The sequence below is a fragment of the Sturnira hondurensis genome, unplaced genomic scaffold (assembly GCF_014824575.4).
Source record: "Sturnira hondurensis isolate 20B ecotype Veracruz unplaced genomic scaffold, ASM1482457v3 Scaffold0001872, whole genome shotgun sequence".
Classification (NCBI taxonomy): Eukaryota; Metazoa; Chordata; class Mammalia; order Chiroptera; family Phyllostomidae; genus Sturnira; species Sturnira hondurensis.
In genome coordinates this window covers 10,089,943-10,162,031 of record NW_028074503.1, presented here as the reverse complement: position 1 = coordinate 10,162,031, position 72,089 = coordinate 10,089,943, and the positions used below count along the sequence as shown (strand labels likewise).

The 72,089-nt window shown below is 42.7% G+C and overlaps 1 protein-coding gene across 1 annotated transcript; it reads right to left on the bottom strand.

The window, feature by feature from the left end:
* Positions 1 to 19,077: 19,077 nt before the first annotated feature.
* Positions 19,078 to 56,984, bottom strand: DSG2 (desmoglein 2). The gene is made up of 15 exons (XM_037032462.1): positions 56,596 to 56,984; positions 44,921 to 44,956; positions 43,593 to 43,727; positions 40,556 to 40,717; positions 40,272 to 40,416; positions 39,162 to 39,328; positions 36,875 to 37,012; positions 36,572 to 36,757; positions 32,351 to 32,616; positions 29,689 to 29,831; positions 29,165 to 29,392; positions 26,309 to 26,536; positions 24,272 to 24,393; positions 22,732 to 23,079; positions 19,078 to 21,659 (listed from the first exon to the last, which is right to left on the bottom strand). The coding sequence occupies exons 1-15, from the start codon at positions 56,632 to 56,634 to the stop codon at positions 20,649 to 20,651; spliced, it is 3,354 nt and encodes a 1,117-aa protein (XP_036888357.1). The 5' UTR covers positions 56,635 to 56,984; the 3' UTR covers positions 19,078 to 20,648.
* Between the last annotated feature and the right edge of the window lie 15,105 nt (positions 56,985 to 72,089).

The window sequence follows — 72,089 nt, the reverse complement described above, 5'->3', positions numbered from 1 at the left end:
TTATATAATTGGTGGGCTGGGGGTAAAGAAGTTACATATTGATTGACAGGTGAGGTGGTGCCAGCTTTCCTGGGGAGACATGACTACATAAACGTAGGTATGGGGTCTGTTAGGCTGAGTCCTTATCTTGCTCCAAACTCTATTGTTCATTTCCCGTATGTGACAGGGAGCAGGCAGTTAAATGGGATAATTGGGCACTATAGACCGCCTCCCCTTCTCCCTTCCAGGCCTTGGGATGAATACACAGTCTCACAGTCCTTTTCCCAGCTAGTGGAGGTGATGTACATAGACGTTCAAGGGCTCCTTCCTGCACTACTGTAGTTTCCACTTGTTTGGAATGCCTGGCAGCCTTGTCGTAGGAGGCTCAGGATTACTAGGTCAATGTGTGAGCTTTTGGTTTTAGCCTCCTGTATTAAGTTCTTTCTTAGATTGCAATGGTGCAGGCCCTGCATTTATTTCCTCTCTGGCTGCTCATTCCACCGTAACAATAGCAGTTGGAAATGGTAGCCAGGGAGAAGGAGCTTGGGAGAAATCAGGCTGAAGACGAGGATTCCTGGTCCCGAGCACACAGATTGGGTGGATTCGAGCATTTGGAGGTCATCAACAGACATTGACAACAAGTCTGAGGATAGAACTCTGCGGGAAACTAACATTTACTCAGTGATGAAAGCAAGAGACAACTTCCCAGGCAAAGTGACCCTCTCCTTTTTGAAGTGCTCTGTGCCTCTCTGAAACATCTATGCTGTTCATCAGAGTTGCTTATAATCCCAATGTGTATTTCCTGGGGCATAGTGCCTGAGAGCAGAGGCAATGCAATCTTATTTTTGTGTCCCCAGTCCCTAGGACAGGGCCTGATACAGAGGAATCCCCTAAGAAATATTTACTGAACGATTCAATAAGTGAGTGAAGAGTCACCTCCAGTTGCAGCTAAGGCTTGCTTTTTCTCAAGGGAACAACTCTTCCCTTTTCCTCTACGCACGACTTGGTGTTTCCGAATGCAGCTCAGCAGTCTAACTGCCGTTTTCCTGTGCTCTTGTTTGCGTGGGTCAGACTAAGCCAGACTGTCTGCGCGTCAATGCTCCTGGTCCATCCCCTGCCCAGGACCTTTGTTTTTCTGCCCACAGGCTGGGGCTTACCTTCCACGTTTATTCTGGCTACTTTCCAGAGGCCTCTGTCTGGCTTCTGTAGTTGCCTGAGGATTTATTTCTTCATCTTTGATTGGAGACTGAAACCTAAACTCCTTAACTGTGACTCACAGGATGCGCAGAGAAACCTTCTCTGACCTTTAATTGTCTCCAGAATGCATCCCAGAAGACAATGTCACCTAACTTACCTGGCCCAGGACAGATTTGGAAATTGAACTGAACTGTTTTATATGGAATTTTTAGATGAATCTTTTGTGCCTTTGGAGTAAGAGGAACCGTTTCTTCTTCCTTCCCACATGTCCTGATCAGTGAAGGGCCCAGACTCAGAGAACCGCATTCCCTAGGAACGCGTTCGGAGTATAGATCTGGGGCTCCACCTCAGACATACTATATGGTAATTCTTAGGGTGGGCCCAGGAATCTGTGATTTGACAAGGCCTCTGAGGGATTCTGATGAGCTTTAAAGTCTGAAAACTATCGTCTTAGATGCAGTTTGTGCATCTAAGCTTGTGCCATGGAGTCCGGAGCCTAGTTTCCCTAACAGCCCTGCCACTTCCTAGCTGAATGACTTTGGACAAGTGACTTAATGTCCGTGGACCCTACCATTTCTGTCTGTAAGATAAACTTTTTGAGTCAGTTGATCACAGACTGGAGTCACAGTGTTCTTTGGCTTTGTGAACACCGGTGAAGACAAAAATATGAATCTCCCTGGTTTCAGGGCAGGGCTTCAGGGCTGATGAGGTTGGGGGGTGGTGACTTTCCTTGAAAGTCCCCCCGTGTGCCATGGATGAGAGTAAACATGACTGAGACACAATGTGATCTGCTTAGGGAGGAGAAGTGGCCATTTTCCCAGAGGGAAAAGGCCGTGACCAGTGGCCAGTTTCTCAGGGGAAAAAGGCCAGCAGTGGCCAGTTTCTCCGAGGAGAAAAAGGCCAGCAGTGGCCAGTTTCTCCGAGGAGAAAAAGGCCTCGAGCCCCAGCCTCCAGGGCCTTTTATTGGGCTGTAATACACAGGAATATGGGGCGGCAAGGATGAAACAGTAGATAACATTTCAAAGAAATCTGAGGGCTTAGCATGAGTCTGAGTCTGTCAAGAACAGAGTTTTAGGGTTTCCTGCTCGAACATTAACATATGAATGAAAAGCACTCTTAGCAGAGCAGATTTCACAGCTTTATCAGGAAGTCTTTGTGATGTCGTATTTTCCCCCAGGACATGCTCTAGCAAGGCAAGGAGCTGCACCTCTCCGCATCAGGTATTCAGACTTCAGGCCATTAGAGCCAGGAAGCGCTTTCCCCAGAGAACGTGGGGACTTTGGTTATATCAGAGCCATTGCTCCCTTTGTTGCAGCCCCCTGAGTCCTTCCATGAAGGCCTCCCAAGTGATTGAGTCTGTCTTAGGTTGCCCTTCCTCTGAGGGGCCGTACCTATTATTGACTTCCCACCAAGCTTTGGGGGCAGGGAGAGGAAACTGAGGCAGCATTTGCTACCAGAGACAAGCTTTGTCTCCTGCAGCTCGCATTCCAAAGGTCATCCCTCACCCTTAGCCACCAGGGGTCGAGATATAATTCCTAGAACCAGGCAGAGCTGTCTACAACAATGAGGTTGGCTGGCGACCAGGTGATGGCTACCTTTAGGTCCCTCTAACCTTGCTGGGAAGCAATCCATTTGGCTAGGTGTCTTCAAAGCATGTAAAAACTGCCTAGCTTCTTTGCCAAAGTTCTGTGTTGAGAGATGCTAAGCAAATGATCTGTGACCTCTGGGTTTTATTGAATCAGGGTCTCTTGAACCTGTAGAGAAAGAACTATTTGCAGGCATTAGGAAGACTGATACCCAAACAATGATCAACTCAGAGTTCAGCCCAAATAGTGGCTCAGTGCTGGTGTGTTTTAGTTACTTATGAATTCAGCAGAGGAGCTTGTTCATTGTGTTCTCAATTTAAAGAGTTTAAACTACAAGGTCACTCTGAAAATGAGTGCTGATTCTTCCAGAGAAGTAAACCATGTCATTAGCTGCCTGTACAGACAATACAGTGCCCTCGAAACACAATTCAGCTTCTATTCTTTTAATGTGCGTTCATACCAACACTATCATTTCTCCGGTTGGGACAAATGTTTGCAACAAAACCAAAATCAATTTATCCATAGCTTGATTTAAGTCACGCATAACCCTGCTTGGCTTTCTTCCCACTGCTTAGGTCTGAAGCTGCTCCGAAGTCACCATGAAGATAGCTGGTGTTGCTTGGCGGGTTTTCCTCACAGCACAGCTGCGGTCAGCCCACAGCCTTTGCCATTGCTAATGCCCATCCTGGTGGTTGCTGTGGGGCTGAAGCCAGCTTCCGAGACTGGAGCATGGCTTCACCTTGCAGCATGCCCCTCCCCCTGAGCTCTTCACTGATTTACCCTCCATCCAGGGACCTCAAGGCCTATTGAAATGGCATCTGAACTCAGAGCTCCATAGCAGGGACTCACTGCTAATTTTCTAGAGAACGTTACAAATAGAAGTCAGTGTGCGCGTCTGTTCGTATTGGGTTTTTGAAATCTCTTCTTTAGCAGGGACAGATGAGGGAATATTGATTTAAAAACTTAGGCTGGGGTTCTTGTCTGAAGGATAGGATTAGAATCTTTGGTGCCACACATTTTTAAGTCTTCCAAGCATCCCTTACTCTCTTATATGAGGGGCATAGCCAAATCTGTCTATGGCCATCCCAGCCATGAGGGCTCCTACACAGGGAAATAATGCTTACCTTGAGAGACAAGGTGGCAGAGTGGACAATGCATGGACTTGGAGTCAGAAAATCTCAGTCTTGAGTCCAATTTTGCTCAATAGTACTAGCTGTTTTACCTGAGTTTTCTTATACAACCTTGGGAGGCTTAATGTCTTCATCTGCTAAACAGCAATAAGACTAGAATCTACCTGTTAGGGAGTATTTAATGCAATAGTGAATAAGAAGCTCTTACGGGCACATGGTAACTCATAAATGTTGGTCTCATTAGTAGTGGTGGATGGGAAAATTGGCAGGCCTGCCTTAAGTTTTTGTGTAAGCAATTTCCTCTTTGGCTCTGCGTGTTGTGGACACTCTGCAAATAAAGTCGCCAACCCATGGTTGTCTCCTTTCATGTCCCAGCTTTTTGGGAAGGAATCCCAGGTTTTTGGGAAGGGATCGCTACATCACACCTCAGTTGAAGATCCATTTCACCTTTTCCCTGAATACAAACATTGTCATCATAAAATATGAAAGTCCTGCCAGAAATTGGATAGTTATTAGTTGACCCGGTAGCTGCCGCTTGGATTATGAAGCATGCAGAAGTGTCAGTAATTATCAGGGCATTCCTGCGATGTCCATTTATTTAAGTGGGACCCACTGTACCAAATGACTATCACATGCCAGGCAGTTCATGGAAATACAGGTAGTTAGTGAATTAGGTCAAGGAGGGAGAGGAGCCCCATTGTGTCTGTTAATGCCAGGAAATATGATGAAGCTTGGCAGTCTCCTCCTCCTGGCCCTGCAGCTATGGGACTCTGGAAAAATCTGCCTTGGAATGGGGAGGACTGGAACTGGGCCTTGTTTATTACAAGCTAAAATAGAGCTGTTTACATCACGTTTCTAAGTTGCATCTGGTTGCAGCCCCCAGTAAGTAGGTCAAGGTGATAGTTGCATCAGTAGTATGTCAACTTTGCCCTAGGCTTTGAGCTCCCGTGAATTCATACACTCATTTTTAGCAGGCTCAAAACGTACCCGTTCAAAGGAGCTCACTCTACAGTGGGTTGAGTTCATAAATGGAGACTCTGGTAGCAGTGCTCCAGGTAGCAGTGTGTTGCCTGACTAAACGGGGAAGGCTTCAGCATTTGGCGTGTAGCTCAGTGGTTCCAACCATTCCTCATATGATGCAGAAGTTCTTTTTTTAATGTAAAAACATCCTTGGACTTTTTAAATGTAAAAACATTCTCAAACTGCCCTGGCTGGTGTAGCTCAGTGGATTGAGCTCAGGCTGTGAACCAAAGTGTCACTGGTTCAATTCCCAGTCAAGGCACATGCCTGGGTTGCAGGCCAGGTCCCCAGTGAGGGCCATGTGAGAGGCAACCACACATTGATGTTTCCCTCCCCTCTCTAAATAAATAAATAAAATCTTTAAAAAAGCTTTCTTGGACTTTTTTTACCTTAAAAAGGAACTTTCAATATTTGCCTATTTAGAAAAAAAATCTATGGTAAAAAGTTCATAAAAATCAGCAATGCCTTGAAATGACTTTGTATTTTATAAATCTAAATGTGTGTGTGCATGTTTGAAAAATAGTAATTGGATGAGTAACTGGATGAGTCCATGGTAATTGATTCCTGGATAAAATATCCATTTCAATCATTTTCAGCAGCTGGGCCAGGGATTGGCAGGCCCCTCGCCGTATCTAGCGCAGATGGAGGCCCTGAAGCAGGAGCTCTTGAGGGTTCTTCCACCCCTGCCTGCATCTGCGACTGCGTGCTGGCAGGAGGCAGCTTGATCAGTGAGTCAACATGTGCCCCGAGGAGAAGTGCAGTACTAGGTCTTAGCTGCAAGGGAAGTTTTGAGCACAAACTTGTCCTCAAACAACTAAAACCTCTTGCTGGGAGAGTGTGTTAGGGTCACACATTGGAAACCAGAGGTAATAGAGAGATTAGCAGAAAATGAAGAGAAGCATAGAGCAGGTTGCTCTACCACAATGGTACAACGGGGGTCGGCCGCTGTGTGCTCTGGCTGGCATTCTCTGGGCGACCAGATGAAGGTGAGATCCTGGGAAGAGGGGTCTTGTGGACCATCCAGGAACTGAAGTTGCCAGCCACGCTGCTCAGTGTTTAGGACCCCAAGGCACATTTGCTCTGGAAACCAACTCTAGCTTGTTCTTGTAGCGACTTCCTGGGTGTACCTTGCATGCAGTGAGTGTGCTGGATGCTTTTTTCCCCTGAGCAGCTTTTAGAGCCACATCAAAGGTTAAATCCAAACCTCTGGGGCAGGCAGCCTGGACTCTGACCTAGGTTCCTGGGAGGGGGCTACACGGTGCCTGCTGCCCTTGTCCAGACTTCCTCTACCTAGGAGTGGCTCCTTGCTTCTTCAGGGGGCATGTGCACACAGGCCACGACTGTCTGGAGAGAAACAGTGCTGGGAGTCAGGAGCTAGTGGGGAATGAAGAAGGAAGAAACAGGGCATCCTGGGGGCCCAGGCACCATGTTTGGTTGGATTCTTGGCTGATATTTGACATTTAAACCCTCAACTTGCCAGTTTTTTTTTTTTTTTTTTTCAATTTAGAGCTTGGTCTTTCTGAGAAAGCAGTATTTTTTTTAAGTGGTGCAAATGAGGTTGGGGGATTATCTGGGGATTCCAACAGTGGACAATTCCCTTTAAGAAGGATAATCTGCCACTTGAATGCATGAGGGTTGCAGTTTTAAGTCTTACCCAGGTTGCAGGGGACCACCCTGGATGAGTGAAAGCCAGTGAACACAAGGGAAGTGAGGTCTACCCAAAAAGAGACGTGTCTTACCACCAGAGCTCAGGAAAATGGGCTTCCTTTTAGCCGTTGGGCTGGAACTGCTGGTTCAGGGGGGAATTGGAGGTGAGAGGCATTTAGGAAACACTGTTGTCAAAAAAATCAAAGAAGACGCGCAGACTTGTTCAGTGCTTGCTGTCTTGCTGGTGCCTCGTTGTGGCTGTGAACCTTTTTTGGATGTTTGTATCTCTATATACCTCTGCGACACCTCTCATTTGTTAGTAGGATTTATTATGCTCTGTTCTGGCAGAGAAAATCCCCTTTGGCAGCCCACCATATTGTTAGGTTGTTCCCACTATTTCCATGCCTTCCCTGCCCCAAGTGGAAGACAAGCGGGGCCCTCAGAGGTGGATGAGGGCAGCATGACGTAGAGGAAAGAATGTGGGCTGCAGGTCAGACAGACCTGTGTTCAAGCCCTTCCCTCACCATCCTCGGGATGAGTGGAGGAGTTTACACCTCTCTAGTACGAGAGAGATGACAGCAACTGTATCCTGGAGATTGGAGGAAACAAGGTGTGGGAAATATTGTCTTCACCAAGAAGCACCTCTCAGTAAATGTCTATTCCTTCTTTTTTCCCCCTCGAATGGTGTTTCATAGTACTTTCAATGTGTTGACTGACTTCTTTCAGCCAGGCCTTGTTCTCCAGCTGTAGAATTCTAGAAACCTACGATGCCTGGCCTGGAAGGCACCTTAGCCATCCCCAAGCACTAGCTTCCCATTCTACAGATGAAAACACTGAGGTTCAGAGTGGCCCAGCAGCTTGCTTGCATGGAGTAATATCCAGCAGGCAGCTACTGAGGGCTTGCTATACTCTAAGTGTTGCATATTTAATGCTTACAATAGCTTGTGAGGGTTACTCTTTTTAAAAATTATTTTTAATTTTTTTAATTACAGTTTTTTTCAACTACCAACATTTTTTTATTTTATGAAGTGAAAACATTGTTTGTCAAAAACATCATAAAAGGTGAAAAGACAAGAGCTATAAACAGGTTGTCCCAGGGTTCAACAGCCAGGGTAGCAAATCATTTCTGTTGATTACCACAGTAATATCTTTCATGAGATCGAGTAAGATTAAGCTGCCAAAATGATAACACGAGGATTTTGGATGACTCTCATTCACTTCGGACATACGACGTTCTCAGCCTCTAGGTTTCCTCGGTCTACTGCTGATCACCTAGTCTAAAGGAGCTGCAGAGGAAGAGATGGTGTGTGGGCATTATGAGGAATTTACTGCTCTTGACTCTCTGCCACCAACACGTCATCCAGACTGAGGAAGCCTGGAAACATCGGGGCCACATGGGCAACAACCAGAGCCGCACTGGCAAGCACAGAAAGCGTCCGGGAGGTCAAGGTGGCACTGGCGGCTCATTTCATCTCAGAGTCAACTTTGACAGTATCATCCGGGTTGCTTCGGGGAAGTTGGCGTGAAGCATTACCACTTAAAGAGGAACCAGATCTTCGGCCTTTCTGTCGGTCTTGATAAACCGTGGACCTCGGTCAGTGAGCAGACACACGGGTAAATGCTGCCAAAAACAGGACTGGAGCTGCTCCCGTCCTTGATGTGGTACGATCGAGTACTACCAAGTTCTGGGGAAGGGAAAGTTCCCAAAGCAGCCTGTTATCGTGAAGGCCAAGTTCTTCAGAGAAGAGCTGAGAAGAGGAGGGGTGTCCATAGGCCCTGTGTCTTGGTAGCTTGAAAAGCCACGTGGAGGAAAGTTCATTAAATGACCACAGGTGCTTTTGTAAAACAAAGTAATTTTCACATGCACTGTTGAATAAAGAAATATGTAAGTACCTCTTCTCAGTCCATTATTCTAAATGTTCATTGTTAAATTACCGCACCTCACATGGGCCCAGGAACTTCATAATATACGGTGGTGCCTCAGTTCTCCTTGTTAATTCGTTCTGGAACTCGAGAGGAGTGCCCAAACCTGTGAGTACCAGAGGACGAAGCATTTTCTCTCCTAGGGCAGAGTGGTGACTCGACCATGTTTTATCAAGTGTGACCCAAGCAAAGCGTCCGTGCTGAAACATTTTTTTCTCATCAAAAATATGTGACGAGTACAGAATTTGATGAGTTCTGAAACCGACGAGTATCAAGGCATGATTGTATTTTAATCAGGTGACTTACACAGAAAGGGACTCCCCCAAAAACATTTCCTTAGGATTCTGTGTCATATCTCAGAACAGCCCTGCTCTCTCCTGCCAGTTATTGCCTTCAGGCTTTACTTAACCAAAATGTGTGGCATACAGCAGGGATTATGTGGGGGGGAAATCAAGGCCTCTTTTGAAAAGATTCCAGTTATTTTACCTCCAGTTTGTCACTTTGTTAACCTCTGCTTCCTTTCTGCTGGTCGCCAGAATCCTCAACATCGCCAGTGCAGCCCCGATCCCAGTGGGTTCCCGCTGCGCGCTGAAGGCCAACCAGACTGCGGGCGGCACCGACAAGGCGACAAGGCGAGGTGCTGCGCCGCCTGTCCTGTCCGAGCGCAGCGTGGCCATGTCGCGGTGTGCGGGTGGTCCTCCCTGTTGCAGGAACGGCACGTCAACCTGCAGCTCTAGGGCATGAACCATGAACAGCTGCTGCTCGCGCCTCAAGGAGCCGGTGCCCATCCTGCGCACAAACCACAGTATGAAAAGAGTGGAGTTCCTCCAGCGCGTCCTCCGATTACCTCTGGCACCTGGAGTTAGAGCTGAATTCAGAATCTCAAGTCGGGACCCCCCAGGGGCCAGGGGTTCCCTGCAAGGACTCTGCTCACATTCTCAGAGATGAGATCAGGGCCCTGGCAGCCGAGGCAGCTTGTGTTTCAGCGAAAGATCACATCTTCTATCGCTGAAGCTCCACTTTCCAACCAAGATCTTCCAGGACCGGCAGACCCCTGCCCTCCTGGGGGTGAGAGGGAGTGAGTGCTCTCTGGTCCTCCCAAGCCCCTGGACACAGTTGAGGAGGAACAAAATTGAGATCCGCAGCTTAAGGGGTTCAGGCTGGATCCGGCCCTGGGGAACTGACGACAGGCGGACCTTCGCCTACCTCAGTTACAGTTGACATGCAACATTGTACCAGTTTCAGGTGTGTCTACAGCCCAGCGCTTAGACATTATGTAACTTACTACGAGGTCAACCTCTCCTTTTACAGCTGAGACATGAAGGAAGATTTGGACAGTTAACCTACGCTGTGCCACCTCAGGCAGTGAGGAAAGTAGAGCTGGAACTAAAACGGACTCTCCATGTTTGACCTTTTTTCTGCCTTTCCAACACCCTCCATGGAACAGTTTATCTCAAACTTGTTATACATCCTCTGAGACCCAGAAAGTTCCTTAATTAAATTCATGAGAACATCATCTACAGAGAAACACCCAGAACTTTTAAAAATGTTTTTAAAGAAAACGAAGCACTTATTTTTTAGAGTACTTTGCTTATTTATTTACTTGTTGAAGGACATCTTGGTTGCTTCCAAGCAATTGTGAACAAAAGCTGTTTTGATCATTTGTGTGCAGGCTTTGTGTGGTAGAAAAAAAATTTTGATTGGCAGCTAGAATGACTTACCCAGCTTTAGGAATACTCTCAACTTTTCCAATTATGCTCACTTGCTATGATGTGTTTTGCGCCACCTGCCGGACACAGGGATCCCTCACTTCCCCAAGCACACACTCCCCTGTTTGAGGAGGAACAAGCCACATCGCCCTCCTGGCAGAACTCTGGAGCCTGGGAACCTCTCGGGGCCTCAGTTTACACAATGTCCCCTTGGACGCCCAGACTTGATTAGACTTGGGGGAACTCATCTCTCCCAGAAACAATCAGCAACCATGGACACTTGACCCAAAGAGGACCTCACACAAAGGGTTCTGGAACAAGGCAGGCTGTTCGTGGCATTTTGGGCACAGGCGAGATTCTGAGTGACTTTCAGTCCCACTGTTCCTTCTTCCAAAGTTGGCCCGGGAAAGGACAATTTCTGAACAGCTACACACACACACACACACACACACACAAACAGACCCACGACACTATTGCTGTCCACCGCAGTAACCGAACCACACTTGACCCTCCTGTTCCCCAGCTCAGGCAGGCCCACCCAGCCAGGGTTCAGGAGGGCTGAGCAGTGGGTTTCTCTGACATGCTCACTCCCCACTTTGTTTTCCACGCTCCTCCAGTAACTGTGGCAGGTCTCTTACTTGTACTTAATCTGACCCCATAACCCTCACGGCGGTTCTACTTTTCTGAACACAATCACCCTGAGACATATTGTCACTCAAATACACACGAAGTTGGTCTTCATTTATTTTCTATGACCCATGCGCAGCCCCCATTTCCGCCGATGACGGGAGTGGGATGGGGTACTACTTAAACCTGCCAAAGAAAGACAGTTCTGTGTCATAGTTTGAAACAGGAATTTCTGGGTTAGCTGAAACTGTTCTGCATTCTCTCTGTCTTTACTTTTTCTGGGTGCAATGCCCCTGGGCTCTGGGGGAAAGGTGCCCGTCGTTCCGGCGGGACAGCCCCTCCCACGTGCTGACTCTGCTGTGGCTCATCCAGACTGTCCCTGGATGCCCTGCACTGCTCTCCCTTGAGATGTGGCCAAGTCCACACTGTCCTTTGGATCAATGTGTAGCAATGTGCTGCTGAACGCCAATGCCGCTGACATTTGCCTCTGCTAATGAGGTGGCCACCGTGCCTGGCCTCATTTCCTGTCAGCCCACCTCTCTTCTCAGTATCCCCCCACCACCCTCCCACCCCACCAAAGCACTCTTGGTTTCCTGAGTTCCATGCCAAGGCTGTGGGACAATCAGGGTGCTATTTCAGGATCATTTAGGGGGCTCCCACAAGGTTCCGGGGAATCCACATGCAGGGAGGGAAAGGCTTCTAGAAGCCTCCAGAGGGTTGGTGGGTATGTCGTGGGAATGCAGACATGCCCTGGGAAAGCTGGGACCTGAGATGAGGTTTCTGAGGTGGACCACTTCCAGGAGTTGACAGGCGCAGGGACATTCCCTGGGAGCGCGGAGTGTAAACGGAGTGCAGGGAGAGGCCCCTAATTAGAGAAACCATGCCTGTCAGGGGCGCCTGGGGGAGGGTTCAAGGGGAACAGGTGGGCAACTTTGGGGTTTAGGGGAAATGCAGAAGGAAGCTTAGGAGAGTGGAACAACCGTGGACTTTGTAAGTCAGCCTCCTGGGTTTAAATCCTGGGTCTAAGGGCGAAGTGAGGTCTTTCCTCTGAGCCTCACTTCCCCCAGGTGTTAAATGGGGACAATGCCGCCCCTTCTGCAGGACAATCTGAGGTATTCGGCACACGGCAGGTACTTGCTACGGTGAAGTCCATCAATAGCTGCGCTCCTCTCTCATCATTAGCTGTCAACTGTTAGAAAGGAAAATCATTAAAAACACTGTACTGTATTTCCTTAGGAAGCCCCCGCACTGTGCCTCGGATCCAGAGGATGTATATACTTACTGTAGTCATTCCTACTTCTGGCCTTTTTGTTCTCTTATTAAAGCAATAATACGCTTTACAACTTATGGTACCTTGAATCCAGGAAATGCATTATTTAATTCCAGTTCATGTAATCGCAAGGCTACAAGATGTAGTCTGGCATTCCTTTTTATCTCAGTTTTCTGCTAGAAGGCAGAGAACGACTGAACTTCCTACAACACTCTGAAGTATTTCTTTAAATACTTCACACAATAAAACCATAGGCTTCTTGTAGGCAAGGACCATGTAGTAATAATGTTCTCTGTACAGGAGATCCAGGCCCAATATACGTATTTTAAGATTTTATTTATTTTTAGCAAGAGGGGGAGGGAGGTAGAAAAAGAGGGAGAAAAATATCGATGTGAGAGAGAAACATGTATTGGTTGCCTCTCTTACGTGCCCCAACTGGGGACCGAACCTACAACACAGGCATGTGCCTTCACCGGGTACTGAATCAACAAAATTTTTGCTTTGTGCGATGCCACCCAAAAACTGATCCACACTGGTTGGGGCTCCACTAGATATCTTTCTAATAAGGGATTTAAAGATTGAACTTGAAGAAGAGAAAGATGCACTGAATTTATGATGCGTGTCAAGTAAATAAAAGGCTAAGAAATATCTGAAGAAACAGAGATGCCTCTGTTATGGAGAGAGTACGAGGATGGATTAGCATGAAACAGTAGCACAAAGGATTCCAGTGAGACTTAAGGAAGAACTTCCTGATATAGAAGCCATGAACATGAATGCATAAAAAGAATGATAGTGGTCCCTTTCCGGACTAACATGGGTGGGGGAAGTACCTCTGACTGCGAGGTTAGGGTAGCTGAACTTCCAAGTTTGTTTTCATTCTCTTCGAGAGTGAATGCGTTTTCCTCAGTGCGAGTCCTTGTTCTTTTCCCCATGGGTGAAAGTTCGCCTTGACAGGTTGAACTTCAAAGCATGTCCCGACTGATCTTGAGCATCGCGGGCTGGGGTGAACTTTCATGTACCCAGAAAGCAGAGAAGCTGCAGAGGCTGCGGTCTTGCCAGGGTTCAGAGACTGAGCGAGCTGGGGACTCTCCCCACCGTCCACTATCTGGTCTGTTTCAAAGATCATCTGAGTTTTATAAATCCCCAAAACAAAGAAAACTTGTTTTGCACTAAAGGCAAAAGAAATCAAACCAAACCAACAACAGCTTTACTTGACCTTTGAACCCCTGCAAGCCTCAGGGCTGTTGGCTGTACCAGGTGGTAACTGCGGTCTGTTGACTGAAACTTGGCCAGGCTTCACCAGCCTTGTTTGTTGCTCGTTGCTAAGGGACTGCTAAGAAGATTAGCCTATCATAGATCACAGGTGAACGGAAATTTCTGCACTGTGCTTTTGTTTGTGGTGATGAAAAATAATTTAGGGTGTTTGAGGTGGGGGGAAAATAATCTCTTTCTGTGCCTTCGGCTCATGAATTGTTTTTAAAGAGCCCCGTCCCAACAAACCCAAAGATGAGAGGAGGCAACGAATGGTTTTCTGCCATCCCGAAGCCCCCCTCACTCTCGGCTTCTTGCTTCTTCCTGTCGTCCTTTCTTTGGTCAGGGCTGCATGTCTGACGGTAGAGCAGGCACGAGACAGGTCACCCAGCTGGACGTATTGCATACCTGCTATAACCCACAGCTCACTCCCCCATAAAAATGGGAGAAAACAATAAGATGTGTTTCTAGGATTGTGGTGAGGATAAAGACAGACAGTAGGATGAGACATGTTTAGTTAACACAGTGCTGGACCCCAGACAGTGGGCAGGAAACATCACGTGCTATTTTTATCACCACCACTATCCCATCTCTGTTGTCTTTTCCTAAAGGGAAATACACGTTTATTTTCCTCTCTTCCAGACTGACTGCAGTCACAACCGTTTTTGACCAGGGCGGGGACCACTGAGTAAGAAAAGCTGCTGCATCTAAAGCTGCAGCTAGCAGGGTCTGCACTGGAACCACGCACCTGTGAGCCCTGCCTTTGCTTGTTGGAAGAGTGGGCCATGGAGCCAGTGTGGCTGATCCAGTCAGGAAGCTCGGATGCACGAGTCCACATTCCCACATATCCACGCAGTTACTACAATGATTCAGGAGTCTTGCCGTCTGATAACTTGAAAGTGCCTCTTTAACCCACCTGTAGCATCGCACAGAGCTGATTTTACTGAGCTCTACCAGTAACCCACTGCTTACAATTTTTACCTGATACACAGTTCTGTGATGAACAGCTATCTTGTCATAATTGTAATATTATCTCTTGAGGTGAAATCTTAGGAGCCGAGCTTCGGAATCTGGTGATCCTTTGATGAACCACTCGAATTATCTGCTGTATGGGCTAGCAGGCAGTCTTCATGCCCCATTACCAGGGCCACGTTAGGGTTGGGGAGGTAAGAACTGGAGAATTGGTTTCTTGTTATGTTCCTTCTACTTCTGAGTGTGGTTTTTTCTCAGTTCACCCTGCTTCTCTTTCCTAGCCCCTTGATTTTTATTTAAGGCCAAATATTACTGGCATATGGGAAAGGGAGAAACCTGGTAATTCCATAAGGGACACCAAACTGAAATTAAGCTTTCATGGGGGCAAACATATGTCAACAGTTTGCCGAAATAGTCTAATTTCAAGTACTTTTATTATTTTTGAATGTAAGGGATTCATTGAGTAAGTGACTCGATGTTATTTTGATTGCTTAACTTAGTTACACTTTTTATATAAATAAATTCACAGGTCAGGAAAAAAGAATCTTTTGCCAAATGCTGTATTCCAATATTGTTTAGGGAAACATTTTTGCCATAACTGTATCTACTTTTCTGTTCGTTTGGTGTCTTTATTGACATAACATTTAAAATTTACCTGACAGCAAGGAAAAAGGCACTGGTACATAGAGAAATCAATTAAAAGCCAGAGAATAAAATAAGAGGTTAATATTTAACATTCACAGGGTTGGAGTTATCTTCCACTTTCTCCCGCTTTCTTCCTTCTGAATTTCCTGCCTGCAGCGCCCCCTCCAGTACAGCCTGAGGATTCTTTCTGAAACCTGATGGTCAGATGGTCCTGCGTGGGAATTTCAGTGGCTTCCTATTGACTAGACCCTGCTCCCCCAGCGCTGGCCTGTGGTCTGCACCCACCTCTTCATCCATTCCCCACACTGCATCCAGGGCTCCTCACTTTTCAAACACTGGTGCTCTCACCTGTGCGACATCTCTATCAAGCTGATCCACGTTCACTTCGTCTCCACTCTTCACGGAGAGCCCATCTCTCCAACACGTCTTAGACATCCTGGACCTCGTACAGAAATTAATCTTCCAATCAGCCTTGGCATTTTCTCTCTTTGATGTTGTTTATTCAAGGCTGCATTGGTTTTCAGGGTACAGTGTTTGGAGCTACCACCTACGCCACTGTGCAGGCCCCTGGAGGGCAAGTTCATTCATCTTGGAAGAAATTTGCAGGCACTGAACCGCTCTGCACAAACATTTGCTTAACTGAATTCAGTTCGGCAGGAAAAGTCGACATCTATTCTTAAGCCCAGCCCACACCAGGGTGAGTGTGTTATTTGTGAATCCACAGGCCAGGATTATTTCCTCCAAAGTGCAGCATTTCTGCCCTTCAGAAAGATGAATTTTACTAGGAGAGGAGCAGGTTTTACTGAACTTTCATAATTTGGACGTCATTTTCCAGGCAGTCCCAAAGCATATCACACTTTATCTGGGAGAAACTCAGTTAGCAAAGGCAGTTGGCAAAGGCCAGTATCGGCTTTGTGAGTTTCCCTTGCTTATGAACTTATTTAAATTGCTTAGTTTTTTTCTTTCCTAGCTTTGATACAGGTGGACCTTGCATATTTTGCTGGGTACACAGTGTCATCTTGTGGCCAGAGAGCATATAACACCCACTCCAATGCTCCGAAGTCCACGGTTTGGGGAAGTGCAGAGGTTTAGGTACCTGTGCTTCTGCTGTTCCATTTATTTCTGTCATTTAGAGGATCTGCATGTGGAGGAACATGAACTATAACAGGTCAATGTTCACATAGTTTATGGCTAAACCAACGCAACTTGGGCTTCAGCTAGCAGGGGTATATTTAGAAGATTTTATGAATGTATTTTGTGCATGTCCTCATTTTTCCATAGCACTACCCCCAAGGGCTACCCGTAATTCACTTTCCCCTATGATGTGGTATTGAACATGGTATGAATTTGCATTTTGCATAGGCTACGGTGTTTTCCCTGAAAACAAAATTCAGGTAAAACTGGGGTGACTGACATGCCTCGAGGTTACTCCAGCAGGGTCCAACTCAAGAGGATTGTGACACCAAACTTTCCCAGACGCTGAAAGCAGCAGATGAGGGGAAGCTGGGCGCCCAGCTTCCATCCTAAGGTCAGCCTTGGGTGAAAGGCCGGGATAATAAAACAAAGTGAGCTAGGAACCTTCGCTGCTGCCAGCAGTCCCCAGGCCCACGATTTAGGGGCCGCACTGACCACACAGAGCGTAGCCCAGAGCTGCGGTTTTCAACCGGGTGCTGCAGGACCTTCTAAAGCATGGGACACCTCACTGCTTAGTCAGGGACACTGACCTCTTTTCCCTCAGACTGTCAAGTACAGAAGTGACAACAGCCAGCACAATTGCTGTCAGAGAGAACGAATACAAGTTATACCTATTTTTTGTCAGATTGGCAAAAATATATTTTTTGGTGTGCTACAGAATTTTAATAATGTTTGTATGTGCTGTGGGATGAAAAAAGTTGAAAATCACTGCTGCATAGTGTAAGAATAAATCTAAAAGAGAAAAAAATTTTCCTGGTAAAAAATAAGAGAATTTCCTTCCCCTCTCCCCTCTTGTTTTCTAAAAAAACAAACAAACCAGGAAACTTGTCATTGTTTTCTTTCTTTGCCTCTTTCACATGGCACACACATCTTTTTAAAACTGCCAGCATTGTAAGATGGAATGTCTTTCTCAAGAACCTGAGGCTCATCTCTTTGAACATTGAGAGATCGCACCCCTCTCTCCTCTCCATGGCTGCCTGGACCCAAGCTGTGGCCAGCCTCCTATCCTGGAGATACCAGAAGTTTCACGGTCTCTTCAGATAAAGGCAGTCAGCACACACAATGACCTCCGCAATTACCCGGTGAACTTAAGACGAGCTATGGTACTAGCAAGTCTCGTCTGAGGACAGGTTCTTACGTATCTTGTGGTAAACAGGTATGTAATGGCTGTATCTACGAGGTCATACAAAAATGTGGGATTTTTATCTTTGACATTTCTGTATGAGGTGTCTGTGATGCACATGCCATTCCGGTTTAATGTTTATTCAATAATAAAATTGTTTGTTTCCTCTTCTACCTTTGGGTAGTCTTTCTACAGTAGGCAGGAAATCTTGTTCTTGATTACATTTCCATAACAAGAACCAGTTAAAACATAAACACAAGCAGGTAAAGTTAAAAGGTCAGGAGAGGAGCTCCAGTGGAATCCTGGAAGACACCACACAGAGGAGGGCAGGAAAGGAGCAGAGAAGTGCAGGGACAGATGGGACTAAGAGAAAACAAAGACGAAGATGGCAGGCTCGAACTCGCCCATGGGAATAGCTGCTGGTAAATTAAAACCTTCCACGAAATATCAGAGACTGTTACAGTGGATGAGAAAGCAAGACCTATCTAGATATTTACAAGGAACACATTCCAAAGGCACAGACAGGTGGAGTAAGAAGATCAAAGAAACACCAGGCATAAGAAAGCTGCTGTGGTGATACTGATTTCAACACCAAGAATAGAACCAGAGAGAGACAGACATTACACAATGAAATAAAGGTCAATTCTGGGGGGAAGGCACAATAATCCTACATGCATTTGTGCCTAATAACACAGGTATAACACGTTTCAAAACATTCAATGGAGCAATGGGCAAAGACATAGTCAGTTGGAGATTTTAACATCCCTCTTTAATGAAAACAACAGTAGAGAAAACAATTAGTAATGATAGACGAGGATTTGAACTACACTTAATGAAACCAAGAAAGTTTGATATGTTGAAGAGTTAATAATCTGAAAGTTATCTGAAATACATGATTTCCAGGTGATCTTCGATAAGCAGTATTTTCTTGTATAAAGTTTGATGTAGCGATGATTGAGACTGTAGTTGGCAGATTCACAAAATCAACCAAAAGTTGCCTCCGTGTGCCACCTGGGGAAGGAGCCCCAGGGTCATAGGAGTGTGTAACACCATCTTCATGCCGTAGGGTGTCTCGGTGTGCCAGTGTCGACAATATTTATTAATATGACATCATAGTACAGGCAGGAACTTTGATCTTTCCCCCTGTAAACTACGACAAGCAGCTAAAACAGCCCTTCAATGTTGGTTGAGTTTCATGATTTCATCTCTTTGGATCAGACGTGCAAGATTTCTGCAGCCGGTGGGACAGGTACCTCCTGTGTTACGTTCTGGACAGGAAGCCAACTTTGGTCCCTTAAGAACAAAGTTGCCAGACTTGGCAAACAGAAATAGAGCGCCCAGTTAAGTCTGAATTTCAGGTAACAGAAAATTTTTTACTAAAGGACATACTTACACTATAAAAACCTACGCCATATTGATCTGAAACGCAGATTTAACTGGGCCTTCTCAGGTTCTATCCTACTCAGGAAGGGGAATGTGCTCTTCCCAGGGGCTGGCTGGGCTGGATGTCAGCAGTTCTAATTAAAATACCAAAGTCCACCAGCCGCCTGCCCGCAGGGCGCTCCTCCGACTCTCAACCACCAGCCACATTCCTTGTAAAAGACAACAGAGCCATAAAAAGATCCGGGGGCAAAGCGCTGCTCAAAAGGTCATTTTCTTTAATTTAAATATTTTGATGATACACATACAAATATAGTTTTTCTAGGAATAAATGTAAAAGCTAATACAAATCACCTTTTGGGAACAAAGAAACCATCTAGAAAATGCGATTTCACTAGACACATCTGACGGGCTGGCGTTTGCAGGACTGCTCCAGCAAGTTTAAGACCACGTTCCGTTCGGAGTACTCAGGCCATTTTCACGTTTCACACGGCAGGGACGCTCCTGTTGCACACTCGGCGAAGTGCAACTACTAAGTCTGTATTGAAAAAAAAACTAACACCACTTACTAAGTAGAGAGCACAAAATTCAGAGGGAAGAAGGCCCTTCGCTTTGGCCACTGACTTAGGGTATCTAAAGATATTTGTTTTTTACTCCGTCTGTGGGAGCAAAAAGTCTCAATATTTTATATCACACAATTCGAGTCAACAATATTTCTATAAATGTGCTATAAAAATAAATTTTTAAAGATTCCATTTCCTAAGCAAAATATTTTGAAAACCTACAAAATTACACAGTATTTAAAATGTATGAAAATTATTTTGTTGTGAAGAGCTTTATATAAATTGTTACTCAAAGGCACATATACTTTGCAACTTGAAATAAATTATTTTTTCAAGGAGCAACAGAAATACAATCTATTTATTTGGTCAAAACGCCCAAATCACTTTTCAAAAAGGGGCAAGGACATACAAATTCACGTCAATTACATATTTGATGTGTTAAGTTTGAGACAGAGTTAAATCTTAATTTCAAACTCATCACTACAGAAGTGATAAGGTCTTTCCACGTTTTGAAATTGTAGATTAAAGAGAGTGGCTTCTATCATCCAGTTTAATTCTACAACTATTGCTTTGGCAACCATGTTAGACACTGAGGACAAACAAGAGCGTTGAAATAAGCATGGTTCTTATCACAGTGTAAATGGTCTAGTGGTTAGTTTAGCTGTACAAAATTAGAATATAATATATCCTGAGGTTTTATAAATAGTATATTACTACTGTAAAAAGTAAAGTGATTTTGTATTTATGAATTTTCCCCTGGATTACTCAACTGGATTGGGAGTATTCAATATTTTCATTATTGAGGGACAGTGGGAAGATACAATGTTATTTTTAAGGTCACACAACACACACACAGTTACATGCACAGAAACATGTTTTTACCATGTCAATGTTCCAAAATTTGATCACCCTAACACAGACTGAAAAGCCCTGTTCTTAAGGAAAACAAGCATAATAGTCACCCAAACTGTGCATGTGTCTTTGTGTAAATGAGTGTTGATAAGCTTCTGGGGTGAGAAGAATGGGCTATAGAGAAGCAACGTGAAACGTTGGCACGGTGTGCAGAGGCCCTGTTGGCTTCATGACTGCTCTTCGGCATGGCTGGTGAACTGGATGCTCTGTGTTATTCTGGGAAATTCTTAGATGCCAGGCTTACTCTCTGTTGAACTTGCTTTGTGAATATTGTTTGGCCACAACTCAGTGAAAGGCACTTGGGACAGTGTCATGGTTATGTCCTCGAGACGTCCAAAGCATTTCTGAAGTACTCTCCTGGATGCTGAGAGAGCAAGGTCCATGGTCTGTCAGTGACTGAGGAGTTTTACTTTGGTGTATGTACCTCTTATGTCTGTGAGCTGCAAGGAAAGGCAGGTCCATTGAAAACAGGAACTCACTTACTGCTTGTTCAGCTCTGGGTCCGACTGCGGCTGACCGTTTAGGAGAAAGAATGCTGCACTGTGCTGTGCTTGGAGACTCTGGTGGACGACGTGGTTACAGTAGAGCTAGAATGCCCAGACTCCTGGAAACCGAGATTTGGGAGAGGGCCAGGGACTCCAGCTCCAGAAACCACGGTCTTTCTGGCCCCCACGGAGGTTTCAGCAGCAGCCGGGTAACTGGACTGCAGGGTGGAAGTGGGTGTTAGCACTCTTTCCATCACCGTCACGGTCTGCCCTGCTGCTGCACTGGGCGTGGCCAGAGTGGGCTGCACACCTGAGCTGGCAGTAAGGAAGCTCTCTCTCTCCCTGACCATAACATAAGGCCCATCTGGCCAGTGTGGAGTGCCTTCCAGAGGGCCAGGCAGGCCCCCGTTAGGCTGCACCACCCTCTCAGTAACCATGACATTACCCTCATTAGCATAATGCTGGTCTACCGTGGTAGCAGCTGGGGCATACACTCGCTCCGTCACAATAAGGCCCTGGGGCTGTCTGGGGCCCAGGATCACAGTGCTTGGTGGTGGCACAGTGGAGCCCGTGGCAAAAGTTTCTGTCACTATGACACTACCAGAAGCCAATGAATTAGGGAGCGGTGTAGCTACCTTTTGATCCTGCTTAGAGGACACAGACCTTTTAGTGACTGTTTCCTGAGTTATTTGCTCCGCATTCGCTTCATGCAAATGTTTTGAAACTTGGAAGCTACTACCAGAGGAGTTGATATTCTCTGAATTAACCCTTGTTTGCTCGGAGAGTGAATGGGAAGCTGTTTCTCTCTCAGGGATTGGCCTCTGTTCAACTTCCATATCTATATCTATTGTTTGACCTAAGCAAACTTCAGCTAGTGTCTTGAACTTAAATCCTAAATCATTCAAGAAGTGGTCATCTAGCTCTCCTTCGATGAAACTGCAGCAACCAATGGAACCATGTGGAGACTCAGTTTCTTCCTGAGAATAGACCAGAAGGCAATCTTTGGCCGTGTGATTGTCATCTTCCTCAGTACAACAGGCAGCTTTCTAAAACGGCAATGAAAACAGAGGCATAGGATTAGTGACATAACTTCACCGAAGAACAAGACTATATCCCTTCCCGAAATGCACGGCCTGAGTCTACATGCAGGGAGACAACACAGAAACCCACATTGAAGGATGTTCTACAACACAGCTGGCCAGCAGCCTGAAAAATATTAATATTGTGGAAGATAAGAAAGGCAGAGAGGGGGCAGATCCAGATTAAAGGAGATTAAAGGAAGAGAGGGACACAGAAGGAGAGAAAGTGGAAAAGCACTCCAGTAAGGTGTAACCATTTATGGGAGAGAGGACAGAAATACTTTGGCCTCCGGGGAAGCCCATTGCCTTACTTCTCTCAAGTGTCCTCCAGATGCATGTCTCTCGGACTCTACCCATGGGACACACGGGCTTTGTTCTCAAGAAAGGCACCCAGTTCTGCTTCTAATTCCTAATTCTGGAAGTGAGTTTCTGGGCTGTAATCAATCATTTTTCCTGCAACTGTCCTCCTAATTTTTTGTGAACCACTTCCATAGTGAAGCCAAGGGCTCTCATTTAGAAGACAACACTTAAATGGACACCACAGACTGTGTTTTTTAGGTCTCATATTTAAAGTCTGGGGAGAGATGACACTTTCTGCCCCACTGCCATCTGGCGTGGTCATGTGGTTCGCTCTGGCCAATGAAATCTGAGTGCAAAAAGGCAGTAGCGTTAGGAGCCACTGCAAGATTCTGCGTGGCTATGCTCCCTGCGCCCCGAGGATGGCAGCTTCCCCGGTACAATCTGCTCTCTATGCATCTTGGAATGAAGAGCAGAAATGCATTTGGTGGCAAAAAGATGAATATGAAAAAAGCCATTATGAGAAGTCAGACTGTGGGGTCATTTGTCATCATCACGTAATTTAGCTGACTGGTTCAGTGGGTCATATCTCTCTTCCCTCATTACCTGTAAGAATTCATACACATAAACAAACAAAATAAAAACCCAAAGTCCCACCCAGATCTGAGGCAATGATCACCCTAACAGTACCACATTCACATATAAATGTTTTTTCCCCTTGTACCTAAAAACCAGCACTTACCTCAGTGAAATAACTTCTTAAGAATTCCTCGCTCACTGCAGTAGCAGCTGCTCGAACTCCGGCCATGTCTCTGAAAGCCCCCGTGGCTCTTGTGGTCCTTATGGTTTCACCACCTATGACGGCTCCTGCTGTCCCTGTCACCTGGGTGGCACCCCCGGAAAGGTGGCCTCGGTGTTCCTCCCACCTCCCGTCCACCTCGGCCATGTCATGCTGCACTCTGGTAAAGGAGGCCGAGCTACTCCCTTTCACGGTGGACTCCTTGAGTGCTACAGCCCCCGCTCCAACTCCTGCGCCGCTGCCCACTGCCACGTTCTCTCTGTGATCCGCCGTCAGAAGCGAGGGCACCACCTGTGAGGGCAAATGCAATTGAGAACCGAGCCGGAAGGATGAAGGGTCGGTACGGTTGGCAGGATCTGAGCTACATGCACATACAATGGGAATAAGCTATTTCCACAGAAGCAAATTGGGAAAACTACTTTGGGGGGACTGCCTTCTGTTTGAGTCTTCTGAGGAGCCATTCTACCTTCCTGTTTTGTTAGATGATTATCATCCAAAGGGAAAACAAGTTATTTAAATATAGACTTGGCCCATTTATTCTATTGGCACCAACTTTCCTCTGAAGTTTAAGGCCTTCTTTATGGTTATACCATATTGTCAAAATATACCATGGACAAAGGTATTTTTTTTTGTCTAACTGGACAAATGGTCATCCTAAATGTAAACTACACTGTTAAGCCTCTATTGCTTCTAGAAATTATCAGCCAAGCTCTGGTTAGTGTGGGTCAAGCAGAGCGGAATGGAGAATGCATGTGTCGGGAAGTGTTTTTCAAGAGCGTTTCTTCGCTTTTCTGTTATCGGCTTTTTGGAATGTGGGCACAGCAGCCAGTGTCTGTCTGGAGCATGAAGACAGCAGAGAATGGAGCCCATCCATGGAGGGACAGCCAGGAAAAGCAGCCTGCGGCCATATGAAATCGTCATGATGGTCTTGGACCACCCATTTATAGATTTAAGCCACTGGTATCCTGAGTTCTCTGACGCGATACTGATCACATCGTGTTAGATATGATGCTCACTACACATGGTGACGAGACATCCGGGGTGAGGAAGCACCAGAGAGACAGTGGGAGGTGATGGTTACGCAGGCAGAACAGGGGGGGGGGTTGCGATCTTTTACGACTGTTACGGGGTGGTGCGCTTACGTCTGCCAACCCTATGTACTAAGGGAAGTGAAAATGCAGAAATGCCTGGTTTTGAAATACTCTTAATAACAAATATTTCCATCCTAAATCTCTCTACACTCTCGCTCTCTCTGACCTTTGCTCTGTGTTCTCTGCAACACCAGACCTGCCACGGAACAACAATACCACCTCAACTCTGCTCTGGCAACAAGCACAAAACTGGTTTGAGTCAAAGGCACGTGAATGAAATCTGTAAGGCCCACTTCACTCTCTCATCACCTAAAATCTTAGAAACAATTCCCAAGGCCCCTCCTTTAAAAGAAGACAAGGAGGCAACTTCCACTGATATCGGATTATCTGACCTTGTCTTCAGGTGGTGCCCCTTCATTATTCCACGGATGCAGCATCTCTATGGTGCCAGGGATGGGGGCAAAGCCTTTGGCGCTCTCTCCACAATGGCACATCAGCAAAAGAAGGGGTACAACTGGAAGAAAACAAAATTAAACACAAATAAAAGGTGAGTCCTGCACTTTAAAAAATTTATGTTATATAATTTGGGAAGTGGCCGATCACTTCCTAAAGTTCAGTCTTCACTTATTACAGCACTACGTCTATTTTTCCTATCTTCACCCCGACCCAACCTCACCTTCTTGTCTGGGGAGAGCCACACCAAAGTGGACAGGCAGGTTGAGGGGGTCGTGCAGGTTCAGAGGCCTCGTCCCTCATTAAGAGGCTGAGTGTGGAAACCAGGTGGGACACCAAGACTGAATTTGATGGTATCTAAATCATCAAAACCAACTTGAGGACTAATTTTTTTGGCTTTTTAAACCACCTGAATTTTTAATATGAGAATATTCACTATCCAAAAAATATATATCAATGTGTTAAAAAAATCAAAAGCTCCTCAGGGTAGAAACATTTTCATACATTCAAGTGCATTGGAACTTCTAGAACTTCTATTCTTCACCAGTTCATCCTAGAGTAGATTTTGGCAAAAGGCAGACCCACTGAGGTTTAAGTTGACTATTTGCTAAAACAATTGCACACTAAAACCCTGAGAATAGATCTACAGTTCAATCCAATCTCAGAGATCCCTCCTTAAATTTGATTCTACCTCCAGGAGGAAGTGAAGGCCAGTGTTGGCCTCTTGATCCGGGTAGTAAAGAATAAACCACACCCTGCAGGCAGTGCACCCCAAATCACACCAGGTTTTATTGCCACTCCCATTTGTCATCTTGCAATGACAAAGTGACTACCCCCTAGACTCTTTTTATGCACAACAGTGCATAAAAACACAGTCACAGCTCCTGTGAGTAATAAAAGACTGAAATCAGCCCTTGGCAATCCAATATTTATACAAATTCAACAAATTTTTATCAAGTGTGCACCACGTGACAAATACCCAAAAGGCCCTGGGGAACGTGTGATGAGAAGGTGGTGCAAGGAATCCCCATAGAGAAGATGCAGCCCCAGCTCCTGGACCTCCCTACACACTTGGGAAGCTGAGACAAGTCGTTTCCTGTGCCTGTACCATAAAGTAGAAGGAGGGTATAAAAGGACACTGCAAACTGGTGAGTGCTATGCATTCAACTACACATCTACCGATGGCTTTAAGCAGCTCTTCCTCTGTCACAGAGAGCTGGGGCTGCCTTGAAGATGGCCGTCTGTCTGCCCATGCTCGGTGGTCAAGTGGAGTGTTGGCCACATGACCCCAAGCTGCAGTCCCATGTTCTTTCATGAAAGGAAACCCGAGGTCTTTGGAGGGCATGCAGGGCAGGCAGGACTGGCTGTCACTGTCAGGGGGCACGGACATCACTTTGTAATGGATATGATTGTCTAACCACTGTGCTGTCCACCTTAAACCCAAAATATTATTGAATGTAGGCTGTAACTTAAAAAGTTTTTTAAATTAAAAAAAAATTAAGCCCTGGCCAGGTAGCTAGCTCAGTTGGTTAGAGCATTATTCTGATATGCCAACGTTACAGGTTCAATCTCTGGTCAAGGCACATACAAGAAGAAATCAAGGAATCCATAAGCAAATAAGTAGAACAGCAAACTGATGTTTCTCTTTCCTTCTCGCTCTCTAAAACCAATCAATAAAAAGAAAAAAATGGGGACACCAACGAGGTCTGTTAAAAGGTGGCTGAACATCATGCACGCTAAGCTTGGTTATTTAAATCAGGACATAACACATTTGTATAACAAAGTTCTGAGGAGTGCTGTCTATAACCACCTTTGGTGAACTTATCCATGATCAATTCTCGTTTCCCTCCTCACCCTCAAGTGTTCCAGTGGGGTGAGCAGTAACTGTGAAGAAATCCGTGATTGCTATGGTAACTAAACATTAGTTGTGCCCTTAATTACTAAAAGAGCCAAAGACCGGCTTTAAAAATACTTACGTAGCAAGAGCAGAATAGCAAAAATGATGAGGGCGATGGCTGCAGGCCCCAGGCCAACGGAGCCTTCATGCAGCGCCTCCACACAGCCACTGCCGTCCAGGCACTTGCAAACTGTGAGTTTCAGGGTCTGCGCTTCAGGGCAACTGAAACCCTGATTATCAGATATCAGGAACTGAATTTCACTTCTCCCAAGCTTTCGTTCTCTTTGTTGTAGAAGCACACTGGAACCTGCAGTGGTAAGAGGAATAGAAAAACGAGCGATTACCAAGGCAGAGGCAAGATTAAATGATAGAAACACTCTTAAATGGCTCATAATAATTAGCTCCAGTTGGAAGCTTTATTCTTTCTTAACTGCTGTCTCTCTTCCTTTTTTTTTTTTTGCATGGCACAATGAATTTTAATGTTTCCTCTGCAGGGGAGGTTAAACTACCCATTTTTGGAGATACCTCAAAGGTGGTCTGGCATTTTGGTATGGAAAAGCTTTGGTCTGTTCTCTCGCTGGCTTAGGACACCAAAAAGCACATAAAGTTGGTTCAGCTGCACTGGGCAGGGGCAGAAGGTGAACAGGGAGGTGGTCTGGGACAGACGGGCAGCCTGAGGCTCAGGTTGGGTAGAGGCCACAGTGGGCTTTGTCTGTGGCCTCTAGAACCACAGCCGGGCTCCCTCCATGGAGCTGCTGACAGGGACGCTGTTCCTACTGATGTGGAAGCTGAAGTCTCCTCGAATGGTGCCGGGTACAGCCTCAGTTGAGTCAGTGAGTCCTACCTGGCGCTTGAGGTGCAGACCACATTAGGGCCTTCCCAGACACAAAAGCATCTTCATCCCCTCCCGCTTGAAGCTCCTCCTCTCAAATTGCCAGATCACACCCCCAGCAAGCTGCCACTGAACCCTGTCTTACTTCACAGCCACCAACGTCCACTTCCAGCGCAGGAGGGCCCTCCATAGCTGGGGAGCATGAGCAGGCAAGGAACTTGGGCCCGTGGGTCACAAAAAAACCCCTGAAGTGCACAGCAGGGTGAAAGGCTGCTCCTGGTGCCCAGCCAACCCACAGGCACTGGTTGAACGCTGCTTAGCTGCTCTGTTGAATTCACTCCTGTGCTGGCTAACACTGATCCAGACTTCGAACGTGTGGGTCAATAGCAAAGGATAGGATCTGGATACGCCTTACTTTCACCATGATTAATCTTAACAAATGTGCGTGGTTTGCCAAATGCTAGGAATTGTTTTATATACTGGGAATACAGTGACAAACAAGTGGCAAGTTAAAGGACATTCCAGTGAGTGACCTCTATTTTATCACTCCTTAAAAATTTTATTAAGGCAATTTAGACAGACAATAATAGAGAGAAGAGCGTAATTAATCCCCATGGTACCCATCACCAACTTTAACATTATTAAAGGCCACTTAAAGAGACTGCAAAAAATTGTTACACTTAAAATACAATAAAATCATAAATTAAGAAAAACTTTGAACAAAAAAAGAGAAAAACTTCTGTATTATATATGAGACTTTTCAGAACTGAACACTAATTGTTTAGAAAAAGCAGCTTTTTGAATTGGTTTTTGTACATTTAAAACCACCCGGAAGGGCACCCAAAGGCTTGCATCAAGAAGGCAGGTACGTCCACAGTATGGATACCTGCACACGGCTATCTGGCACAGAGGGGTCGGGCAGACCCTTCTTAATGCTGTGTCTATCACTCACCAGCCCATGACCCTGGACAAGCTATTTAGCCCTAGTGAAGTCAAGGTTTCCTCGGCAATAATGTGGGGATGACGTTATGGAGTAAGGATTAAATGAATAATGAACATGAAGGAGCCCTGGCTGGTGTAGCTCAGTGGATTGAGCGCGGGCCTGCGAACCAGAGGATTGCGGTTCAATTCCCAGTCAGGGCATATGCCTGGGTTGCAGACAGGTTCCCTGCAGACCAACTCCCAGCAGAGGATGCACAAAAGGCAACCATACATTGATGTTTCTCTCCCTCTCTCCTTCCCCTCTAAAGATAAATAAATAAATAAAATATTAAAAAAAATAATGAATATGAAGGGCCAGCAGAGTGGTTGGTACACAATAAGTAATTAATAGATGTCATGAAAAAATTTTTTTAAAGATTTTATTTATTTACTTTTAGAGAGGGGAGTTTTATTATTGTTAAATCATTATTATATATTGTTATATATAAAGAGTTTTATTACTATAAATAATAATTATCACTTGTAATAATAATAATTACTACTTATAATAATAAAGGCAGAGTCTTAGTGATAAGGATCACATTTCTCCCTACTTTTAGGTAGGGAGAAAGAGAGGGAGAGAAACGTTAATATTTGAGAGATACAAACCATCAGTAGCCTTTCAATTGGTTGCCACTCACAAACCCCCACCTGGGGACCTAGCCACAACCCAGGCATGTGCCCTGACTGGGAATTGAACTGGCGGCCTTTCAGTTCTGAGGCTGGACGCTCAGTCCACTGAACCAGTAGCTAGGGCAATGAATGTCATTTTTCATGAAATTCTCATCATACTTGAAGATTTTTTTTAGAAGGGACCTACTCTGATTGTTCACCTGGACAAAGTACTCCTCAGCTTATGAGACAAAAACCACATCTTCAAGAGCAATTTAGAAAATACCCAGCTATCTTTAAGACAATTAGGTTGTTTTCTTCTTTTATTGTTGCAAATAGGCTATTTATGATAGCCAGATAAAAGACGCTATGCCCAAGGTTCAAATCCTCATTTTATAATTCCTCCGAAAAGCTGTATTGAAAATATAATATAAAAAAGAGTCTGTATTATAGAGATTTTAGATTTGTCCTGTTTAATATTTAGATATGGAGTCCCACACCTTGGCTCACCTTCTCTGTGTACGATTTTCCATTCTTCTGCCATTCCAGCGGGGTGGTCAACGACTGCGAAAGTCAGAGGGTCACTGTACGGGTAACCGTCCAGGTCCTTCGCAGTCACGTTCACGTACTGCTCGTCCTCGCAGATGTTCTGCACCGGGTTGACCAGTGTGGGGCAGTTGTCGTTGATGTCTTCAACTGTGATGACAACAGTGCCAGTGATGGTTTTTCTAGGAGAACCTTAGAGACAAGAAAGACAAAATACGTATATTCTGGTTATATTGCTGTTAACAAACACAGTTTGAATTCTTATGCCATTTGGGCGAGAAGGGCACTAACGAATTAGGACCCTTCCTATCCTATATATGTTTTCATATTCAGATCAAGTGATGTCTTTTAATCCATTAAATAAGTAGAAATGTGAAGGTTTACTCACTGGATAGACTGGGTTTTCTGTGAGATCAAAAAGGTCTCTGATATTGGAAACTAACAGCAAAATACATATAGTCAAGAGAAATACCTATTTAATAACTTACCTTCTGAAATAGCCAAAACCTTCACAGTGTATGTACCATTTTGGACATATCTGGATTCAAAATCGGGAATTTTTACAAGTTTAATTTCAGATGTGACAGGATCCACGGAGACCCAATTGTCTCTATCTTCCAACTTGACATATCTGTTATAAAACATAAAATTAATTTTGAATTATGGATAAATAGGGAAACTCTAGCATTTACAGCTCTTTTAACTTTCGCTTCATTGTATAAGTTCCTGTTACAAGTATTAGTTTGGAATGTTTTTAATTTCTTGAAACCAGCCTAAAAGTGACTTTCTTTAGTGCACGTCGCTCTTATTTGGGAACCTTCCTTAATCCTGTAACACATTCCAGACATACGTGCAGGGGTGACCACCCCAAGCTAGGAAGGCTGCAAGTTGCTCTGCAGCCTGTCTTACAGCTTTCAGTTTAGTCTCCCTTAAATTTGGGGTAGACCTTTGGGAATAACTTAGTTACCCAACAAGACTCAGTGGGTAAAACTCTTACATTCTACTGTTTATTGGCATGTTACCGATGTTTTAAAAATCAACGGCTGCCTTGAAGTGGACGTACTGTAACATTTTGGAATACTGTTAATTATTAAGAGCAATAGGCTTCTTTCGGTTAGAAATGGTTAAATGCAAAAACAGTGCTGATGAAGTGATTTCTGGGTTTCCTGCCTCAAAGCAAGGAGAATGATTTGGAAGGAGTTAAGTTTGGGAAAGTTAAGAACAGCATCATGCCTTTAGAAGTGTATGTAATTCAACACCATCAAGTTTAAATAGCCAAATATAAACCAAACACATGAGCAAGTGCTTCATTCAACCAGATTAATTATTTTCTATTAAGTGGCTGTTTAGGCACATTGAGTGGCTAGTTTATAGCAATATCTGTTTATAGTGCTATTTAAAAAAATGCCACCTGTACACTTTAACTATATTTTCTGCCTTTTAATACTTCTACCAGTAAGTGATACACATTCAGACTTTCATGAGTGTTTCTGAATTCCGTGTTTGGAATCGTAAAGCCTGGACTCTGTTGCTGTCAGTGGGTCCCACATTCGTACTGATAATAATAAAGGCAGGGTCTTAGTGATAAGGATCACATTTCACAGGTGGCCTCATTTAAGGATGTTTCCGTTCTCTATGATAAAAATAAGACACCATCCAAAGTTGCATGGTAGCTCACATTATGCCAAATATCTACAAACAATTGATGCATAGGAATAATCAGTAAAATAGTAAGTTATGACAAAGTCAAGGAAATAATTCTGCTGTTCGTATCAGCATTTCTAAGTAGCAACCACTAATTTGTTAGGGAAACATCAGAACATGATTTAACTTGGCTGTGCATCCAATTCCTTATGTGGAACACAGCAGGTTTGAACTGATCTTTGAGATCCTTCTCATTCTAAAGTTCTGCAATGGCCTGGTAGAGAATAAAAGAAATAGAGAGATGTGGTTCATGATTCTTTCAGGCAGAAAATAACTTTTGATATATTCATCACTCTTAATAAAAACAGCATCCAAAATAAAAGTTACGAGGGAAACGGAAGTTTCAGTAAACAGCCACAGGATGACTGCAGGGTAACTAGTTAGAAGGGATAAGCCTCGCAGTGGACGGCAGTGAGAAATAACCATCCGGAGCATCGGGGAGGGGCTGCCTTGTTCGGGTTGGAGCTGCGGAAGTGAAAACTGGACTGCTAAACGTAGAAGAAGCAGGTTGGTCACTCAGACACTGCAGAAAACACAGTGGCGATTGTTTAATGTTATTTTGGGAAAAGGCTATTTGCTACTATTGGAAGATGAATTCCATTAAAAGCCACTAAAAGGAAAGAGATGGTGTAAATGCTTCTTCACGTTCACATTCCTATTCTTGTTACGGTCAACCACGACGTGAAGTGTTGGCACCCAGGGACACTATCCTAAGTGTCCTTACCTAGGCAAAAGCACAGACAAGCAACCAAACAACTCTGACTGTGCATCTGGGTGGCAGGCGAGACTGCTTTAAATTCAGCCGTCACCACTGTGACTGAGTTCCACAAACAATTGTTCTGTGGGTTGTCCTTCCATGGTATGCATGGCTCTGTAATCTGAGATGCAAATGTACTTGGAAAATTTACACTAAGGTGTCACTAGAGAGGGGGCACAGCCCAATCCCTTTCAGCACAGTGGTGGCAACTAGTAGGTCCCCAACACCTGTATCTGAGTAAAGGTCACCAGGACCAAGACAAGCATAAAGGGTTCATCAGTCCCTGAACCAAAGAGCATGGTTTAAGTAACGAGTTATTGCCAAGACTGGCAAATGAAACTGCTTTCTCCATATTAAAACACATTAGGCAACCATTTCTTTTAACCAAACTGGTATCAAGTGGAACTTGCAATAAAATTTGCTACTTTCTTACCTTGAGTATTCTTTTAGGAAATGAAACAGATTTTAGCAAGGTTTTCAGCCTTCGCTAGCCAGATCTTTTTGAGGTGAGGAACCCTGCCTGGCACTCAGGCTGCGGAGGGAATGGGGTCTGGGGAATCTGAATCTACAGACCTTTAGGGAAGTAGAATGCTGGGTGAAAAGAAGTGAAATGTTTAAATTCCAATTTTTTGAAAACAGGCATATAAAGTAATTCAGAATGAGGAAATATGGCCATCGCTGCTTCTTACTTTGCATGGGCTAGTTTTCCAGTGTCTTCGTCAAAGGCTTGAAACTTTCCGATTACCATGCTTTGGCTTGATCTGTCCATGCTCTCGCTAGTATGAACTGAGATGGTGCTGCTTTTAAAACGGATGCCTTCTTTCACGTCCTTCACCTTGACCTTGATGGGAATGGGTGTCGGCTTGTACTTATTCTTAATGGATTTGTGAAACGGTGCTTTATTTGTGACAATGAGGCTAAAGTCAAGATGCTTCACTTCTTCATAATCTAATTCCTAGGAAGGCAAAATCAAAGGGACCTCTTTCAAAAGAGAAAACAACTAGAACACATACACACAGAACACGCACACATGCACACACTGTGCTTTAACCGTTAGATATAACAATGTAACATGGGGAACGGGGCAGTGTGGAGTACTCCAACTCACTGGTAACAATTACATGCAATTACAAGTCTGTCAATTTGATATTCGTACCTGTTAAGGGTAACTATGAAACATCCCAATTTGTTTTTTAAAGGGCAAAACCACTGAAAAAACATTTAACAACTTGAAGTGATCTCTTTACTGAATGAAAACAAGTTAACAGACATTTAATATAAGTTAGTATTTCATAAAGTGTTTCCTGGGTTTGTACTGGTGGAAGGGCTACACAAATAGTGGTGGCACTGTCCGCTCCGCCCCTGACACAGTCGGCTCCGCCCCCCACCCAGCAGTCAGCACAGGAAGATCTGAAGCCTCCCTCCCAAGGGCAATGTTTACCTTTCTTACACGCAGGGGTTTTCACTTGTGTTTTAACAAAGAACCTACCCAGACCCTTTTAGCATAACGTCCATTAATATCTGGTTGCTGTTGTGCCACAAAAGATGGACCTCACTCCAAGTACTGTTCTTCGTGAGTTGCGGGATAAAGTCCATTTTATTCACTTTGTCACTGTATACAGATTTTTATGTTATTTTCTTTTTAGAAATATTCCTACAGTTTTCTATTATTCAGATATACTTACTTTACCTAGTCATTCTATTGTTAGGCATTCAGGCTATTTGCAATTTAATTTATAGTGCTCTGAACATTTTTATACAAATTATTTTTCCTCTGTTGAGCTATATTTTACTACTAAAAAAGTCAACATTTATTAAGTTCAGTTACTTTTTACTTTCAGTAGCCCTGGCCATTTAGATGCACTGACTTATTGCTGGTTTCTCCAGTACAACATTAAGTACACTACATGAGTTTACCTGAATTACAGTTCACCTTTGTTTTTGGATGATCTAATATTATGAAATTTGTGTTCCTCTCAGTAGTGTTTCAGATGGGAAATAACTCCCCCTGCTCCCTCTTTTATATGGGTCACCATGGTATTGGGACAAGAACACAACAGAAAATGACTAACAAAAACATGTTTTGTGATTGGAGAGTCTTTGTGAAAAAAATTTTTTAGGATGCTCTGGTACTTAGCATGCTTGTTTTGATGGCATCATGTATGCTGGATGAGAAATTAAATCTTCCAGACAAATGTCATTAGTATTCAAAGACCATGGAAGGTCAAGACAATCTTGAAATAAACGAGCCAGGTTCAGTGACAACCAAAATGGTTTCCCAGTTTTCTGTTTGTAGCCATAATGATCCAAAGGTGGGGAAATTTTCAGCATCAAGAGCAATGTATAAGGGCATATAGTACTATTTTTATAACTGTCAACATATTTATCATTTCACTTTGGCCATTTTTAGCAGTATTGAAGCTTTTAAACTCATTTGTTAATAACAAAGCTGAGACTGTTTTCACGTGATGATTTACTGTCTTTATTTCCATAGCTTAAAGTATCTATTCTCCTTTACCTTTTTCCCCCCAATAGTTTTATTGAAGTGTAATTTACCTTTAGTGAAATTTCTCCATGCAAAGTGTAGAGCAAGGCGATTTCTAGTAACCCTATGTGGCTTTGCAAACATCACTACCTTCCAGTTTTAGAATATTTCCCCCCAAAAGTTCCTTTGTGCCTGTTCACAGTCAATCACCACTGACACCCCCAGCCCTCAGTAACCCCTGGTCTGCTTTCTCTATCTACTCTTTTGCCTTTTCTAGAAATTTTGCATAAATGAAAGCACAAAATATGTAGCATTTTGGTCTGGCTTCTTACACAAAATGTTTTAGTGGTTCATCCACGTTGTAGCATATATTAGTACTTCATTCCTTTTTATTGCTCAACAGTATTACATTTTATGGATATATGACGTTTTATCTACATATCAGTTGATGGACATTGGATTGTCACCAGTTTTTAACTATTACAAATAAGAGCTGCTACAGACATGTGCATACAAGCTTTTGTGTTATTTTTCTTGGGTGGAAATTAGTACTAAATCGTTTGGTCACTACTTACTCTATGCTCAATATTTAAGAAGACTGCCACTTTAGCTATACCATTTTATGTTTCCATGAGCAATACATAAAAATTCTAGTCTCTTGGTATCCTTGCTGATACTTCCTATTGTCAATTTTTTGACTAGAGCCATTCTAATGGGTGTGCTGTGGCATCTCATGCAGTTTTTTCACTTTTCCTAATGACTAATCATGTTGGATATCTTTTTAGATCTGTATTAGCTCTTTGTATATCTTCTTTGCCTGACTTTTCAAAGGAACCTGATTATTGCCCTTATAATTTGGAAGAAATTTTTTATAATTGAGACAGTAAATTTGAAATTGTGAATCTGTGGCTGCTGTTTTAATGCTAATTTTACTTTTTTAAAAAAAATTTTTGTTTTTGATTTTAGAGGAAGGGGAGGGGAGGAGAAAGAGGAGAGAAACATTGAATGGCCGCATTCTGTATACATCCCAAATGGGGACCGAACCTGCAAACCAGGCATGTGCCCTGACTGGGAATTGAACCTGCAATCTTTTGGTTTGTGGGCCCAACCAACTAAGCCACACCAGCCAAGGTCCTAATTTTACTGCTTTTTTTTTTGTCCACATCCCCTTAGGCAGAAAAAACTGTGTCCTTTTTTGTGCCACCCTGGTACACTGAGAACACATCAACACGTCTATCTCTTCGCAAAGTGACCGTCTCTCTTGTGTGTGCAATAGGCTTTTCCACTCAGGCATCTAGCACAGCTGCCCCTATAACTGATGACTAAAAGTGCGCTTACTTCCATATGAGCAGATAGGCCCGGTCCATCTCTGATGCCACTATCCACTTCTTTAGTAAGTGCAACACGTGTCTCCCTCTAACCGTGAGGCGCTCTCACTGTTCTCCCCACTTAACAATCATGAGACTGGAAGTTCATTTTTCTCTATTCTCTTACACATCTGTATTATCCTTATTCCTTCTGCCACTGTTAGATCTTTTTCTGTTCTGTCATTTATTAAGTTTTTGTAACAATTTGGAAACTTCCATAATCAATTTTTGTCTGTGTGTGATTCATGAAATACTAGTATTTTGAGAGCTATAGCTTTGTATTTTATTGCAAAATCTTATTGCATAGACCATTTAAAAATACATTGATATTCCTCCTTACTCTGTTAGATAAAAAAATCTGCCCGGTAATTTTTGTTTAAAAAATTCTGTGTGGGTAATGAGTTTCAGATGCATAAGACCTATATGTTTAATGACTATTTAACTTTACTGCTTCAAGTACACAAGATTAGAACATTGTGTTTCATAACAGTTGTACTACTTACATTAGAATTACAAGTGGATTTTTGTTATAAAGGCAAGTTCCTGAGCCCAACCCAATCCCAGTTACTAACGTTGGGGTGCAGGAGCCTGCACTTTGGGCATGTAGGTCTACAAAGCAATTCTCAGGCACTCTGGAAGTATTAGGTCAACTGGTTTAGAGCTTTACCAAGTCATTACAGCTTTTGTGTTTAGACATTAATGATAAGATTGGCTTTATTGTTGAGTCGTTCAGGTAAGAAATAGTGGGTTGGGGGACACTGAGTAGAGGCAAGAGGTCATGAGGTAGGGATAACAGTCAGGCGCAGGCAGCAGGGGAGACAGGAAGTGTGCTAAGCAGTGATGACGCTGGTGGAACCATGCCGTCCGGTTAGGGTTAGAGTCCCCCTGATTGAAATTTACTGTGGAGTGACTACATACTAACTACAGACTTGGGCTAACAGGGGTGGCTCCTATCTCCAAAAGTTGTGCCGCCAGTTAATTGAATATACAAACACAGGTGTTTGGGGCAGTAATCTTTTCTGCACAATTTCTCTCATTCTTGAACACTTAGTACTTACCTTGATAAGGGTCACAATTCCTTCATTAGTTTGAGTATCAGTTTCTATGCGGAAATAACCCATTTCATTTCCTGATGCGAATGTAAAGTTTGCTAACCAATTATCAGAGCCTATTTCATCTGCATCAAACACTTTTATGCGCATAACTTCTACATTGGCTTGATTTTCTTCAACTATCCCTTCATGCTGCAAAACATGAACGCAGGATATTTATTTTAATGTAACACGAATTTAAGTGATATACATTTAGATAAAACTAAAATATGAATAAGCAGATACATTGGTCATAAAAATAATACTTACCATTTCACCTTTCACTTCAGGTAAATTGTCATTGACATCCAGAATACGAATCTGAACTTGAGCTTGTTTTGCCGGTCTATCCGTTATTTGTCCATTGCCGTCTCTTGCTTCTACTGTCAGAGTATAGCTGCTATGTTTCTGCAGGGCGATAAAAAATACCCAGTTGGGGTGAAAATAAATCGCTCCCAAATCTGTCTTTCTAGCTTACTGTATCATCAATGAAATAAACAGCGTAATTTATTCATAAATAATTGTCATGACCTGCTATTATTATTCATGTGAAGATGCCTATTTGCTCTCAGAGCTTTTTTGGAAGGGCAGAAAAGCCTGGAGCAGTTGTTGACAGTCAAATTCTTGAGTATGTCCTTGGTGGTATTAGTCAAATTCTTAAACAGTCATTAGTGATATCACCAGGACATGAGTCTCTCCTTCAAACAGTCAGTACCCAGAGTGCTGCTGAAAATGTAGTTGGCTCCACCTTGGAGGTGATGGGGCGGCACAGGAAAGTGTTGCCTTACACTTCATTTTCAGCTAATAGTTCAGCAAAGGCGGCCCTGTCCCCAAGAAAACGTGTCCAGACTTCCAGAGAGAGAGGATTCTAAGACAGCGTGTCCTGGAGAATGGTATCTCCGATGTTACGACAAAGTGAACCCTTTTCTTCCAAGTGGTCCCTGGGTGGCTCTTCACTCAGTGTGGCGGGATGCAGTTTAAGGAAGAGCGGAGCAGCCAGTGCCAGCGCGTGGGGCTGCTGTGCGGGCAGAACCACTCAGGGAAAGGCAGGACGGCAGAGGCTCCGGAACCAGCTGCCTGGGCTCCCACTCTGGCCGTGCCACTTACTAGCTCTGCTGGATGCACTTTCTCCCTTTGACCCTTGGTTTCCTTCTGCATAAAGTGAGGATAATAGATGCTTCTGCCTCACGGGGTTTCTTGGTGGATGGAATGGGTTAATCTACGTCAATGCCCAATAAATCTAAACTTTCCATACTTCAGAAACAGCAGTCTATGGAAAAAAAATCACACGACTTCAAAATACTACTTTGTCCATTCTAATTTCATGTCACAAGGTATGGAGTAGAGTTTTAGGAGCAATGAAATTCTTTAATTTTACAAAGATCTTGATAGGAAAGCTGGGCACAACCTTCTCCCTCGCTGGGCAGAGTGAAATCATTTTTCCAAGCAATACAAAATACACTGACTGCACTTGGCTGATGATTTATGTTTGATGACAACACAGTGTTCTTAGGATCGTCATGCACCGTTGTTAAAATCTTTGCAAAGTATTTTGTAAAGTACTTTACAAAGGGATTTGTAAAGTATGTAGCATTACAAAGTAAAAATTTGGAAAGTATGTAGCATTTGTAAGAACTTCTATCTCCCTTTTTTCTTCTAAAATTTTCCCTCTGAGTTAGAAATAAAAATGTGAAATGTTTGACAGAACAGCCTTTAAGCAGTAGTGTCCAGGCTGCGGCCCAGGCTGGCTATGAATGCAGCCCAACACAAAATAGTAAATTTACTTAAAACATTATGAGCTTTTTTGTGATTATGTGTCACAAATATATTTAAATGTATGGCCCAAGACAACTCTTCATCTTTCAGTGTGGCCCGGAGACACCAAAAGGCTGGACACCCCTGCTAGGAAACCTACTCAAATTTTCCTCCAACATGGGACTTACAATAATCTTTTCCTTTACAAACAGTTCTATTACCCAAACAGGGCTGCTGTTTGTACCTCTGGCCTTCCGTGGCACGCGTATCACCAGTAGAAGACACTCCTGCCCCTTCAGCACAGAACCACAGGTCAGAACTCTCTAGCAAACAGAATCCTGACTGGAGGGGTCCCACAACAGTCCCGTCCTTACAGAATTTTACATTTTCTAGCAGCCACATTTAAAAAAGTACCAATAAACGGGTCAGGTTAATTTAAAAAATATATATGTTATTTAACTCACAGTATACCAAATATGATTTCAACATATAATCAACAAAAAATTGTTAAGATGGTGTTTTACATTCTTTTTTTCATACTAAGCCTTCCCAATCTGCTATATTTTACATTTATAGCACATCTCAGTTTGGACTTGTCACATTTCAGGTGTTTGATGGCCACAAATGACTGGTGGCTGCCATAGTGGACAGCGCATTCCTAGAAGGAGATAATTCCAGGAGTTATCGTATCTCAGGAATGAGAAATGCACAACTAAGTAGGAAAAGCTGAAAAAGAAATGAAGGACGGCCTGAAAGAATAAAGGAGAGTTTAAAAGATGAGCACCATAAAATATTAATTTACCTCTCTGTCCAAGGTAATACTGGTTGTATAGACCTCTCCTGTATCTTTATTTAGGTAGAACACTGGAGAACCAGCAGGCTCCTGAGACACGATTCTGTAGGAAATTTTAGAATTCAGAGAGCTGGGATCATCGGCATCTGTCGCGGTGACCTTCATCACGAGCGTATCTGGTGTCAGAAACAAAGGCATCCAAAGTGAAACTCGTATGTTATTTTCCATACCATTTCGGCTTGTTGCAAAAAAGGATTTCGGGTGCTTCTCAAAATCATAGTTTACCAGGATCAAAAAGTGGAATGGATGAAGAAATAAGTGCAAACGGATTACAGGAGTGGGAAAGACAAGACGAGGGCAGAGCCAAGGTTAATACAAGGTTAGGGTGAAGTCCTGAACACCTGCTACAGGAGGGCCACACATGTATTTACACCGGTTATAATAATGAATACAAAGAAAGAAGAACAGATACAAATAAGTGCTTATTAACATATCTACAGTTCAGCAGAAGCACAGCTATTCTTTACACTATGATCAAAGAGAAATCTCTCCTGCTAGTGTCCACATGGAACACTGTGTTGAATATTGTCACTGAACCCAACAGTAGAAATAACAGAAGTCGAATGCCAGCAAACTCCTGCCAGGGGGCCAAAGCCAGCTAGCCACCATATCTGTACTGAGAGTAAAAAAAAGTCATGTGAATTGTTTTGAACTTATCACACACACACACAAAAAATTCCAAACCTAGAGCAACAGGCTTTTTGCCCTGTGCCTAATTCTCAGCCTCCACCAAGATACAGGATTCTGTGTTCAGTTACACAACGGGGTGGAACAACTCTGGGTGCTCATTGTTGACAGTCAGTTGTTGACAGTCAAATTCTTGAGTATGTCCTTGGTGGTATTAGTCAAATTCTTAAACAGTCATTAGTGATATTACCAGGACATGAGTCTCTCCTTCAAACAGTCAGTACCCAGAGTGCTGTTGAAAATGTAGTTGGCTCCACCTTGGAGGTGATGGGGCGGCACAGGAAAGTGTTGCCTTACACTTCATTTTCAGCTAAATAAATAAAACAGCAGATTTATGAAAACAGCAGATTTATGAAAACAGCAGATTCTTACGTGCTGTGCTCAGCTCTTCCACCGACCCAACAAAGACGTCCTGCGTGAACATGGGCTCATTGTCATTGATGTCGAGAACTTTAATGCGGAGTTCCAACGGTTTCTCTAGATTGTTCCCTTCTTTATCCAAAGCATAACCAGTTAGCTGAAATCAGGGCATACATAACAGAAGAGGTTAGATTTAAGCTAATTAAACTACCATAGTATCAAAAATTAGGAAGACAAATGATGACTGTTATCAAAGAAAAACTACAAACTAATAAATACAAAATTGTTCTTCTTACCAGAAAATACGGTGTTTCTTCTCGGTCGAGAATGCTGGTAACATTCAATTCTCCAGTGTCTTTATTAAAGGCAAAGATACCAAAAGGTGGCTCTGTGATGCCTTTTCCAGTGTATCTGTATGTAATTTTTATTCCTTTTTCTTCTGCAATATCAGAATGTATCTAACATAAAAACAACAGGAATGGCTCCAGTTAACCTCGATAACCAACATGCGGATATTTAAAAATAAGATTTCTTTCTGAAGTTGTCACGTTGACAGGAGGGGGTGGGAAACCACAGCGCTCAGGAGCAGACGTGCCGGCGTCAGAGAACCTCGGTTCTAATCCTGTCTCAGAGCTGCTCACGAGCTAGATGATTCGAAGACAGTTCCTCAGCCTCTCTGTGCCTCAGTGTTCTAGTCTGTGAAGTGGAGATTCTACTGTCTGCCTCTTAGGTTTGTCGTAAAGTTAAGATATGCTTAGGGACACATCTTGGGCGGGGCTTAGATTTTAGATTTAGTGCAGAAGGTGAAAAAAGACCTTCATACATCCACTTGATCCTCTGAAAAGTATGAAGAAGGCATACTTCCACAGAAGGAGGAAACCGGTTTCCCCCTTTCCTCCTTCAGACATCATTGAATTCATCACACCCAGCTGCCTGGTCAGTTCTTGGTCCTGAAACTTTGGGATTACACTTTCTGCCCACAGGCTTCCCAGCATGCACTGGGGCTGGAAGGTCGCTGCTGAGAATAGCCCAGGGAAGAGCACCTGGGGTTTCTAACCTGCTACACCAGCTCTGCTCTTGGACTGAAAGGTGGGCAGAGCAGTCCCAGGGGTACTTTTCACTGGACTTCTGTTTTCTGTCCATCTACCTGTTTGTCTTTCTCTATCTTTGTGCTTCTGTTTTCTGTCAAGCATATACACATACACACAGACATTATAAAGAATATTCCAGATCTTTATGTCCTGATTATACGTTGCTGGAAAATGGAAATGGTTTCCTTCTAGCTACGTTGCTGCTCTTTCTTTGAGGGAACTCTTCACCTGTGACGTTTATAACATTGGGAAGAGGAAGTAAAACTTGGATATGACTGTGCCATAAACCAAGCTGACACAGTGACGGGACAGAGAGAGATGGGTGAGGCAGGGAAGGGAACTCAGGAGGTGATACTGGGGCAGAGGCTAGAAGCCAAGAGATATGGCAAATACCTGTGGGAGGGGATTCGAAGCAGAGGCAGCAGCAAGGGCAAACTGGGAGGGCTGGAATGAGATTCTATCAGCTAGGAATGTAGCAGGGTGGCGGATGGGGGCTGACAGAGGCGGAGGCCTGCGAGGAGGAAGTCAAGGCCAATAAAGCCCAAGAGCTCTGTAGGCTGGGGTAAAGGGTTTATTCCTTCCTCGGCAGCAGGAGGTCGTTAAAAGGGTCTCACTAAGGGGGTGAATGAACAGGCTTTGATTTATCTCTTCCAGTGATCACTCTGGCTGCTTTGGGGAGGATGAGCTCTGGCAGAGTGGGGCTGGGGGGCTGGGTGGGGGTGGCAAGAGCGAGAGCTCAGACACATGGTCAGGGCCTTTTGGCAACACAGGTCAGAGATGACGCTGACTTGATTAGAGGGTGGCAGTGGAGAGAAGCAGGCAGACCTGGAATATATTTGGGGGGCAAAATGGATGATACTTGCTATATTTTTGAAAAACTAGAAGAAATTACAGTGCCATTTACTGAAATGGGTAGAATTTATGGAGAACGCCTATAGGGGAAAAATCCAAGGTTCAGGTCTGCACATGAGATACTATCATATAATTGATAAAAATAGGACCCTCTGGGCATGGAAAAAGAATGATCAATTATTAAGCCAGGACAATGGGCATAAATCAAGACTATCTCAAGTGGGCTATGTGGTCACCCTACCCATCAGGTATCAGTTCTTTTCATTTTGGAAATTACTTTTTATGGGCAGAGTGACAGTATATGTCACATCCACACATGCTACTTTGGTGTAGGTTTATTTTCAGGTGAAGGTAACTAAGCAGCAGCAGATACAAAAAAAGCTCTCTGCCCTCCCCCGCACCGTCTAAAAGCAGGACATCAATTTGTAAAGGTGGTCTCTCTTCCCTCTCCACCAAGAAAGACAAAAGCTAACCATCACCAACAGCTTTAGACCCTTATCAGTTTGGAGATGGTAGAAGAAATCCACATAACAAACTTAACTCACTATTTTCTACCATTAGTTTCCCATGTATCGGCCTTTCCACAATTTGCTGCCTCTACAAATTCAAGGTCCTTTTTCTTTGCCTGTCATTGCCCTAAAAATATATTGCTCCTTTCCTAAGATGCTACATAAGCCCAAATTCTAACCAAAACTTTGAGTCACTTATCTCTGGATACTCCCATGGGTTACGTGCATAATATACATGTTAATAAACTTGTTTTTCCCCCTTGTTAATATTTGGTCAGTTCAACAGGGTCCCAGTCAGAACGTGGGACGATAGCAGGAAAAAGAATTTTCCATCCCCTACATATGAGAGTATCTATCTTCTTTTGGTTACTGTAACATTTTGTTACACAAAGATTCAGCTGGTGCCATGTCCCTTAACTCTTAGTTGACTCGAAGCCCCAAATTGTATACATCCTCACCAGTGATGTTGCATCTTAAAAAATGAGAAGGAAGATCTTAACGTTGGAAGTTTTCTGCTAAAAATTTAGCTCTGCTGGTTTTTAACTACATCCACAATATACAGGGTCTGGTAGAAGTAAGGCTTGCTTGGGTGTGGCTGGTAGGGTACGTGAATGCTTTGCACGAGATGGACAGCAATTTGGACATTTCACCTAAAATGTCACGTGGTGTGCCTGAGTGTGATATTGTTACATTACAGAATTACATGCTTATTATTTTGTAATCAAAGAGTTTGCAATAGAGAAGGGTTGTACCGTGTCCTGTGTGTGTGTGTACTTATTACACTGTGTAATTATCCTTAAATTTAAAAGTGAACATAAAAGTCTTCTCCCACCACATATTAGCAATATGCATGTATTTTTCTGTTCCTCTTTAGGAGGTACCTTGGCAATCGGATTCTTTCTGGACAGATCCTCTCCTTCCCGAAGAGCCACGGGCGCGGTGATCCAGGCACGCTTTTGCCGCACTAAGTGGGTGTGTTTAGGGAGCAGCTTATTTTCTTGTCTTGTGTGTAAGGCCTACAATGATACAATATTGCCATAAAAATTATTAAGTACTCTGAGACATTAGTATGGTATCCTGTAATTTACTAAAACTCTAAAGATAGCTGTGCAACGTTCAAGGTATTAATTTCACATTTCTTAACAGGCTTCATTTCCAAAGAGGCAATGTACGCACTCCAGCGCATTCTGTAGGAATTCAACAGATTGTCTCCAAACCAGTATCGCAGCAGGGCTCAGTTCCTAGCAGTAAGAAGAGATTTTCCCAGATTGAAGAATTTAAAAGTTAAAAGAATAATTTAGTGACCATACAAATGAACAAATTAAAATCCAGATAAGAATGCTTTTGTCACTAGCTGAAAATAAAGTCCAATTTTCCTGTGGTGGCTTATATTTTAAAAGTGAATTACTAACGTTTTAAGACTAAATCTTACTTAATGATATCAATTTGACTAAAACTGCTGGAAATGTCAGTCAATAAATTTATTGTCTTTTTTAAAAAAGATTTTATTTATTTATTTTTAGAGAAAGGGTAAGGGAAGGAGAAAGACAAGGAGAGAAACATTAATGTGAGGTTGCCTCTCATGCATCCCCCACTGGGGACCTGTCCTGCAACCCAGGCTTGTGCCCTGACTGGGAATTGAACCAGCGACCTCTTGGTTCATAGGCTGGCACTCAATCCACCGAGCCACGCCAGCAAGGGCTGAATTTATTGTTTTAATGATGGATCAAAGGATTAAATTGCCCATCTTCAGTTTTTAGAAACGTTTAAGTGGAAAATGGTTCTATAAATTATCAATTTGGTTTTAATATTTTATCCAAGGAAAATTTCAACACATCTGACCTAGTATCATAAGAAATGATTATTCTACTAAGTTGATCATTTTACTCATTTGATAGCTCTCTATACCATGTATTTTATTTAGAGATATTTACATTGGTCATCACTAGGTCATTGATTTTCTTCTTTGTCTTTAGTCGAAAGATTATTCTATAACTTAAATTGTTGCATCATTCTCTTATCGGTGGACAGACTGCTCCCCAAACGGTGCACTAACGTTCCTTGATGTGTGTTTCTGCGCATTTGTTTGAGTGGGAAGATCTGGGTTTGGGGGGGGCACACTTCTAATCTGGCTGAGGCACGGCCTCACTGTATTCCACAAAATGAAGCCTGGGTCCAAAAGACAGAAATAATTCCCTTGGTTCCTTACCTCTAAATGGAGTGCATTTCCAAAGCAAAAGTGGATCTGAAACATAAAATTATTTACCGTTAAGCACAATTTACCACTCATTTCAGTTTAAATATTTTGACAATGAATAACCTAAGATAGTACAGACATTAAAAACAACAAAGAAAAGGGTTAACCACCACCCTTCTCCTTTGTCCAGAGGAAACAAGTTTGAAATTTCCCCTTTGCCTCCTTGCCGAGACCAGGGCTAGCGAGAGGAGTCTGCACTCTTTTGGATTCATAATGCCTTCTCCAGGGAACTTGGAACATGAGCAGTATCTGAAAACCACAACGTGAAGCTCTGCTGTTGAAATCTTGGCCAGTCCCTCACGCTTTTCTCTTTACCTTGTGGTTTTCATCTCATGTTCTTGGAGAACCCACTTACCTTTCCCCAAGGTCTTTACTGTGAGATGCCTCCCGCCACCCCGTGGCCCATCACCCCCTCGGGTCATGCCCACGACTACTCACAGCCAGACTTCATTCTTCACCATCCTAGGTCCCACCAACTCTTTTCTTTGGTTCTTACCAAGCACTGTCACATTGTGAACTTCATCAGTACACAGAACTAAACACAGTTATGTTTACTCTAAAATCTGTATAATAAACCTCCATCCTGTCTTTTGACTTTTGCTTCACTTTTCTCTTGGCTTCATCCAAACCAGCACTTTCTAATACGGTGGCTGCAAGTGGCTATTTACACTTACACTTACATTATTTGTAACAAAAATTCATTTGCTCAGTAGCCACAGGAAGTAAGTGGCTTGAGACATTGCAGACGTCCATCACTGCAGACGATCATTGCACCAAGCTGGTATGAGATTATCCCCAGCCATTCAAAGATATTCTGGGTCACTCAGAGATCGCTCATTCTCTCGACTTTCTAACACTCCTGCCTCACTTTCCCCCAACTTTGTATGCCTAGCTATTAGTTATTCTCTTTGATTCGGACCCTGTGCTGACAACACCGCTGGAGAGGGCCCTGTGGCTGACTGGATTCATCACTACGCATGCTCTTCAATAGCGGCTCCCTCCACAGGGTTGGTGTTGGTTTCTAGGGTGACCATACATTTCCGCTTTCCCAGGAGAATCCGGATGACACTTAAGGTGCAGGTACATCCTCTGTTAGCAAACTTTTTATTCTCAAAAGTGCGCCCATTCAGACCATAAATTACACAATTGTCTCATCTTTGTCTCTCTTACTGCAACCCTATCATACATACTATTCCAAACTTCCCAACTGCATCTAAACCTTATTACCTCCCAAAGGCCCCACCTCCAAATTGAGATTTAAGGATTCTACATAAGAATTTGGAGAGAACACAAACATTTAATCCATAACAATGTATAACTGAATTTTGGCCGACGAGATATCAGGGGAGCCTGGAAAAAACCATCCTCGCTGATAAGAAGAGAAGCGTGTGCAAAGCTCCTCTCCATCTGCTCTGGACACTGTTCAGCAAGGATGCGCCTTTGGGAACGGCTACAGCCATCTGTGACCACGAGGACAAAGATAATAAAATAGCAGAGAAGCCGAACTGACACCATAACATCTCTGAGTTGCAGAAGTGGTTAAATCTGGAGCCACCCCACCTCTGATCCATTTCTTCAGATATTCGATATTTTTATTTAATCCCCTTTTAGTTGGGTTTTGTTACTTATATCTGAGAGTGACTTAGCTGCTATGTCCACTTGGCATGGTTATCATGCACATTAAAAAAAATAATGTGTTTTTATTGCAAATGTCTGACACGTAATAGACACTCAGTAAATAGAATTGTGATGGTATAGCCTCAATTCCAAGACTTGCATTATCCTCATCTTAAAATTTCTGAAATTTGGATTTATTCATTCATGCCTTCCATATGAGCTCCCGCAATATGCTAAGTAATAGAATGTTCTGAGACATTGAGGAGACAGACAACAATAGACCGTGGTAACAGTTGTAAAGAACACTGAAGCAGGGGCAGGCCGGGAGGGAGTAATTTAGGACTCTGAGGAGGCTCTTAGAAGAGGATGTATCTGCGGAGACCTGAATGGAAAGGGGGGCAAGTCAGAGAGCCCCGAGAAGGGGACGGCCAGGCCATGGAGCAGGGACGATTGAGGGTTGATCAAGGTCGGTGCTGGCAGAGGAGAGTGAGTCACTGTCATGGCATCTGGGGTGCCAGTAATCTTTTTTCTTTATCTAGTTGCTGGTTATGGGGTGCTCAGTTTGTCAAAGTCCAGTAATTCAGCACACTTGTGATATGTGTACTTTTCTGTATGTTATACTAAAAAGTTACAAAAATCTGTGTGCATCTTAAGGCTGAGGGCATCTTGGAATCTATGTAATAGTGATGCTACTTGTTTTCTTAAAGCACCTATTCAGTAGTTTGTTTTCATAGTCACTTAATAATGCAGGATGGACTGAAATATTTGCTCTACATCCACTGCACAAAAAAACCCAAGAGAACTGTACTAACATTCTGTTAATTGTGGAACTGTTTATTTGATTTTAAAAAGTTAAGAACTTAACTACTTTTTTCTAAAGTACATAATTTGGATATTCCCTTGGGATTCTGTATCATGTAAAACACATTGTTAATTTAGAAAAGTGGTTCTCAACTGGAGATTTTGCACACCCCCACCCACTCACCGGGGATATCTGGTCATGTCTAGAGACTTTTTTGGTTGTCTGATAAAAGACGGGAGGTGAGAGCCACTGGCATCTAGTGGGTAGAGCCAGAGATGCTGCAGGTCTGCAATGCACAAGGCAGTCCTCCCCACACCCCTCCTCTTTCCAAAGCACTCTCCGGTTCCAGAGGGCAAAGAGCCAAGGCTGAGAAATCCTTATTCAGACCAGGTTTCTCTGATTGGAAACTAATAATGAGGGTCACAAAGGTACTACAACTGCCACAGGACCATAAGGAATAAGGACTTAGGTAAATTTCCAAACGGGAAATCTGTAGGCAATGCAAGTGAAACCAGCAACACCCTCTCTGCCCTCCATTCCCATTCCTCCCCACTCCCCTCAGAGGATTTCCAGCTCTACGTTTTGAGTGGCCTCCTGTAGGGTTGCTGTAAATGACTTTCAGGCATTGGAAGAATGGTTGGACAAGATAATCTCTAGAGTTTTCCCAAGTATGAAATCTTTAGCTCTTTTTTTCTCACAAGGAAGTTGATGAGAGAAAACTCCACGTGCAACAACATTACTTCAAGACTGAACAGGCAAAGTAAGCTTTTAGTCTCTGTATCCAAAGACTGGAAGATGGACTAGACAAATCCTTCAAAAGCATTCCCAATTTACCAATGTTTTAAAAATTAAAAAAATAATTCTACCCTTGAATCCTATGCATCTTGCAACAACTGGCCTCCCTGGTACCTGGCAAGAAAGCAATTTGGTTTTGGAGGAGGCGTGAGGGAAGGTCAAGGGCACTGCAAAAATACAATCAATTAATGCTCTCTTTGTTCTCAAGGTCAGCACCTTTAACTGTTACTTCCTGTTCTGAAGTCACCTAGACCGAGTTTAAAAAGCAGAATCAAGGAGGTCATTCGAGGCAGTGGATGACAGACAGCTCCTCCTGGCTGATATGTCCTTCAGGAGAGAGTCTACAAAATTTCTTATTTTACGCTTAATGTTGTAACTTATTTAGAAAATCTCAGCTTAAAAAATCCACCTTATAGATGATTCACACATAGGTATGATTCACACAGAGATGCCACACTCAACAGCCAAATTAAACAAATACATTTTTGTTTTCACAGCTGCTACTTTAGAAAAAAAACTCAGCCAAGTAAAGCAGCATTTTGACCTTTGTTTTGAATTCTGAATTTGAAGTTTTGATAGCAAAACTACATACTTTTTAGTCTGACTGCAATACATTTTATGATTTATCAAAATCTTTCACCTGCTCTTCAGACGTTTGGGCTAATCTTAATGCAAAAGATGATTTTGGAAGAGTCATACTGACATTAGATTTAAAGAGGAAGATACTTTCTTTGAAAGCATTTATTGCCTCAATGAATTTTAAAATACGGACTTAGCAATGCTGTGCTCCGGCTGAGTAGTTAGATCATGTACTTCTAACTTCAGGCTGAGTTTTGAGCAATCACGAACAGCTTCTACTTTGTCCTTTGGTAGAAGAAACAAAGAAAAATAAACTGAAGGCCTGGAAAAGTCAACATTACTTTATTTAGGGTTGATTTCTTTGGCCCCTAAAACATTTTTTTTAAAAATCAGATAAGTAGTTAATTGGACTTCTAACAAGGAGTTAAAAGTAAGCTTTTCAATATCAAATGTTCTTTTCTCCCAATTAATTAATTTACCAATTAATTTGGTAAATTAACTTCTTAACTCCTAATTAATTTCTAATAGGGACGTTCACAGAGGCACTCAAGCTTAAGTGGCCTTAGAATCATCTGCTTAAAACCCAGGTTGCCGGCCCGACCCGAGGGTTTCTGACTCAGCAAGTCTGGGGCGGCGTAGAAGCAGCTGAATTTCTAACAGGTTTCCTGGTAATGCTGCTGCGGCTGGCCCGGGATCACTTTTGAAAACCGGTGTGTAAAGTCACAGAGTAGCAAAGGAAAGGAAGGAAAGAAGAAAGACTGGCTAATTCACAAACTGAGTAAGGAACACTTAATCAGAGAAATGTGTGACACAATGGATTCTAGATCAGGAAATCCAGTAACTGAGTATAAGTCCCAACCATTACAAGATTTTCCTACCTTTCCAATGAAAATCAACTACAGCAGAATTGCTTTAAATAGTGTTCTCACTTGGTTCATATTGCTTCTTCTAGATTGTTTTACTTGATCCTGAGCATTAAAAAGATTTTTTTAACTTATTGACTTTGGGGGCAGGCATCAGTTTTGTTGTTCCACTTATCCATGCATTCATTGGTTGCTTCTTGTATGCACCCCGACTGGGGACTGAACCCCCAACCTTGGCATATCTGGTTGACGCTCTAACCAACTGAGCTACCCCACCAAGGCTGATCCAGAGCATTTTGGAGGGGAATATCCTACCATTTTATTAGTATGGGTTTTTTTAGGACTCAGGAAAAATATAAGTAAATCTCTATAATTCATCTCACACAATTTGATAGATGAAAGTGATGGTCTGTTTCCACATTTTTGCGGCAACACACTCCTGAAAATTATACTAAAAAAACAGAATGAAGAAAAACAGATTGACATCCCCCTCCACCCAATTTAAGAAACTGAGACTTTGGATTGGCCTTTCACCATTAGATGGCACTGGTTTGTCAAGAAGGCAAACTCAGGAACTCTTAGAAACTGGCCAATAGTTGACTCCCAGGTGGACAATGGAAACTGTCTTTTTCAACTGGCCTCAGCTAAGTGGGTGACACAATTGAACACAGCGAAGATCGATGGCTTTTTTAAAGCAGTACAAATACTTCTGCAGGACTACATCTGCGAAACCAGACAAATCTTAATTTACACCTCTCTTTTCCTTTCCAGCATTCTAACTTGTAGTGAAAGTAAACTGACCATTTAGTCCCAGAGGCTCAAGCCTCACTGACGACAAACCACAGAACACTGCTGTAACAGGAGGTCACAGCGGCTGGTGCCTGTGGAGTGACAAGATGCACGTGCTGTTGGGGGACCTGGGTTCTGTCAGGCTTGGCCCATTAATAACAGTCACTAAATCCAGTGCCTGGCACTCGGCGGGTGTGCAAAAAAAAAAAAAAGTCAGGTTCTCTTCCCTGTCCTCCTCTTCCCTAACTGTAAGCTCCCTGAACACGTGACAAGTTCACGAGCACTGAGAAGACTGGTACAAAGTAAAAAGGCATAGTAGTAACTGATGAATGTATTAAGATCAAACAAACATTTATCACTTAACCGATCTGGGCATTCAATATTTCTTGTGAACAATGGAATTCAGATTACAATTCTAGCTTCTCTAAACAGATACTTTTAAGTTTTTAAAGAACATTTCTATGTTCAATAGTTCATATATAAATGACAGGCAGATCCTGGTCTGAAGGAGCCTAGATTAGTAAGAGACATAAAGTGTACCTATTCTGCTATGATATGAGATAGAAAAACCCACTGTGTGAATGACAGCGGCAGAAACCATTCTGGAGAGCCTGGAAAAGGCAGAAATTACTTCCTGCCAGAGAAATGAGGAGAGGTTCAGGGCAGGAGGTGGCAAGGGGCTTGGCCAAGGCCTTGGGGGGTGGAATCTTTGTCTGTCCGTGTAGGAGGCAGAGGGGAAATCTGGCATCAAAGGCAACTGAGATGTGTCAGAACCTAGAGGCTGAAGGCCCTGAAAAAGAGGTCTTGTAGTTTTGCATCTAGACTATGTGATGGTGGCAAATAAAAATAAAGACAAAAGGTCTGGGCTAGGGATTTTCACTGATGAAAGGAATTAAAAGGAATGGGGAGTCGTTGACAGCTCCTGACTGGGAATACTACACCTTCACAACACTAGACCTTCATAAAGATTTTCTGGCAGTCCTGTGTAAGATGAAGGGCAGAAGACAGGAATAAGCCAGAGGTGTAATGAGGATGGCCAAAGGTACTGGTGCTGAGCTGGCGGGGTGGGAGGAAGGGTCTTTATGGGGCCAGCTCCAGTCTTCGGCAATGCTCTGAGGGGCATGTGGCCCGGGGCCCAGTGGAGAGGAGAAGGGGTAAGAGGACACATGTTAACTCTGAGTGGCTAGAAGGACGTGATCCTCAGAGCACGAACTGTATAAATGTGCCCTTTAGATCCTGGGGGAATCCTCTGGGTAGGGAGGGAAGATAACAGACAAGATGTAGACACCTGTGGCTCCAGGGTAGGCAAGGGTTGCTTGTACCACGTCCTAAGGGCAGCACCTTCTCAACCACTGCCTCCCAGGCATGTCTGATATGTCTCCTTGTGATGTGTGTAGGGCAAATCCCCATCCCGTGCTTTTTTTTTGGGGGGGGGGCACTACTCATCTGACCCTGGTACTCCAGCTTCCTTCACCCCATCACCAAGCTCTGCATATGACAAAAATCTGTCTCAAATTCTACGTTCCCACTACGACAACCTCTTCAATTTCTCCCAAGGAGCCATGCACCTGTGTTTTCAGGCCTAAGCCTGTGCTCTTTTCTCGCCCTAGAACATTCTTCTCCCTACCTCTGTTCATAGCATCTCACCAATTCATAATTATTGTCAGAGCTTGGCAGGGATGCTCAATGCAGGGCTCCCTCTGTGGGCTCAGGGCGCTGCCTGCTGTTTTATCATCACTCTTCCGACCCTCACCCACTTGGGAAGCGGCCATTTGCTTGTTTACTAGACCGTAAGCACCAGGAGGGCTGAACATGTCCAGCTTTTTTGTGGCCTCCCCAGGTCTGTCACAGTGCCTAGCCTCACAGGGAATCACTAAAATAATGGTCATGTGTAGTCAGTGTTTGTAACATTCATTGTTTGGGTGGGCATTACTCATCTTACCATAGACTGTGGGATAAATCCTGGTGTCCCAACTTCCTTCACCCTGTCACCAACCTCTGCATATGGTAAAAATCTCAATCAATTTTTAAAATAACTTGAAATAAAAATAGTGCAATGTCATCTGTGCTACTCATCTGATACTTTAAGATAAACTTCACTAAGAAAATAATCTCTCATTATATATAGAGCATATGTCCGAAAGTGTTATTTGTAAGCCTTTAAAATTTGTGGCATGTTAAAACAGAAAAAAAGCTGTGATTAAGAAATGCTCACGTTAATTTAAAGCCCATTAATGATTTCAATTAGGGTTTGTGATTTTTAGTACAATTTGGCAGCTTTAAAAATACTAATTCCTATTTAATGTATACTTTCTTTTCATGTTAGTATTTGCACACTTCATTCATGCAAAAACTGTTATGCAAAACTTCAATGGGTAATGATCACTCTTAGACCTGTCTCATAATTAAGATTAATGGGAAGTTTCTATCAATACGTATTTCTGGATCTCAGACTTGGGGATTTAAATTTAGCCTACCAGGTATTTCCAATAATCAGGGAGAGTTCAGACCAAAAATGCTCATGTCTTTTTGTAAAACACTTTCTCTAGGTTTACAATGATAGGAACTCCCACTAAGATTTGCCATTTCCAATCACCTATTAATCTTCAAAAACAAAAACAAATGTGAAATTGTGCATTCTAAAATTCCTGGATATAACTGATTATTCTTATAGGCCTCAATATTTATCATCTAATATATACTTGAACTTAGTCTAAAATCTGTTGGGCTGAACCATGGCTCCCCCCAAAAAGTTGGGTCAGTTGAAGTCATACCCCCAGTACTCAGTATGTGACCTTATTAGGAAACAGGGTCTTTGCAGATCCGACCAAACGGAGGTCATTAGTGGGAGCCCATTGTGATCAGCGTCCTTATGAAAAGGGGCTACTGGACAGACTCGGACTTGCACAGAGGGAAGACTACAGGAGGAAACACAGAAAGAATGCCATGCGAGGATTGGGGACAGAGGATTGGAGTGATGCATCCGCAAGGCAAGGAATGCCAAAGAATGCTGGAAAACCACCGAACACTAGGAAGAGACAAGGGAGGGAACCTACATGTGTCAGAGGGAGAATGGCCCTTGCCAACACCTTGGTTTCAGACTTCTAGCATCTAGAACTATAAAGCAACACATTTCTGCTGTTTTAAGCTATTCAATCCTTGGTACTGTGTTTCAGCAGCCCTGGCAAACTAACACACTAGTAGATGTCACTGTTCACAGTACAATTTGCTCTCATTGAATCCTTAAAATGTGGTTTGATTTTAAAGGGCAAGCTTCATTAGTCTCAGGCAGAATTAAGACAAACATAAAACAATCTCTTCCTTGAGTGCCCTCTTTAGCAGCCTGGTGAAGCCTACAGACCCTTTCTCAGAATGCTTTTAAATTTATACAATAGTACTTAAAGAGCCACTGGATTATGAATGAATCCAATTATGTTGAAATACTTCTCAGAATTTAAAAAACCTACCATAGTTGTGATACAGTGATATCATTCACTCATTAGCAACATATTATCTAATAAGAGCTAGTGGAAAGTCTGTTAGTGACAAGAATAAATGGTATTTTGAGTGAGATAACTATAGTACGATGTGAATTCTACTGTGACAAAGTCACAGGCACTGCTAATGCTATCGCAGTGTCTTTCCTACACTTATAAGTTAAAGAAATGCTAGTTTTAGTTACAGGTTAGTGAAAACAGGTATGTAATCTATTCCCAGCCCCGTCTAAGGATGCTCTGAATTTTCTGTGTCGACCATTTAGGAGTTGGTAGATCCCAGGTAGAGAACTCAGGAAAAGAGTCTCTACCTTTACTCACGAAATTATCTTTTTTTTACATTTAGACAGAAGTAGTCTGTATGGCTGTGTTAGGTATATGCGTATCACTCAACATCTTCTGGTGTGCTTTTCTGAACTGCAGAGGGAAGCCGAACCCACACATCAGATTCACTTGCAGCTAAGGTTCTGAACATGATTTGGGGTCAGCCAATCAGAACTTCCGTGAGCGTGAAAGGAGGAAGTGAAGCAGAAGCCATGTGTCTGCTGTTTTTGCTAGCAAGCTTGGATGTGGATATAGTTGGATTTTTGAGGCAGTCTTATTATGGCGCTTGTGTCTACCATTAGATTCATGGGTGCCAGGAGGCAGGGTACAGGTATATTTAGTTGGTATGGTTCCTGGCAGTTGTGGCATGGTCCTGGGAGCTGGCAGCGACAGTATCCTAATCACAGCAGCTCCCGTTCTGTGAGAGTGGCAGTGTTTCCGGTTCACAGGAGAGGGAGCCCCTCCCTGAGTTCTCGGGTCCTGCTGGGTGGCTTTGAGGTCATTACTGATAGCACACACCACAGTCTGTTTCCGCGATCCTCCCTATACTTATGTAATCAATGTAACGTCCTGAAATAAATCTCTTCTTGCTCCAACTAGCTAGAATGAACTGTTATCTGCAGCTGAACTCTGACCCATACAGACTACAATTTATATTCCCTTCTATAAAAGACCTGTTTCCTTAAGAAGCAGTTCTGTCAGATGAGTTGACTATACAGATGTCCCTTGACTTACAATGGTTCAGCCTAACAATGGTGCAAATGTGATAAACATTCAGCAGACATCATCCTTCAAATTCTGAATTTTGATCTTTTCCAGGGCTAGCAATGTGTGATAGATACTCTCTTGTGATGCTGGGCAGCAGCTGAGAGCTGCATCTCCTGGTTAGCCATATGACCACAAAGGCAAACAACCAATACTCTACAGTGTACAGTCATGCCCATATATTGATGTTGTGGTCAACAATGGACCACATATATATGATAGCAGTTTTATGTGATTATACTGGGTTGTAGGCAAAAAGGTTGTTTGCCATGTTGAAAGAAAGGGCTGATGCCGATTTTGAATTTATCATGAGCTCTGGGTGGTTTAAACAGGAGAGGCTCAGCATGCTGTCCGCCTTCATTGTGACCACACACACAAGCGCACACACACTTGTGTGCGCAGACTCACTTCCCTTCCCGCCATTTCCCTTTCTTTCTTTCCTCCCAGTCCTGTTCCTCCCTCTCTCCTCCCAATCCCTTTCACTACGTCTCATCTCAGGCTTAGTTCTCTGGGTCTCTTTGGGTCTTTCCTCTTCTTCCTCCCTACCGCTCCTGATGTCTACTTCCGTCCAGAATCATCTCCCTAGCAGCACTCCTGACGCCCAAAGAACACATTCACATACTTTTTTTATACTGTACCCCTTTAGATACACAAAAACCATTCTGTCCAGAATTCTGCTCTGCTTCGGCTAGTTATAATCACTTCTTAAGGAGCGATTATTGCCAAATTACAATAAAAATATTAAATTGCTAAAGCGAAAAACATACTTATTTTAGCCCTACCTGGTGTGGCCCAGTGGATTGAGCACCAGCCTGCAAACCAAAGGGTTTGCAGTTCCATTCCCAGTCAGGGCACAGGCCTGGCTTGAGGGCCAGGTCCCCAGCTGGGGGCACGTGAGGGGCAACCACACACTGCTGTTTCTCTCCCTCTCTTTCTCCCTCCCTTTCCCTCTCTCTAAAAATAAATAAATAAAATCTTTTTAAAAGTATGCTTATTTTAAAATACCAACACTGTGAACTTTAAGTTAAAACTATCTTTGTGTGGGTGATTTTAAAAACATGGCTTAAACAAAAAGTTTATTAAACAAAAAAAGTACATTTAAGGCTTTTTTTTTTTTGCAGTCTAGTAATACAGGTATTTCTGCGGTTTCTCCGGTTCAGTGACGGGCACCGGTGCACCTGGGGAGGCGTAGAAAACATGAGCGAACCTGGAAAAAGGCACGTCTGCTGCCTCTATTTGCCTCCATGTTTCCCCAGAAGACTCCAAACAAAGCCACAGATCTCCAGGGAAGGGGTTCCCCGCTCCTGGGCCCGCTACAGCCGCAGATCATTGATAGAAAAAGGCACAGGGCTTTGGGTATGGCAAGAACTGAAATGTGGAAAGGTTCCAATCCACCCAACTCAGCCCCAGCAGTTTTCCCGAAGCCCCAGGGTTCGAGCTCGCCGTTGCCTGCCCAGCCCTTTCCCACCTCCAGGCTCAAAGAAAGCAAGCCGGGCGGGTGGGGATGACTCCAGCGGCAGCAGGCGGGTCGGGACACGAGCCTGGCGCCCGCCGATGCCCTGGCCTGCCCGGGCTCCGCGTTCCGGTTGGCACACTTACCAGAAGAAGCAGCAGGACGCCCTCCGCGTTCCCCGCCATCGCGCCCACGTCTCCGCCGCGCCCTCGCCTCCGGCCGCCCGATCGGCTCCGCGCCACCGCCCGAGCTGGGTCCCAGCGAACCCGCGCTCGGCTCCTCCCCAGCGCCTGCAGCCCTCTCCCCGCCCCGCCTCCCCTCGCCCGCGGCGCCCGCGCGGTTGCCCGGGGGGGAGGTTCCAAGTGTGGGTACCCCAGGAAAACCGAGCCTGGGTCGTGGGAGCTGCCGTCGCTGGGGTGGGCAATCGGCAGAGGAAGAAGGCTCGCGGTGACTCCCGCCCCCTGTCGTACACGCACCTGGGACCGTGACGTCCCCGTTTGGGGACTTTGCGTGATAGGCCCCGCCCCGCCGTACTCTTTTTCCCAATCCCCTCCTCCCAGGAGGGTGGACCGGACTCTGGGCACCCAGGCAGGGCTCGGCGGGCGACCTCACTTTCTGCGGTGGAGAGCGGCGGTGCCCCGCGAACTGGCCTGGCCGCCGGAGGCAGCGAAAGGCCCAGGGCTTTGTGAATGTGCTCGGGCCCAGAGCTCAGGTGGTGCGAAGAAAGACGAGTGACGTGGGGACCTGCGTCCTCACTGCATACGTCGTGCGTGGGGCCCACCCTCAGGTAGCAGAAGTTCTGGAGCAGGATTTCAGGTGGCTATCTCCGCGAAAGGTTTTCACCTTGTTCCCCAAGGATCCTGAACTGCATCCTACAGGTTTGCAGTTTCTCCCGGAGGGAGAAATTTATCAGAAAAATTACAGAGGATCTAAACGCACAGTTCTGTGACCCCTTTAAAGTAGACTCGATTAGGACAAAACTGGAAAGGTATTAAGGGGAAAGAAAGGTACACTCTTCGATATGATTTACAAAATCTCTTACACAGAGCATAACTAGAGGTCGAAATCCTTGTTCCAATAGTTACTAGCTGTGTGACCTGGGCAATCTTTCCGTGGCCCACTTTCCAGATCTGACAAATTGAATTGATAGCTCTCAACATGGGGCTCTCCTAAAAATTAAATCAGAAAATCTCTGCGAAGCATTCTGCAGTGTGCAATGCATAAGGGTGTCAGTATAACGATAATTAGTATTGCAAAAGTAAATGTGAACTTCAACTTTTAAAAAACAAAAACACTAGCATCAGCGCCAGATTAGGAAATTTATAAGAAAGGTTAACTACTGATGTTGGAGTAATGGCACAACCCATTAAAGTTTACAGGGTTGATTTGCTACTAGAAAAATTTAGCCAAAATAGCAGCGTTCCTTCTGTGATCAAAGGTGCTTTCATCTCCCCTCCCCCAGGATCTCCTACCCTTCTCTCTCTAGTCTGGTTCTTCCCCAGCCATCAAGGACCAGCCCCTCTTTCAGCTGAGAGAACCACATTCTCCTCTGTTGGTTTAGGACTTAGCTCCTGAGTGACTGCATTGGCAATGAAGTTAGCTGAGGACTTAGTGTCTAGGAAGAGTGTGTGCTTAGCTTACCATTCTGTTTCCAGTGCCTAGAACAGTGTTGAGGGCCAAGGGTACAGAGTTCAATCTGCAGGGAAGTACGTCGTCTAGTTTCCCTTCCTTCCTCCTGAGCCAGACATGGGTGGCAGCACACTTTGGTGATAATTCTCATTCCCCATCATGCTGGGAAAACTAGTTTAACCAGGCAGGCTTTTTCTAAACACTTTCACAAATCATTCTGGGAAACTATACATAAGTCCCATCTGAAATTAATGCTCTTGCAAGTGAATCTTATAGGCAAGTATTTATGCCTCATGATCAAGACTTTGACTTCTGTTTAACAATCAAGATAATTGCGGGTTCCAGAACGAGAAATAGGTAACGCGAATTTTATTTCTGTTGGGTTATTCAGCTTCCTTAGAGGCTGTCAAAGTCAGTTTCAGGATAGCATACCTTCTATGAGCCATTTATTCCACCTTTGAGAGACGGTGTCCCTATAGGCACCATCCAGTGCCATAGTGTTTCATTCTTGAATTAGTTTCTCTTTAAAAATTCTGGAACTTCTGACACAGTGAGTTGAAGAGACTTGTCGAAAGTCAAATGATTCACAGCTAGTGCTCTGGCTCCTGACTTTTCTACTCGGATGAGAGCAAATCTGCTTCTTAAATCCCTGTGCACAAAAATATGTGGCTGTTACCAACAAAGGATTAATTATTGCTTTAACACAAATGGAAGTGTTAGCAAGATATGAAAGATTTAACTGACAGGTTTTCCCTTTAAATTACATAAACATTATGGTAAATGCGCTTTTCTTAAGAAACATACTTACAAGGCAGGAGTTCAAAATATATTATGTGCAAATAGTTGGCTTTAACATCTACATGTATCAAAAATATCCACCTGAGTTGTATTTCCTAGAATACTTTGCTGAATTCATACATGCATGTGGGTGAGAATAAGCTTCAAGTGATTAGCTTATTAGTATCATCTCCGAATATTATCTCAAACATACAAATTTTGTAAAAAATGTTTTCACCAAGACCAACAAAAATTAATGTGTTTCCTATCTACCGTCATGGCCTCCTTACTCCCAGTTCCAGCATTTATAAATCAACATTTCTTGGGTAATGATTTGATAGAGGGCTGATATTGGATTCCACTGAAAATCCCAGGGAGTATACGTATTAGAATTAATGTCAAAGAGTTAGAACTAAATCTGGTTGCTACCCTATGGAACACCCTAAAAGCAAATGATGGAAATGTGTGGCTGTTAAAATACAAAAAAAAATGTTTATTGAGGTCTGGACGCTTACTCATAGGAAGTTGATTGATAAAGCGTGTGTGGACACAGAATAATCCTGAACTATCTCTAGGCGACATGAGAAGGGCAATGAGAGGAGGACCCTGTTTTCACTCATGTATTCCTTCATTTATTCAACATTAAGGTTGTTCCTGCTCAACAAATATTTAATTTTTGTTTTGTTGGGCATGCAAACATAAATAAGTGTTTCTTAATTCAAAGAAATAAAAATAGATCTTTATGAAACAAATCTTACATTATGAAATAATATATCTTTAGCTACTTGTAAACTATTATACATGCAGTGGTAGAAATATATGCGGGATATAATGTAATCAGGAGAAAGGGGGTCCCAGACCCACACTTTGAACCATGAGATTAGAGAAAGTTTTTTTGTGGGGATAGGGGGTGGGGTGGAGTGGTGAGCTGATTCTTCAGAGAAGAATAATTGTGAAGGAGACATTGAACTTGCCAGGGCAGAGCAAGTCAAAGCATAGATACTGTTGGTCGGTCAAGAGTCAGGGGTTTCAGATTCATCCGTGAATAAAAAAAATTTTTAAAGCACTACTTTCACCTTACTGACACTGGAAGGGAAGTCAGAAGTAAAAGTGGTTTGTGTGTATGTGTGTGAAAAATTGAATTTGAGGTATTACAGTGATTTTAATTAGAAAAGACTAGTAAGTAGTTTGAATTGAGAAGAACACAATTTTGCAGATTGAGGTAGGAGGCAGAAACAGTCACCTAATTTTCTATTTTTCTTGTTCTTTCTCAAGTCATTTCTTATTGTCTGCCTACCTTTTAAATGCACAGGCCTTTTGAGTTTTTTTCCTCCTTTTCTTCTTACTTGGTACCAAGCACGAATCTGTAGTCACTCCCATGGGGCAAATCTATCACCAGTTTCTCTCCCAATCCTCAAACATGGAACAGTACCATTTGGGTGTTTCACAGGGACCTCAAACAACCATTATAATGTCCTAGGGATATCAAACTTGTCATACTAACAGAAAAGATTTCTCTACCCCTCCACGCCTCTCCAGCGAAATCTTCCTACTTCCTCATAGGCCCTGTCAATTCTGTCACTCAAGCCAGGAGCTTGAGAGCCACCTTCAATTCCCTTTCCCCACACTCTCCATACCCAGTCACCCACCCATTTCCTCCATTCCCTCCCCTCTGTGGCCCTGTCAGAGTGACTCACACACCTGCCTACTAGCAGTCACACTGTGGCATGCGGTCCTTTCATCCACGTCTGCTACTCCACCCATCCCTCTTTCTCCAGAGTGTTAGTACTTTGCAAGCAGAGGTCACATCACATTCATAATAGGCCCAGCCTCTTATATCAAACACATGTTAGATGTCCCATAAACATTTGTTGAAACAAGCCCACATGCTGGAAGGAATTAAATGTAAATAAAAAGTAGTATTGTAAGGAAGGGTGTGTGGAATATCCACTGTGGATGGTACATTAGAAGTGGGTCTGGTCAGAGTACCTGTGTCAGTTTGTACATGTGTGCTTTCTCCAACCACACTGAAGCCAGGAGCAGAAGAAGAATAACGGTTGGTGGGTGTGAGTCAGGGGTACCGGTGCCCTGGCTGATAGTTAAAGGTGTAAATGTCCAGGATGCACATGGACTTGAGTGTGGCAGAGGAGATGGACAAGGCAACGCTGGAGGAGTTCAGGGGCCAGCTAAGAAGACAGTGTATTACATTAGGTATGGAGAAATGAAAGAGGATTTTTCTTCCCTTTAATCTGGAGAAGGAGCGGGGTTCCTTTCCACAGAAACCAAGGCAAGAGCAACATCACAGACTAGGAGTCAGGATGTTGAGATTCTCATGGACTCTCCAGTTAGATAAACCAAGGAGCCTTGGCCAACCTGGGGCTGGGGGATGTCCTCTTGTGATAACAGGGTGGGAAAAACTTTGTTGCCTTTCTGAGCTAGAACTTACAGAGTAATAATGGAAGCCCAGCAGACTGCAAGCCCTATGGTCTATCACAGAAAAGCCAGCATATTTTTAATGAACAGTTGCACACTTTGGGGACAACTGTAGTCAGCCGTGAGAGCACAGCCACAGACCAGCGCCCTGAAAGCATGAGGGAGCCTTGTGCAGTGAGTCAGGTGTCTGACTGAGCCGTTTCCCGTGGGCTCCCTGTGAGTCAGTGTGAGAACTGGCCTCTTGGATGCAAAGTCCCTGAACCAAAATGGCTTAAGGAGGTTGTTAACTTTGTTCATGGAACAGAGGAAAGTTAGGAGAAGATACTATAGGTGCAACATAGGATTTGGCTCAGCAAAGAAAACAGAGTTGTCTATTCTTGAATCTAAGTAGAGTGCTGAACACATCTTCAGAGATTTTTAAAAAATAAATCATATTGGTTTTAAAAGATGATAAGACTAGTAATGCTGGATGGAGGTGTATACAAAGTAGCAATATCTTGATTATCTTGGGAACCTTAGCGAGGCTTTGATGTCTCTACTGACTAATGCCTAAAATTCTCTGGCTGGAGGCTCTCACATTGCTTGCATATTACTGGAAGGGTGACATGTTATCAGTTACTTATATCACAGCACCACACAGCTAATGTACCAGGCACGCTCCACCTCAGGGCCTTTGCACTCTGTGTCTTTTCTCTAGAAGGTTCTGCTCCAGACGTATACAAAGTTTACTCTCTAGCTCTTAACTGGCCTGCAAATACCACTTTATCAGAGGCCTTCTCTGACCCCCTGTTTAGTCATTGGGATTACTCCCACCCCCAGAGGGCTCCCCACCCTCTTCCCCTGCTTCATTTTTCCTTCCTGGCACATCACAATCTATAAGACTACGGGTTTACTTATTTATTATCTGCTGTCATTCCCTAGGATGTAAACTTCCTGAGGGCTGGGTGTTTTCTCTGTGGACTGCTATGTGTCTAGCACCTAGAACAGTGCCTGACCCATTGAAGGTCTTCAGTAGATACTAGTAGATATTATTTGAATGTGTGAATAAATGAATAAGTGAATACATTTCCAAGGGTATTTTGGAGGATAGGTCGTGTGTGTGTGTGTGTGTGTGTGTGTGTGTGTGTAAAAAGAGGATAAATCGGAAAAGGGCAAGAGAATATTATATTCCTGGAAGGATGAGACTAAATGTCACCACACCAAGGGGGGTGTTCTGGGAGGCCTGGTTCACTATGGGTAACACCCCCTCCCCCTCCATTGCCTGAACAGAATAAAGTGGCCGGAGTTCAGAGGCCTGTGGAGAACATTTCTGTGTTTCTCCTCCTCATTAAGGCTCTTTTCTTTACAGGGGGAATAAGTGTGAAACCATAAACTCTATGACAAATCCCCATTCCCTCTGAAGTTGAACAAAGGAAGCATTCGTTAGGGGAGTGTGACTCTTGGGAATGTCAATTTTATCTCCCCAACTCCATTTTCAGAACGAATCTCTGGCTTTGGTTTCAGCCTAGGATTTGTTATGGGAATTCTTGGAAAGATAAGGGAGATGGCAGTGGCTGGGGAAGAGAGGTTGGGGGTGTTTGGTTGCTAACAGAAGCCCCGAACTGGAATTTGGTGCTTGCAGGACAGGATTTGCAGGTTTGTAGCAGATGCAGGAGTGTTTACTCGGAGTGTCAGACAGAAACCGTCATGCTGACCCCGTGTGACTAACGACCTGGGGAGATACGCAGGAAAAAACCCTTAGAAGACAGTAGAGAGAGCTGGTTTCTTGGCAGTTCTTTTGCATGTAGACAAGTGAATAACTTAGGAATAACAAAGAGTAAAATAGAAGTAGTGTGATCGCTTTGGAGAGCAATCATGGAAGCCAAGTACTGGCATTAAAGATCTTTTCAGAATGGTTTAGGATAATGACTTTAGCGGAGAGAAGTAGTATCTCAAAAGTCAATAATATTTACCATTTTAATGTAAAAACAAGGATTCAATGATATTCAGGTACTCATTGTAATTTACTTTCAGAATCTGTTTTGGTTTTTTATTTCAGTACCGTACCAGTCAATGTAGTAATCTGATCATCAAGATTTACTACATTATTTACTACATTAATGAATAACAAGATTATTTACTTGTTACAATGACTAGAGCACATTTAAAGTTATTCAGTAATGACATCACTCACTCACATTTTTGACATTCCCCTTCAGACGGAGCCAGAGGGTGGGTTCCAGCCCTGTGAACAGAGCTCTAGTGTGAACTTGTCCGCTGGCATACGGTCTGTCACAGGACAATATTTTTTGTCCTGCACAAAACGTATTGGGGATCACTCCTCTGGAGAACAAACTTGTAGGAGCCCTGCTGACCAAAAGTCATGATGTTATTTTTGAATCCCAAATTAGATATTTTGAATGGCAAATCATTTCTATGTAGTAACTTTACTTTTATATCAAAAATAGTGGAAAATCTTTTAATATGGTAAATAGTAACTCACTTTCATTCGTACACACTCAGGGAAGTGGAGTGCTGAAGTATTTTTCAGATATAAAGAAGAAAGTCAAAATATCTCTAGTGATTGAGCATTTCAGGAAAATGTTTGCTTCTAAACCTGTTTTGTTTGAGCTGTAATTTTTTTTCTTTTTGCAGTGGGCCTTTCATAACTTCATCTAGTTCCTACTTAAAAAAGAGATTTTTATTGAACGTAAATATGTTCAAATATTAGGCAAACCAGTTAAGCAAAACTTTGAAACAATGAAGGTTATGGGCTAAGAAAGATACAGTAGTTTTCTTCCCACCCTTTTAAGGTAGAAATTATTTTTCTTCCTCCCTAAAACAAAGAGAAGAAAATTGCTCCTGATAATTTAGTTCTAACGATCACAGTGACCCTTACCAGCTTGTTTGAGGGTAGTTGGCTTTGAAGATCTAAAAACAAATGATAATTTTCATTATGAACATGACTATATTTCTGAAAGCAGACCTCTTATTTTACTAGGCAATTGTCTGTTAATTTACTGTAACTTTTTTTTTTTCCCAGCGGGACCTGAATAACATCCTACCTTTGGAGGGTCACACCCGTTTCAGGCAGAATCAGCTGTTACCATAAAGATCAGTCAGCAGTGACTTCTTGTGACTAATTCTCCCATGGGCGTGAAAGAGGAAGAGAGTGTATCACTGTACTCCCTTCTTAACTTTAGGATTAGAAGATTCATCTAAAATACCCAGTGAATTGGATGACAACTCAACAAGTTAAGCAGAGCAATATTACTGGAAGCTTACTTTGTTCGATTCTGTAAACTCCATGTGAAAGCTCATGTGAAGAATTGTTTGATGGCATGTAGAAGTGTCATTGCGAGTTTCCATTTCGTGGCACTGTGGGGGAACCAGTCTAAGCCTCAGAATGTTCAATAATTGGAATCTTAAGTTCAACAGAGTATGGTTTGTTGTTCTTTATGCCTTGGGTTTTCACTTTAGAGGTATGTAGGAATAAGCCATCTAAAACAAACCAATAACAGAGGAAGATTGGGGCTTCTTGGTTGTCAGGAATAACAAGAGGATGGAAGTTCTATAGAATATGTCTCTTTACTTTTATTTCTTAGAGACTAGATGGATTCGGTTGTTTGGTCAGAATGGGAAACCCGAATCTTTGGGGTGCTCTGTGGTCCCACAGGGACAGAGGCCACATATGGGATTTGAGCGATCCTGGGGAGTGTCAGTGGACCAAACACTGTGCCTCCTGACTGATGACCTAGTGATAAAAAAATGTCACTTTGCTTTCTGAGGCAACAGATATTTACTGCAAGGGGGAGTAGCAAAGTTCTTAGTGAGATTTATACTTTATTATGAACGAATTTATCAAATAGTTAAAAAATTTATCAACTAGTTATGGTCACATTTTTAAAGGAAGCAGGAGGCAATGATTATGAAAACATTAGGCAGATCACGTCCTAGAAATAAGGTAAAAATACATGTAAAGATAAAGACAAACTTCACTTCCTTTCATTTTATATTGGATTAAGTAGCTTTTACAAATAAATCTCTTTTCACTTTGCCAGAAACTTGGCACTACAAATCACGTGGAAACTGAACATAAAGCATGACCATTTTTTCCTGTGGCGCAGTAATTGCTATTTTAGGAGCATCACCTGGCATTTGTGTCCCACTGGAGGTTGTGAAAATAGCATGGTTTCTGTCACGCTTATTTTCAAGTAAATTGCCCCCCAAAGCCACCGGCTGCTCTAGTCTACTTGGTGGAAACAACATAGTCAGAACTCGTAGGGGGAAAAAAGCCTCCCACTCGGCCCTTTTCCAAGGAAGCTCAGCTGAATATTGGATTCTCATGAGTTTGGCTGTTTATCTCTGTTTGCTTGTGTATTCAGGGGAATTTCCAGTGCAGAATAGACTAGACAGAACAAGTCCATCGCTAAAGCAGATTAGTGAAAAAGAAAAACCACAGTTGCCGTCTGGAGTTGCAGAAAGAGAATGGTCTAGTCAATTCCTAACTTTGCCTTTGATCAAATTACTTTTTAGCCTGTTTTCTCGGCTTCTGTGAAACAAGGCTTTGGATCAGATAATATAGGTGTTTTGAGTTTGTGTGATTTCAGTTGTTTGGAGGTCAGTACCTTTAACTTTGAGCTGAGTCCACTTTGAAAATTTAAATTATAAATTATGAAGAGGTTAAGTAATTTGCCCAAAGACACACAGCTAGCTAGTAAGAGGTGGAGGTGAGATTTGAACTCAAGTATTTTGTCTCCAAAGCCTGAACTCTTAACCATTAACTTAAAACACAGAGTTAAAAAACAAATCAAACAAAAAACATTTCAAGTTTATCATTGTTAATCATTAAGATGCGTTTAACACACCATTATTTTGTTACTTTTCATTATTTTTTAATGTAATCCTTATTGTATTTTTTCCATTATCATTTATAACCCAGAAATCACCGCACTGTTGTCCATGTTCACGAGTCCTTTTTCCTTTTTGTTCAATCATTCTACTCCCTAATTTCCCTACCCCCAGCTGTCATCCTGCTCTCCACCTATGAGATTGCCCCATTTTCCTTGTTAGTTCAGTTCATTCATTAGATTCCACAATGAGTGAAATCATATGGTATCTGTCTTTCTCTGACTGGCTAACTGTTCTCCAGGTCCATCCATACTGTTGTAAAGGGTAAAATTGTCTTCGTTTTATGGTCAGGTAGTAGTTGTTTGTGCACTCATCTACTGATGGACACTTGGGCTGCTTCCATATTCTGGTGATAACCCTGCAATCAGCATAGGGGTACTTATGTCCTTTCAAATTAATATTTGTAGTTCCTTCAGATATATTCCTAGAAGTGGGATAATTGGGTCAAAAGGCAAACCCATTTTTAATTTTTTAAGGTGTCTCCATACTGCTTTCCATAATGGCTGCACCAATCTGCATCCCCACCAAAAGTGCAAAAATGTTCCCCTTTTCTACATCCTCACCAGCACTTGTCGTTTGTTAACTTATTGATGATAGCCATTCTGAAAAGTGTGATATGATATCTCATTCTGGTTTTAATTTGCATTTCTCTGATGATTAGTGAGGTTGAACATCTTTTCATATGTCTATTGGCCATCTGTATGGCCTCTTTAGAGAAATGTCTATTCAGGTCCTTCACCCACTATTTAATTTGTTCATTTTTCTTGGTGTTGAGTTTTGTAAGTTGTTTGTAAATTCTGGATGTTAACCCATTATCAGATGTATTGGTAAATATGTTTTCCCATGTCTTTTTAATTTTGTTGTTGCTTTCCTTTGCTATACAAAAACTTTCAAGTTTAATATAGGCCTAATTGTTTATTTTTCTTTTTGTTTCCCTTACCTGGGGAGATATATCCAAAAAACATTGCTATAAGCAATGTTTAAGCTTTGACTGCCTATGTTTTTTTCTAGTATTTTTATGGTTTGGGGTCTAACATTGAAGTCTTTGATCTGTTTTGAATTTATTCTTGTGTATAGTGTAAGAAAGTGGTCTAGTTTCATTTTTCATGTCTGTCCAGATTTTCCAAAACCATTTATTGAATAAACTATCTTTAGCCCATTTTATGTGTTTGCTTCCTCTGTCTAATATTAATCGACTATAAAGGTGTGAGTTTATTTCTAGGCTCTCTATTTTGTTCCATTGATCTATGTGTCTGTTTTATACTAGTACCATGCAGTTTTAATAACTGTGGACTTATAGTAAGTTTGATATTAGGTAGCATGATTTCTCCAAGTTCAATTTTCTTTCTCAGGATTGCTGTTGCTATGTGGGGCCTTTTGTGGTCCCATATAAATACTTGAAGTATTTGTTCTTGTTCTGTGAAATACATCATTGGAATTTTGAGAATTGAATTTATAGATTACTTTGGGTAGTATGGACATTTTAATATAGTGGAAGAAATAAAGAATAGTTCAGATGAAGCGGAGGACTGAACCAGTGATTTGGAAAACAAGGTAGAAAAAAACACCCAGGCAGACCAGCTAAAAGAAAAAAGAACTAGAAAAAGTGAGGAGAGCTTAAGAAACATTTTAGACATCATAAAACATAACAACATTCGCATCAAGGGAATGCCAGAAGGAGAAGAGAGTAAGCAAGGGATTGAGAACCTATCTGAAGAAATAATGACCGAAAACTGTCCTACTCTGGTGAGGAAAAAGTCACACAAGACCAGGAAGCTCAAAGAGTCCCAAACAAGTTGGATCCAAAGAAGCCTACATTGAGATACATCATAATTAAAAAGCTGCAAGAGAAAAGCAGGCTGTTACCTACAAGGGAGCACAAATTAGACTGCCATCTGATTTACCAACAAAAACATTTCAGTACAGAAGGGAGTGGTGATAAATATTCAAGATGGTAAAAAGCAAGGACCTACAACCAAGGTTGCTATACCCAGCAAGGCTATCATTTAAAATCGAAGGAGAAATAGGGAGCTTCTGAGACAAGAAAAGGCTAAAGGAGTTTGTTAGCACCAAACCAGTATTGCAGCAAATATTAAAGGTCTTGCTTTAAGAAGAAGAAGAAAAAAAAAGAGAAAGAAAAAAAACAGAGGGAAGTAGTCTAACAATAAAATGGCACTAAATATGTATCTACCAATAATCACCTTAAATGTAAATGGCTTAAATGCTCCAACCAAAAGAAATAGGGTAGCTTAATGGATAAGAAAATAAGACCCATATGTATATGCTGCCTCTAAGAGACACATCTGAGATTGAAAGATACATACAGACTAAAAGTAAAAGGTTGGAAAAAGATATTTCATGCAAATGGAAAGGAAAAAGAAAAGCTTGGGTAGCAGTACTTATATGCAACACAATAGACTTTAAAACCAAGGCTGTATAGTAAGAGATGATGGACACTACAAAATGGTAAAGAGAACATCCCAATGACAGGGTATAACCCTGGTAAGTATGTATACACCCAATATAGGAGCATCTAAATATGTGAAGCAAATCTTGATGGACGTAAAGGGAGGGATCAACAGAAATGCAGTTATAGTTGAGGATTTTAATGCCCCATTGACTTCAATGGATAGACCTTCCAGACAGAAAATCAACAAGGAGATAGTGGCCTTAAATGACACACTAGATCAAATGGATTTAATTGATAGCTTCATGGAATTTCACCCCCAAACAGCAGTATATATGTACTTTTCCAGTGCACATGTAACATTTTCTAGGATAGACCACATGTTAGGACACAAACAAATCTCAATAAATTTAAGAAGATTGAAATCATGTGAAGCATCTTCTCTGACCATAGTGCTATGAAACTAGACATCAATCACAAGAAGAACACTGAAAAACACACAAAGACATGGAAGCTAAATAGCATGTTATTAAACAAAGAGATCAAGAAGAAATGAAAAGATACCTTAAAAAATTTAAATGAGAATGCAACAATGCAACATCTGTGGGACACTGGGAAAGCAACAGAAGGGGGAAATTCATAGCTTTACAGGCCTATCTTAAAAAACAAGAAAAAGATCAAATAAACAATCTAATTGTACATTTAAAGAACTTGAAAAAGAACAATGAACAAAATCCAAAGTGAGTAGAAGGAAGGAATTAATAAAGATCAGAGCAGAAATAAATGAAACAGAGTCTAAAAAAATGCTACAAAAGATCAATGAATCCAAGAGCTGGTTCTTTGAAAAGATAAACAAGATTGACAAACTTTTAACCAAACTCATCAAGAAAAAAAAAAGAGAAGACCTAAATAAATAAAATCAGAAATGAAAGAGGAGAAAAAACAATGGGCACCCAAGAAATACAAAGGATTTTAAGAAAATATTATGAACTACTATATGCCAATGAAGTGAACAACCTGGACTAAATGGATACTTTCCTAGAAATATACAATCTTCCAAAACTAAACTAGGAAGAACCAGAGAATCTGAAGAGACAGATTACACCTAGTGGAATTGAAGCAGTAATTTTAAAAAACTCCCAACAAACAAAAGCCCTGGACCAGAAAGCTTCATAGTTGAATTTTACCAAACATTCAAAGAAGAAGTAGCACCTCTCCTTCTCAAAGTATTTCATAAAATTCAAGAGGAGGGAAGTCTCCCAAACTCATTTTACAAGGCCAGCATTATCCTAATTCCAAAACTAGATAAAGACACTACAAAGAAAGAAAATTATATGCAAATATCCCTAATGAACATAGAAACTAAAATTCTCAGCAAAATATTAGCAGCCCAGCAATGCATCAAAGAGATCATACACCATGATCAAGTGGGATTTATTCCAGGAGTGCAAGGTTGGTACAACATTTACAAATCAATAAATGTGCTTCACCACATGAAAAAAAAGAAGGATAAAAATTACACAATCATATCAATAGATGCAGAAGAAGAATTTAATAAAATCCAGTGCACAGCCCTGGCTAGTGTAGCTCAGTGAATTGAGTGCGGGCCTGTGAACCAGAGAATCGCAGTTCGATTCTCAGTCAAGCAGGGCACATGCCTGGGTTGTGGGTCAGTTCCCAGCAGGGGACACACGAGAGGCAACCATGCATTGATATTTCTCTCCCTCTCTCTTTCCCTTCCCCTCTAAAGATAAATAAATAACATCTTTAAATAAAATCCAGCACACATTTGTGATAAAAAAATCTCAGCAAATTGGGATGAGAGGAAACATACTTAAACATCATAAAGGCCTATTTGACAAACCCACTGCCAGCATCATACCCAATGGGTAAAATCTACAAGTGTTCCCCTCAAGAGCAGAAACAAGACAAGGATGTCCAATTTTATGTCTGTAATTCAACATAGTACTGGAAGTCCTAGCCACAGCAATTAGACAAGAAGAAGAAATAAAAGGTGTTGAAATAGGAAATGAAGAAACAAAACTGTCATTATTTGCAGATGACATGATACTTGACATAGAGAACCCCAAAGATTCCACCAAGAAGCTACTAGAACTGATAAGTAAATTCAGCAAGGCAGCAGGATACAAAATTAATATCTAGAAACCAGTTACATTTTTATATGCCTATAATGAACCAACAGAAAGGGAAATTCAGAAAACAATCACCTTAACAATTGCTACAAAAAGAATAAAACACTTAGGAATATGCCTAACCAAGGATGTAAAAGATCTATACTCAGAAAATTATGAGACACACTGGAAAGAAGTATTCCAAGTCATGAAAGGCAAGGACCTACATCCAAGATTGCTCTATCCAGCAAAGCTTTCATTTAGAATGGAAGGACAGATAAAGTGCTTCTTAGATAAGATCAAATTCAAGGAATTCATCATCACCAAGCCCTTATTATATGAAATGTTAAAGGGACTTATCTAAGAAAAAGAAGATCAAAAATATGAACAGTGAAAGGACAGCAAACTCACAGTTATTAACAACCACATCTAAAACAAAAGCAAACCAAGAGGACACCTAGATCAGGAGTGGAACCATAGAAATGAAGAACACATGGAGGGTTAGCAACAGGGGAGTGGGAGGAGGAGAAGGGGGGAGAAGGTACAGAGAATAAGTAGCATAGACAGTAGGTAGAAAATAGACAGGGGGGAGGGCAAAAATAGTATGGGAAATATAGAATCTAAAGAACTTGTGACACACGGACATAAACTAAAGGGGGGAGGGGGGTGCAGGGTGGAGGGGAATGAAGGGTGGGAAATGGGAGAACTGTAATGGCAAAATCAATAAAATATATTTAAAAAGAGAAAATTATGAGACACTGAAGAAAGAAATTGAAGAAGATACAAATAAATGGGAGCATATACTATGCTCATAGATAGGAAGAATTAACACCATTATTTTTGACTGACTAATAGTTGGAATGAGATTAAAAATTTTTCTCTTTGGTTCTTCTATAGTAGTTTTGATTTCTTGCAAACTTTAGCATGTTTTCTTTGCATGACAACTCTGTTTTCTATCAAAATATTCAACATCTCCTGGCTTGTTCTTTCATGGAGACATTCTACTGTGCCCAGATTTGGTTGGCTAAGTTAGCAATAGCATGTGTTGGCTTGTCCTGGAGTCCCTGACAGAGTCTTTGTTTTGCAGAGGAGAAGGTCTTCTGTCATCTTGACAGCACATGCCTTTAGTTTTAGTTTGCATCTTTAAAAGAGTATTTAAAGGCTAGCATAAACAAATGACAGTTCCATGGTCCAAGAAAGTGTATACAGAAAGAACGTGTAGTTAGAAAATCAACTAGAGTGCAACTATTAGCAGCCAATAAAATACCTTCTGAGCAAAAATTCATGGTGATTTATAAGAGCTGAGAGGCAGAGGGAAGTTGCAGGGAAATAAATATTACCAGAACTTATTAGACTAAGGGTTTATTACACA

Bases quoted from the DNA above. Each gene is read 5' to 3' on its own strand.
- DSG2 (XM_037032462.1), bottom strand. From the start codon at position 56,634: ATGGCGGGGAACGCGGAGGGCGTCCTGCTGCTTCTTCTG. The intron at 40,718-43,592 runs GTACCTCCTAAA...TTTTTATGTTAG, and splicing joins GAAAGAATCCGATTGCCAAG to ATACATTCTGATATTGCAGA. The intron at 39,329-40,271 runs GTAAGAATCTGC...TTCTGACACCAG, and splicing joins GGAAGAGCTGAGCACAGCAC to ATACGCTCGTGATGAAGGTC.